A 72,089-nucleotide genomic window follows, 5' to 3' on the forward strand; every position below is an offset into this window, starting at 1 on the left:
CCGACCCTTTGGAACGAACTCCCCGTGGAGATTCGTACCCTCACCACCGTCCAGGCCTTCCGCACAGCCTTGAAGAACTGGCTAGCCCGTCAGGCCTGGGGACAAGGATAGCCGCCCCTCCCGAATGATGAATGTATGTTGTTTATTACTTTTATTATATGTGTCTATGTCATTGTTGTACTTTCCCTTCCCTGATTTTATGTGAGCCGCCCTGAGTCCCCTCAGGGAAAAGGGCGGCCTACAAATGCTAATAAAATCTAAAAAAAATCTAAAAATCTAAATCTCTTCAGTTAATTGGTTCTATTCTTAAATTGTTCTTATTGGGATTTTTTTTCTCTTTTCACATTTAGTTGCAATTGTTTTTTTTTTGTAAGGTGAGTCCATTAAACTGCATTTGGCATGCGACAATGAAAGACAATACATCTTCCTCTGCCTGACATTGTTCTACAATGTTTACGATATCTACCCTTGGGACTTTTTCTGCAAAGAAAAGGAGCAGGCCCAGGTTTTTCACCTAAACATATTTATCTCTTTAAACCCATTGAACTCAGCTTTATTGTTTGTGAAATCAGATCCCATATTTACCTTGATCACAGAGATTCAGAATTCGAGGGGGGAGGGGAGAAACAAAGTTCCTCCCTCATTTTCTCACCAATTCTTTTAAAATTATATTTTCTGTGCAATAGGATCTTGTGGCTCTACCTGAGAGACCGCCTTCTGCCAGTTACCTCCCAGAGATCTATTAGATCGCACAGACTAGGCCTCCTCCGGATTCCATCTGCTGGTCAATGTCGGCTGGCGATCCCCTGGGGGAGGGCCTTCTCTGTAGCTACTCCGGCCCTATGGAACGATCTCCCCGTTGAGATCCGGACCCTTACTACCCTTCCGGCTTTCCGCAAAGCGACCAAGGCCTGGCTGTTCTGGCAGGCCTGCGGCTGTTGAATTATCCAGCCCCATCTTAAGTTATGAATGTTGTTGAATTTTTAATTGTTGTTTTTTTATTTTTATATCCCCCCTTCCCTTTTTATTTGTAAGCCGCCCTGAGTCTTCCGAGAGTAGGCGGCATACAAACTAATTAAATAAATAAATAATAAATAAATAATACCTTTGTTAGATTTTAAGATGCTCTGAGTATCTATTGCATTTGTTGCAACAGACTTCCCCATTTTACAATATATTAAACACTGGAGTGGCCATTAGAACATAACATATCATTTCACTGGGAGTAATTACTAAGTAAGTACCCAGAGTTTGACTTGCTTTCAGACTTATGTCTGAAAAGTACTGAAAGGAACAATAGTGAAAACCCTGGATATCCTTGTCTTGCCCTTTTTGAATATCACAATACTTATTTAGTTTCTATTTATTTGTGCTTTTTGAGAAGTACGTATTGATCTAGTTCTACACAGCAATTATTGAGTCTGTCATTTGTCCTATAACTGTCTGATTTTGGTACAACAACTAAATAGGAAAGGTGAAGATGTAAATGGATAGTTATGATAAGAATTGCAACCAGCCTGTCTTCCATTGAGGATCTGTGTACTGCATGAGCCCGAAAGAGGGCTGAGAAAATATCTGCAGATCCCTCACATCCTGGACATAAACAATTTCATCTCATCCCCTCAGGATGCTGCAACATCATGCCAAAACAACTAAAAACAAAGACAGTTTTTTCCCCTCATGCTATCACTCTGCTAAACACCTAATTCTTACAGTGCTCTCTAATGTCTGTGTATTTACTCATTTAGTAGGGCTGTTTTACTATTATAATTCTCATCTTTCTTATTACCTTCTATTATTGGTATCTTGTAATTATATTACTTTGTTGTATATATTTACACTGAGAACGTATGCACTGGAGACATATTTTTTGTGTGTCCAATCACACTTGGCCAATAAAGAATTCTATTCTATTCTATTCTATTCTATTCTGTTCTGTTCTGTTCTATTCTATTCTATTCTATTCATTTAACAAAATTATCTCCAAGGTTCATGTGTTGCACCACTCTAAAGAAAAAAAAATCAAGTTCAAATTGTCGAAAACTACATCTAAAAATATCAATCCAGCTTGTTTATCACTTGTTTAAAAAACCTTCCGCTCCAAATATTACAAAATATTGAAAATGTTTCTAATATTATCATAAGAGGTTTGGTTTAAAAACACCATATTAATCTTTATGAATAAAAAAGTAAGTGATCTTATTTGAAGGAGTCATTAATCAAGAGACCAACTTTTGGAAAGTTAATTGTCAATTGTGCATGTTTCCTATTCAGTAATATAGACAATAGCCTTTAAAAAATGAAAGGTACTTGAATTATTGGATAAATTTGGGCAAATTCTGATGTGAATTAACACAGCTTACACTTCCTGTTTTACATCACATTTCATACTTTCCAGCAAATAATTGTGACTTAAATGTGCATTTTAAGAATTACTAACACATGCATTTTTAAAAAAGTTCAAAATAGTTTTAAATGTAACATTACAAGTGAATTTTCTTGCATGTGATTTTCAGCAGTTTGGATTAAAATGGAACTACGTTGGAACAGTATAAAGGAGAGGATAAATATGGAGCTGGCATCAAATATAGAAGAAGAATATTACTTTCTTCCTCCCCCATATCAATTAAAGAGAAAATATTTAGGAAATGGCTCAATGACTATGGAAAATTCTAGTACATTTTGGAGGCTGGGAGTGTGTGCATACTTTAAAAATGATTTAGAACAGGGGCTCTAGAACTCATGCAAGCACAATCATGCTTTTCACTTTGTATGCATGTGTGTGTGTGTGTGTCTGTGTGTGTGTGCTTATATGTCTTCTACTAAGTTCATCCAACTTTGCTGAAGGAGACTTGCTTCCAACTGAATCTATTGTTGGAAGAAATGTCCTTCTGGGTTCAGTTCCAAGTGGGGAAAAAGACACTGGAAACATGGAGGGCTGCTTGGAAAGATGGTTTCAATCGTGGACAGGATCACATGGCTTGAGCTCCTGAAAAGAAAAGGGGGATCACATGCTTCCAGATGTTGAGTGAAGAAGAAAAGAGAAAAGAAGCCTTGAAGAGAGTTCCTGGGTTTTTAATACTCTCTGTTCAGCCCCACCTCTCTGTTTAAGAAATATATTGGTTGATTGGTTGTCAGACTCCCATTGGGCCATGCAGGGGCAACGCTTTAGGCTGTGTTCTGAGTCAAGTTTGGTTGAGCATTGCTTCTTCCCAAGTGCCCTGAGGTAAGATAGGTAAAGGGTTAATACTAGCATGCCTTAATCCCATCACCCTGGAGCTGAAGGGAAGATCTTTATTATGTAGAATAGACTGGCTCAGGCCTTTTAATGGTCCATTGGCAAAGTGGGGGCTATTAAGAGTGAGTCTGTTTCCTGTCTAAAAACATGTTTCTCCATTTCTCATCCAGAGAAATATAATATTCTGCTTTTTCAATATTTCCTAGGATATTTCATTCTTCTAGAGGAAGGGTGATTGCTAACTTCCTACACTATATAAAATTACAATCTGAACAAAACCATTTGTAAATTATTTGTGAATGCCCTATTTTACAGAGAGCAAACTGGCAATCACCATCTAAAGCTCTTTAGAAATGGGCCAAGATCACATATCCACTATGTCCTAATGTGATTTGTTTCATTTGGCTGTCCCATAGGTAATTCAGTCCACATATTATGATTAGGGAAGTCATACCTTTGCATGATACATAAATCTCCATCTCGATGTGCATGTTTGCACAACTAAACTGTATTTCAGAAATATTTTCCCTGATTTCCTGAGTAGGATTTGCATTGTCCTAGCACTGTTCTTCTTATTGAGTAATTTAAGATTGACAACTTTGAATGTTAACTTTTATTTAAGGGTTCTTTAACCACATATTAGTGCATTTTAATGATTCCCTCCCCCCCACGGTATAATATTGGTTCAGCCGTGTTAAAAATGTGAGACCGATTTTAAAAACTGTTCCTCCTCTTTCTGTAATTTGCCATATGTGATTCTATTCAGAAAGGTCAAATATCTACTTGTTCAGTTCCCAGAAGAAGCACCAGGCTGCTCTTCTCCAGCCAAATAGTTAGAAATGTTATCTGTATAAACTAGACAGTATGCAAATTAAAGTTCAGCTTCTCTGGAAGTTACATCTTGGAATCAGCTGCATAGTAATGAAGAAATGAGGACTTCCTCACTTTCTCCTAAAGACCATAATTATGTAAGTGGCTGCAGAATTGGAATATAACAGGATTACTTTCCTAAATCTAGCTGTCCTTTGCATTTAAGGTAATTGTGAGTTCAGCTGAGTTTAGTAACACTTCTACTGTAGCATGCATTGGATTGTGGTGCTACTCTTGAATTCTACTTCCAAAACATTTTTGTGTGAGAATTACGTTAGGAGTTGAAATACTATTTCTATTAAGAAAAGGTATAATTTTGGATCTGAAACACTTAATTGAAATTACTATAGAAACTCTTTGCATTCCTTTTCAACCTCTTCTATAATTGTGTGAAACATTGTTTAGAGTGATGAGAATTCTGGTGTGCAAGTTTTCAAAAGTGTAGACATCATACAGTGAAGTTAGAGAGGTAAGTACTACCCTGGGAAACAGGAGGTTAGTATATAATTCTCTTTTCCTTGTACATTAAGATTTGTCTTTGCATAACTAATCCATCAAGTCAAGTACTGGTCACCAGGCAACAAATGTTTTCATCTTTTCCCCTCATATTTCTTTGGGGGAAAAAGTCCATTGCCAGGATTCAGAATTTCTTTTCTATTTGGTGGCCAATGCCTTGTGTGCTGCCCATTAATTTGAGCCAAAGACCATATTTTTGTTTATATAAAAGATAGCTATAGCAGGAGAAAAATATAAATCAAAGAAACAAACACTTGCAAACACTCACATCTATGTGGTTTAAGTCTGAAATCTTCTGTTGGGAGAAATATCCATCTGGATATTCAGTTCCAATCCAGGAGAAAGACATTGGAAACATAGAGGCTGATTGGAAACATGGTTTAATGGTGAAGCATAACCACCGCATAGGGGTTTTGGACAGCTGACCACATGGAGTTGAGAGTGAAGGGTAGTCATACCTTCTCTTGGGCTTTGCATTTGAGCTTCCTGTTCAATAACATGTATTCTATTGGCTGTTGTAGGTGTCATAGGTGGCTCTGGAAGTTGTCTGAGATAAATTTGGTTGAAGCCTGGAAGGTAATGTGATATCTCCAAGAATTTAGCATTTATTTATTTTTTTAGCATTTTATTATGCATTTATAGGCCGCCCTTTTCCCTGAGGGGACTCAGGGCGGCTTACAATAAAAGGGGAAGGGGAGTGTAGGACAAATACAAAAAGAAATGTGAGCAAAAATAAATTAAACACTAAAACACAACATTCACTCGACATTCGGGAGGGGCTAAAGTAAAGACTTATCCCCAGGCCTGACGGGCTAGCCAGATCTTGAGGGCTGTGTGGAAGGCCTGGACGGTGGTGAGGGTGCGGATCTCCACGGGGAGATTGTTCCATAGCGTCGGAGCCGCAACAGAGAAGGCTCTCCTCCGAGTAGTCGCCAGTCGGCACTGACTGGCGGATGGAATATGGAGGAGGCCAGCTCTATGCGATCTGATGGGACGCAGGGAGGTAATTGGCAGAAGGCGGTCTCTCAGATAGCCAGATCCACTACCATGGAGCGCTTTATAGGTGGTCAGTAGGACCTTGAAGTGCACCCGGAGATCGACAGGTAGCCAGCGCAGCTCACGGAGGATCGGTGTTATGTGGGCGAACCGTGGTGCGCCCACGATCACTCGCGCGGCCGCATTCTGGAATTGTTGCAATGTGGTGAGCTCTGCTGCTAGATGGTAGACGGAAATATAGGGAAATATAATATTCTGCCTTTTTAATATTTCTCAAAATATTTCATTCTTCTAGGAGAAGGGGTCTTCCCTCACTGCCACCAAACACTGCAAACAATGGTTTAATTTTGATTATTTTCTTTCACAGAAATACAGACATTGTACCTTGTGGTCTACTCCAAATAAGGGGTGGGGAAAGCCTCACAAATACAATTGGTGTTATCCATCTCATGAATACTTTTCAGAAAAATGTTGTCATCTTTTAGGCTCATAATTTTAAGTCTAATAGAGGCATTCATAAACTATCTATTATTAACTGTAGCTTTATCCTCCCAAACATAAATACAGTTGTATTTCAAATGAAGGTAAATATATGTGCTGTAGCCCATCCTCCTGGGAACCTTCTCTCTCTCCAGAATATATGCAGTGGTCTTTTCTATGTGTTGTATTTATGTGGTTCCTAGCTGTGTGTAGCTTTTAGTAGTTAATTAGGGTTTTGATGGCTTCCCATTAAATCATTTGTTGTTGTTTCCTTGTGCCACTGCACCCTTGGCTCCTAAGTACCTGATAGGCTGGTGGTAAATCAGCACTCCTATTAACAGACAAGAGGCCCATTTTCTAGGCTGCAATCATTTCTGTAAAAAGCTACACACAACCAGGAATCATATAAATGAGTAGAATAAACCTTTGGTCTTGGTGACTGACTTACAATTGTATTGTTCAATATATTACTGGCCAAATTATCAAAGAAAACTTTTCTTTTCCAAATGGAGTTTAGTTGTACTTCATATATCTTCAGATCATTTTACACTGTGAAGTGTGGCTGTCTTTACATGTGTTCAGATTGCTAGTATATACCACAGTGATCATTGAATATAAGCGTTATTTCCATAGACATACATACATACATACATACATACATACATAGATATATGTATGTATGTATGCATGTGTGTATGTGTGTGTATATACACATACACACACACACACACAAACATACACATATTTTATAAATGAATAATAAATAAAATTACAGTTTGTGTTTAGGGATTTCTTTTCCCACTCCCTAACATGTTCTACAGTGCTCTAAAATAATGCCATATAAGTTATGGTCAGTTAAATACATTATCATTTTTCTCCCAGACCAGTTATGTATTAATATTGGGGGGAAATTGCATTGATTACTACTACTACTACTACTACTACTCCATGTCAGCCGTTTTAGCCAATAATCCTAAAGTCTTAACCTATGGTCGCTGGAATACACAATGGAAGCATTGAATTTCCATTTCTTTTTGTTAAATTACTCAATATGTACTTTGTGGGAGAAGAATCAATATAACTATAAAACAACTTTTCTGGGTGGCAATACTTACTATGTGGAATGCTGTCATGTTCTCTCTCTCTCTCTCTCTCTCTCTCTCTCTCTCTCTCTCCCTCCCTCCCTCCCTCCCTCTCCCTCTCTGCTTCTCTCTCATTCTTTTGTTCTTTTTCCACTCCACAGTTAGAAAATAAGAACAGGATTCAGCTGAATTACTGTCAAGTGTTCCATCAAATAGGGATATATATCTCTTTATCTTTAGTGTCTTTTCAGCAATGCTGGCCAGGGATCAAGTTATTAAAAATCTTATAGCTTTTGTTTTAGTTATTGAACTGGCATTAAATCAAAGAGGCATTGTTATTCCAGCTGTATCTGTCGGTTTTTCATGGCCGTGCTATTTCTGCACTTCATTGACTTATGAACGCATGCTGCACAAAGCCCATGGGTAACCAATGACCAAATTCAGTTAATGAATTTCACTGTATTTGGATTTTTTAAAATGTAGCTAGTTGAACAGAATATAAACATTTCTAAAGAAAGAAACACTTCCTTGCTTTTATTTATGTATAACTCATCTGAAATGACATTTCCAGAAACTGTGTTTACAATGTAATGTAAACTAAGTTTTTGCTTCATTTATTAGATGGAATCAAAGCATCCACCCAAGAGAAGAGAACAAGACAATAATTACAGCAACCAGCGGAGTCATCCCAGGTTGGTGGGCATAAATGAGATTGCCTGCAATCACTGATAGGAAGAGAAACAACTTTGATACTGATAGCAGCAGTCAACCAGCAGAGTAAGATCTAAAAATTGATGACATGGAGAAATAAAAGAAAAGGATGATCATATTGCAAAAATATATAGGATTTTATATGCAGTGTCAGAGTATTGATGGTGAACATTCTTCCAAACATCCACAATGGGTTGTTTTCAAACTGCTTTGTTAGAAGGTATGTTACTTGTGCCGTCAGTCCATAGACATCAATTCATTCATCAAAACTTTAACAAGTCTCTTTTTTTGTAAATCAAATATAGAAAAATAATATATGTTTGTTATTTGAATATCCCTTTTCATTACTATTCCATTAGCTGGTTTCTTTTATATGTTCAGTGTAACACATTTTTTATGACATTCATGTAGCCTGTCATTTTGAAATCCACTTTGAAATCAGTCTCCATCATATCAGGTAGAATGTGCTTCTCGTCTGTGACTTCTTTAAAACATAGTTTAAAAGAGAGGTAGATTCTCCAAAATTAACTTCTGGATACTTGTTCAAAAATATTCTTCAAAATGTCCAATGTTGAAATATTTTGCTTTATTCTGTCTTTATGAGTTGAGTTGAGGAGTGTTCTTCTCCTTTGATTATATTTTTTTAAAATAAAGAAAAAACATTTTTTTCACACTAAGAATTCTTTATAATTAATCCCACCATCCTTTTTCTGTACCTACAGCTCATTTGTAACTTTCTAAAATAAAAGTGTTTTTAATCAATCTTTTGCTGTTTATTCCAAAATGTTTTAATATCATTAAGCTTCTATTTAAAACTTCTCTGATTAGAATTAAAGAAAATTCACCTGGTGCTGTAAAACTTGCACATCTAAAAGTTTCTAATACTGAAAAGCAATTAACAAGCAATTTTAAAAAGTGATTAGAAAAGGAATATGAGAATTTTATGTCCTTTCAAAAGAACCAACCACTGTTTGGATGGATGGGTATTTTCTTATCTACCAGAACTGTAAGTCTGCCAGAGTTCAATGTTTTATGTTGTCCTCATGAGAAGCAGCTGCCTGGAGCCCTGATGGTTGATTTCAAGTATTCTTCTTGTACAAAGAAGAATTATAAAGAACTGGTCTTCTCACCAACTCTACATTCTGCTGTGGTCATCATGCTTTTCATGGAGCCATCCATAGTTCACCATTTCTTTTTCTCCTAAGAAGAAGATCTTCATACAAATCCCTTAGCCTTTTTTTCTTTTAACCAAATAATGGAAGAACAGGATCAACTTTCATTAAAATGACTTAGAAAAGATATAGAAGATGTTTTGGCATAATAATATTTTTTTAAACCAAGATCTGAGAATTTGGAGAGCCAAATAACCAAGATTCTGAACCGTAATGGAAATATTTTATAAAATTCTGTAAGATGTAAGATTGTGCCATAAGTGCCATAACTGATTTTTGGTCTTTTCACGATTATGAACCCCTTGGACATTTTGTCAACAAGAAAAGCAATGCATGACATATACAGCTTCTAATAAATGAAATGCATTTAGCAAATGGCCAAAAAAAGTTACAGAAATGAAACGGAAAGTCTCAAATAGTCATTTTCTAAGTGTATTTGAAGGACACTCTACAGTGTCACAAAAGACACACTGGTGTACTCTGAGAAATAAATTAAACAATTAAAGTCACAGGAGCCCAATGAATTCATTCATTAAAGAGATGACCTACTATTCAATGACTCATATAATTAATTATCATGGCCCTTCCCTCCCTCCAATTAATTAAAGAAAATTAATTTATGAGGCATTCTACCATAATGCCATAAAGCACTGGTACAAATGGATCATTCAACCATTCCTGGAATAAAGTTGTAGATGAATTGACTATACTCAGAGGAAGTTGCCAATTACATCTCTAAATAAGTCAGTATTGGTTAAATTGTTTTATTTCTATCAGGGATTGAGTGGGCCCAATACAACCACAATGGTTTTAAACTGTTAGTTTTAACCACAAACTGCTCTGAGTTTAGTGTTTGTTGTGGCCAGCCTGCGGCCAGTGGAGCTGGCATCAGAATCAGAGAGTGAGGAGGTTGGAGAGGAACATGGGCCAGTCCTGGAGGCTGGGGAAGGTTCAGATGAAGGCTCTGCATTGGAGGTAGAGACAGAGCCAAGGCCATCTGGCAGTGATCAGGTGCCTACGGAGCTAGACAACTGTGAGGCAAAGGAACAACTGGAGTCTGTTCCCAGTGTGCATATTTGTAGAGTTGCCAAAAGAAGAGAACAACTCAGAAATCAGGGTTGACTTGGGAGTAAAGTCACAGGTGGAAGGTGTTTGGCTCCTCCCATAGGAAATAAAAGATGAGCAAAAGTGCAATGGGCTTTTGCAGGAAACAATTTGTTCATTCGGTCATTAGATTCATTTCAGGAGTGTGAAGATCTGTCCATGAATTTCAGAGACTCTGTGCCCAGTATTTCCTTGCATAGCACCTCATTTGGACAATATTTACATGGTAGCTTTCCAAAATACCATAGATCTGTAGTCATAATTAATCCTTTGAAAGACTGTTTGCCAGGCCTTGCTGAATGTGAATGAGAGGAATTCACATTCATTTAATAAAAGGGATTTTTGTTGCGACCAGGAATCTGCTTTGTGCTTTTTGGGGAAGCCTGGGTAACAACAGTGTTATCTGAAGAAAATCAAAAGATTAGCTCTCTCTGGTTGCTGCAGGCACAAAGATGAAGTCCTAGAATGAAAATAGAATTGTTCTAATAATTTCATTAAATAAATGAAATACATACTTGTTCATCCCTACTAAGGCAACCTTAATTTTTGCAATCCTTCTCCCAAGAAGTAAGGAAAAGTGACAGAAAGTGATAGCCTCCTAGCTCCCTTGTAGCACTTGAGTATCCAATAAAAATAGTTTGATTTTCCTGATCATCACTGTCCTGGATTAAGTGATTACCCTATGAGAACTACAAACTAAATTAGATGTGTATATTCAGTTAGTTCAGACTCTGGAGGCTGAATCATTCTTGTGTTCACTTGAGAATTAACTTAACATTCTAGTAAATCTTTTAAAACTTTCCCCATAAGTGGCATAAATGATGTGTGTGTGTGTGGGGGGGGATATTAAAAACTTTAGAAACATTTATGATCTTGTCAGGACTAGCTGAAGCAGCAAATAGCTCTCTTCTTCAACTATTTCTGGAATGCTACTAAAAAAATTATAAAAGCCTTTTTGAGGTGAGCTTGATTATTGGTGACATGCCTATGATATTTTCTTTTTGCAACAAATGAGAAAGTAGTTTGTCACCAGCTTCCTCTTCCTTCTGTTGCTGCTCTTTGTAACCTGCAGATATATCCCATGGTCCTAGAGCAGGGATGTCAAACTGGCGGACAGCGGGCTAGATGTGTCACATGTAGGCCATGCCCACCCCAGCTCCGTGAAGGGAAAAACATTACAAAATGTCACGTGATGGTATTGTGACGCTGAGTGTGTGACACCCTTGTCCTAAGGCTTTATTGATGTCTCCCATCCTAGTAACCCAATCTGACCCTGTTTATCTTTTCACGGACAGGCCAAGACTGAGTGTTAAAACATGTAACTACTTATGGCACTTTGGAAGTGCAGTATGCAATGATTTAGCTGTTTTCCCTTTGTAGCTGCTTTCGATTGATTTTATTGTATTTATTTTTGTTCCACAAATGATGGTCTTTTCACTCTGTATCATAGCTATCAAATAAACTTAGTCTTATTTAAGTGGATCAACTACTGCAGATTTGCTAGCAGAGGAAAGATGAAACAATCTCTTAAAATGACAGTCATGGCTATCAGCAGGACTGTTTCTCCTTGAAGTAGGTGAGTAGTCATTCTGCTTTCTGAAGTTACTGACAGGTCATCAATAGTTATTAAAGTTCCCTCTGACACTGTACAAGAAATTGGCATTGCATCATTTGTAGGTACACCTTTACTAGTGTCAATCAACATTACTACCTGAATTTTTAAAATTTTCTTTTGGTCACCCATCCATGTTATTTCCCTGTTTCCCTGAAAATAAAACTTTCACGGATAATAAGCCCAATTGGGCTTTTGAGCGCATGCACTAAAATAAGCCCTTCTCCAAAAATAAGCCCTCCCTGAAAATATTGCAACACAGCAACAGCTGTGAGGTGACCACACTTGCCACCTCCTGCACCTCAAAAAAAAATGAAGCCAAGTGCTTATTTCAGTGGTCAAAAGAAAATAAGACCCTGCCTTATTTTCAGAGAAACACAGTATTATCTGATGTAGGTGATGATACTGAGAGATGTATATTTCTTTCTTTATGACATTAAATCAAGATCCCCTCATAATTCTTATGAATTACAGCTTGGCTTTACACAAACAGGAGCTACAACAGGCAATACTCTGGCTTCAGTAAAATGTCAGATTACTACAGTATGGTACCACAAACCTGATAAATTTGGTTCAATTCTCTCTAGGATTCTTTTTTTTTTTTAATGGAAACAAGGCTTAGCCATTGTCCAGGAATTTCAGAGTGATAAGTCAGTAACTAAGTTATACTTTGGTCTTTGTGTTTGGCTTTCACTAGGGCTAAAACTCTGTGAAAGGAGCTTTTAATTCATAGCTTGCATCTCTTGAAAAGACGGATAAAAACTTCAGATATTAAATCCTGTGTGCTATTCATACCAGCTTGAAGAACAGGAGTGGGGCATGATCCAGTGATCTCCAAGAGGTAGGGGAACTTCACAGAAGCAACTTTAGAATTATTTACAGTATAATATCCATTAATAAAATAAAATATTATACAGTGTGTGTGTGTGTGTGTGTGTGTGTGTGTGTGTGTGTGTGTGTTCATTCCAGCATAACTCTGGAGCACCTTAAGATGACTTACCCTCTGGAAACAAATACTGGGTGGGTGGGGGTTAAAAACACCCCTGGTGTGTGTGTATGTGCGCATGTGTGTTCCACCATAACTCTGGAATGCCTGGCCCGTTAAGGAGAGCAAGTGTGGCATCCTAGAGTGGCAATTGCTTGTGATATGGAGGGAGAAGGGAGAGCCTGGGCCATTAAGCAGAGTGAGTGTGGCATCCTAGAACAGCAATTGTTTGTGATGTCCGTTGCCTTTTCCTCTGGAAAGCCAGCCATGATGTTTGCCTTCCAGTGGACCATTGATGGATTTTGGGCAATGTGCCAGGATTGTAGACAGGGCAGGAAAGAGGAGCGCATAGGAGGGGGAAGGAAGAAGGCAGGGATGATGGTAAGGGAGTAGGGGGAAGAAAGGCCCCTCCCTGTCAGACAAATGTTTTGATGTCTATAAATACCTGGGCAATGCCAGGTTATCAGCTAGTACAAGATAAAAATAGAATTTCAGATCACTTATGGATAGTTAGTTTCAGTAGCAGAATTTAAAAGTAAAGTTTGGAATGTGAGAGAGCTCACTTTAGCACCAACGTTTCTTAGAAATAATGGATATGTAATTTTAATTACCTCTTTAATACATAAAAAATTCCTCAGGTGATAGATGTATCTTTTGCACTTCACCCAACCAGCCTCCTGTTAAAGATAATGAGCTCGAGGATATTCTTATCATTTTACATACAGGTAAGACTCTATGGAAGATACATTATATTATGAAATATATAAATCATGAATTGGATGTCAATTTTCTGTAAAATCCTTAACTAAATATATTGAGGTGCTCATACAGTCAGAGTGGACTTTAAGTATAATTATATTTATCTTTTTAAAATGTATAGGTCACTGCCTGTTAATTATAGACCAGGTGGTTTGATAAATAATTTGGCTAAGATGCATAATTATTTCTAATTGAAGAAGTAGGAAAAGCATGCAAAGCACGGCATTTATCATTCTTTCTAAACCCTTTACCAGCTTAATATTTTCTTCTGGTTAATGAAGCATTATATTGCATCTGCTGGCGTCTATGCTTCTCTGTTCTCCCCTTAAATAGTGTCTCATTTTTTGTGTGCATACAGGCACCGGAAAACATAGGATGTGTTCTGTATGTTGCAATCTGGATCACAGGAGCAAGAGCAGGATTTTTTTTCTTCTTCACAACCCCCAGTTTGATCTGGCCCATTTTCCAGCTCGCTGTGTCTATTCTTCTCATTTGTCAGAGAGTCATTATGCAATTCATTATACCTTTTACATAATTTCTTTGTAATAGTTTGGGGGATTTGAAGGAATGATTGGTGAGTGGGTACAGACTAATAACAGGTTTCTTGGGTATAGTTATCTATTATTGACAACTATTGTATTCTAAACAGGTGTGGGCTGCTATGGGTTCACCTGGGTTTGGGAAAACCCATAGCTAACATTATGGCTGGTTCGCAGGACCTCCAAACCCCACCCCTGGCTGGTCCCACCTATCCCTCACCTCCCAGGAGTCTCCACGCAGCCCGTTTTAGGTGCAGGGCCCACACGGCGGCTCGGGAAGGGGGGGGGAATGGGCCACCTGGAAATTCCAGAAGGCTGGAAATGGACTCGTTTCCAGCCTCAAGAGGGCCTCCTGAGCACAGGCAGTTTTCACCCTCCCAGAGGCTCGAGGAAAGCCATGGCCATGCCACCCAGCAACTGGGTAGAGAACCTGTTGCTGAAATTTTTGAAGCCCACCCCTGAGTCTAAAGCATTTGTGTCATAAATTTCCATATGCCACAAAGAGCACATTATTTCCTTTAATTGATTTCAGGGAAGCATTCAATACAATTGATAGGAACCTTCTTTTGGAAGAAATGCATTTATCCTTAGATTGATCCCCAAACATACAATTTCGCATGACTATTAGTTCCACCTTTTCTTAAAAACAAAAAACAGTACAAACAAATTTACACATTGGCTCTTTTAAAAAAATACATAGTGCTTTAATTCAGAAACTAAGAGCTCTGAGGGAAATACTTTCTTTTATTTCCATAAATATTATATCATTTTATTTTCTTCTGCCTAGATGGGTCTCAGGAATCACAGAAGCATATGTTTATTGATTGATAATTAATTCTGATAAATCAAAAGTGAAGATGTCAAAAGATGGGCAGAATATAATAAATAAATGGGATATTTATTATGGGTCATCAATGAGGGTAATATTTAATTTTCAAACTATTAAAGATCAAATTATAACCCCATAAAGAAATGGGACTGGAATATTGGGATTACAAATTCTTCATTAAAACAATCTTCAGTACAACATTTTGTGATTTATGTCAGAAACGGTATGTTTTTGAATGATAATTGGAACTTATTGATTGTTTGGACTAACTTATTAAGACATCTTTGGCTATCAACTAAAATTGAATATAGGTTTTTAAAGCAGAGTAACAGAAGACCTGGTATATATCCATGGAAGAAATTATTCTTGGTCAACAAAGTTATTGGCTCCACTCTAGAGATGTGGTTCTTCTCAGTCCTATTTATTTCAGACAAACATTAATGGTGACTTTAGAGAGCAACAGAGATGTATCCTTACTGAAATATTTCCCTTCCCAAGCATCAAGAATTCCCATATGCAATAATTAAAAACAGAAACCAGAGACTGTGCATAACTTTCTATATTTGGCAACAAATTGAAATATACTCACTATGTTATTGTGGTGAAACTAACCAGTTAGGTCTCCCATATTATCTATTTTAGTGTTTCTCAATCTTTGTATGTTTAAGGCTTGCAGATTTCAACTCCCACAATTTCCCAGTGAGTCATGGCAGCTGGGGAATTCTGGGAGTTGAAATCCACACATCTTAAAGTTGCCAAGATTGACAAACACTGATCTATTTAGTAGTCTTTGTATTTAAGATATCAGTGATCTTAATTTTCAAGATTGTATGAAGTCTGTATAAAATTAGTCTATACTTCAGAAAATTGGCATGTGTTTATTAATTCAATCAAGAACCAAGAATTGCAAGGATACCCTCTTTGTGCCATCCTAAAAGTAATATTTTATTGTTAAATGTAGTAATGAGTTATATATTTTACTAGCTGGATACTGTGATTCACGACAAAACAAGGTGATCCGGCAATCTTGTTGGAGAACTCTTGCTGGAGAAATCTTGTTCACTTTGGTTCAATCCGTTGGCTCAGTAGTGGTCAGTGATTGAAACAAATAAGGGAATATCACTCCTGCCGCCTTGAGTCTGGAAGCAGTTCCATAGGCGGAAGGCGTAGACATTGTGGTGAGGTACCAACATTTAGTTCTGTAAGGAGCCCCAGATTGCTTCTGATTGAAGGAGTTTGAACTGAGGTAATGGAGTGTGAGGCAACTGGCAGTTGGAACAGAGTTCTTTTCAGGTGAGGAGGGGGGGTGGGGTAGAATGACTAACTCCTTATTATCAGAGTGTGTTAAAATAAGGCAAATGCCACTTGGAAAGGAGTTGTTTTCAGGTGGGGAGGGGGAGTATAATTCTTTAGCATCAGAGTATGTTAATTATTGTATAAGTAATACTAATGATTTGATGGTCCTTTTGAAAAATCCTTTCTTAGCGAGCACCTAGAAGCCAAAAGGAACATATGTGCCAAATTTCAAGTTTGTAAGCTTTACGGTTCTGGAGATTTCGTGATGAGTGAGTGGTATTTGGCTCATTTTAATAAAGGTCTAATTACAGCATACATTAAGGTAAAAATAATACTTCTGGTAAAACTTTTTGGCTGAAGAAATAATGCATCTCTCTGCTCTCCATTAAAAACATTGTGGTGCCCTTTTGTCACTGGGCACCACATCTGAATCATACCTTGTGGTTTCCTAGTTAGAAAGTAGCTTCATTCACAATGTGTCTATGCTCCAATTATTATTCCATCATATATAATGTTGTGTGAAACAGAGAAGGCATATCTTGCACACACCCTTATCCTAAATTGAGACTCCTTTGGGACTATCTTTACACCATGTCATGAAAACCCATTAACTACTTGTTGGTGTAAGAGTTGCTGATGGAACGCATTCCTGTTGCCAGGGAAACCATGATTTAGTCACCAGATTCTGTCTGCACGTGATGTGGGTTTGAATTTTGGATTACCCTCCAAAGATATTTCTGTTCTAGGTATTTTATACCTCCAAAGGTTTTTCTGTTCTACCAGACTGTTAATTCCTCTTAAGAGATTTTGTGTTATTTTACAAATGTCACAATCATAAACAATACTCACTTTAGTTTACAACAGGTTTGGATTTATTCTTCTGCTGTATGAATTTGACATAATATATTTCATTCTTTAAATATGTTATAAATAAATTCTCCCTTGAGATAAGTTCAATCCTGAATAATTTTAAAGCATGTTGTTTAATTGGCAAAAATAACCTGTAATTTGAAATTGCATTTTTCCAATACTTTTATTTTTTTAATGTCCCAATGGTCTTAAAATTCCTGATGTCCCACATCCCATTACAATTAGGATGTGATCTCTCTCTCTTTTTTTTTTTTTTTTTTACTTTCTCAGGTCAGCCTGAGAAAGTATCAAATTTAGCTAAGTGTTCTGACCCACCCCCCTTGACGGCTCATTAACAAACGCAGACAATTAAACTTAAAAGGACTTTTCTTTATCAGTTTTCAGTTCAAACTGGCTTTGAGCCCAGAAATAACATAAACATCACTCTCCGATAAGAATTCAAAACAAAAGCTCTTACAAACGCAGCCCTTCTTCCACTGTCTCCATGGATCAGATTTACATGAAAACACCAAAGCATTTATCCAAATGTAACAGGCATAATCACGAGTAGTAATCACATAATGTTTTATCAAACACGGAACTCACGAAGGAACGTTGACTCCAGCGACTGGGGCGTGGCAGCATCCCTACTTTTATCTCCCAACTTGCTTCTAACCACTCCCAACTGCCTAATGAATCTTGATCCCGAAAAGACTCTCAGCAGAACTGCTAAGTCACAACAGCTAAGTACTATCACCAGGTTTAAATAAAAATACAAATCTGACTGCAATGGCTCAGTATGTAACTCAACAGCAATAACTATGAGGGGATGTTGGAGTCATAGTGGACAATCATTTGTATTCAGTATAAGCCAGCGGCAGTCAAAAAAGCCAATGAAAACCTAAGCTGCATCTACAAAGGGACAAAATCAAGATCATGTGAAGTTTTAATACCACTTTATCATGCCACATCTTGGAATATTGCATCCAGTTTTGCTGCCCATGATATAAAAAAAACGTTAGTTGAACCTCTAACAAAAGGGATGGGTTTTTGAAAGCCACCCTCAAAGAAATGGAAAAGTAGATGCACAGCAAAATTAAATGATTTTGTACAAAACTGATACATAGAAAAGTGTCCTCAAAAACCAAAAAAAGAAGGGGAGAGAACAGTGAGTGGGAAAGAGTTGGGAAGAGAAAAATGGGGAAGAATCAAAGGTTCTTATTTTATAATCTCCTTTTCATCTTATCTCTCAGCATTTCCTTTACTCACCCTATAATTTTTCCATGAGCTTTTTCATGGGCTGCAGTTATTTATTCAAATTAGTTTGAATATGATTCAATATTATTTAGAGTCATTATACACTACACCAGAAATGTCTTTCTGAGATTGAGAAGATGGAGAATCCAATCAAAAATTAGAATTTATTTCTGAATCCCTAGCAAACAGCCTGCTTATGAAACTCCAAATTATACCCTTAGCATTTCTAAATCTAGCTTGAATAAGTTTACAACTTTAAACAGCACAATAAAATTAAGTTATGTATTTGCAGGTAGGAAATGGAATCTCCAGCCACGATGCATATTTAAAATGCCACTTTCACAAAGAAATGATGTGGAAAGAGATGGGACCTGTTTCAATAGCTCTAAGTACTTTCTTATGCATAAGTCATTACCGTGAATTTCTACTTCCATGGTTGTATTTCTACATATTTAATTTGCTTATCAAAAAATTCAACCTCTCCAGTTCGAGGCATTTTGGTAGAAGATGGGTGATAGACCACAGTTATTATACACTAATTTTGGAGCAGAGGTCTTGCTTACAACCCATCCTGCAACAATATGGAAATATAATTCAAGCTCTACTTTCTTGTAATATCACACCAGTGGTGGGTTCCTACCAGTTTGGACTGGTTCGGCCGAACTGGTAGTGGTTTGGCGGCCTGGGTCTCTGCCACGCTCATGAACCAGTTCTCTGGGCGGCGCCATAGGCACTGCCATCTTGTTTTTCACTTCTGTGCATCTGCAGAACAATTTTTATTGCACTACGCATGCACATGCAGTGCTCATCAAGCACACATGGCACACACATGAGCGAACTGGCAGTAGTGCCTACCGTAACCCCCCCCCCCAGTATCACAGCACATATTTTCTTCATTTGGCATCAGGTGGAGTAGCTTCAAAGACTTGTGCAAGCAGCTACAGTTTTCCAGCACGGGGTCATGTTCTCACTCATATCTGGATAAGTCTTAAAGATATACAAATTGAGGGTAAGGTGAGAAAGGCAATGTGTCTGTTAATCTGCTGATGTAGGGATGGAGCTGCTGAAAGAGAGGGTGAAGAGTTTTTAAGTTGAGTTAACTTCAAGAGATGCTCAAAGGGAGGGAGAGAGTAAGGAAAATTGAAGAAACAGATCTCCAGAAATCAGTATTCTGGAAATACAAAAATAAAGGAGAGGGGATGGAGATAGTGAAGAAGAGTAGCCCAGTCTGTTCCATTATTTACTCTTACATAATCAGGGCTTCAACAACTTTGAACCCATTTTAGTTTAGAGTTGAAATCTTTTATATTTTATAAGGTGGGCCAGAAATCTATACCCTCCTCCTCCTCATATGTAATTGTAATGATTGCACAATGAGAAATGTTTTGCCCCTTTCTCAAGCAATTGTGATTCTTAAATGGAAAAAAAACCCTGTCATTCAATAAAATTCCTTAAAGGAAATATATACAACCATTAATAATAATGGCATGAAAGCAATTGTATTGCTGAAGCATCACATCAACTTTATGTGATCACTAAGAAATGACAACCTGGAGATTAACCGATATATTGTGACCTGTCAGCCAGTGAGATAGGCAAGGTCAAGAAACAGACATGGCATGGATTTTAGAAATGCTTTTTATTGTTTTGGAGTAGAATGACAAAATCTTGAAAGCCCACCAGAATCTCTTTTGTGCGCCAAACAAAATAAGATAGGGCTAGGCAAAATTGCTCTCTTAGAATTTTCTCAGGCCTATGTAATTTTTTCTAAAAGTTCTGCTTATTGATTGGCTTATTTCTTTCCAATTCCCAAGGCTGGGATTTCAGCTTGTGTGGTTGAAATATGGAAGCTTATCATGTTGTATTATTCTATATTCATTTTCATCTTTGCTACATCTAACAACATTACATGCATTTTAAGTATGGTACCCCTGTTTGAGAGTACTGTACATTTGATTTTGCTGTATTTTTTATTGTGGCTTACATATACTATGAAATTTCATTTATGATTTGCAATATTCTTAACTCAAAATGAAGAATCAGATCTTGGACTGGTAATGCAAATATATTTCCCTGCTCACCTATTAGCTTTAAAAATTGGCTTTTTCTGATCTCAAAATTCCAAAATTGGATAGCATCAGATGACTTACTCTCTGGAAACAAATACTGTGGGGGTAAGACAGCCCTAGCACCACTTGGGGTGTGTGCTCTGTTAAGATACAGCCTGTTGTGCCTTAAAATGGCTTCTACCATACTGCCTTAAAATGGATTCTAATGTACAGCACTGTGGAGTTGCCATGGTAATGGCTTCACTGTACTCCACAAAGGGGCTCCTCTGGTGAGGGGGAAAATCCAACATTAGAACTTGTGGAGACATTCATGGAAGGAGGGTTGGGATAAATAAATACCCAGGCAGTGTTGGGTTATCAGCTAATACAAAATAAAATTGAATAGGACTGTTTTGTGAATAAGAAGGATTCCAAATTTCCTTAATTCTCTTCTTGGCAAAATGTTTGGAATTGTCTAAGTAAATGTACTCCCTTTGCAACAAATAATAAGTGTTGGGATGTCTCTTAGCAATCAATTCTTCTTCTCTGATGTCTCCACATGATGCATGGCTTTGGCATCACTGCAGTCTTAATATTATAAGACTGTTTACTTATGAAAGAGCAAGCCTAACATTCAAGGGGAAGTTAGGAGTTAAGGGTTTTTGTAACATATTTTCTTTCAATCTTTCAATGTAAAAGAGGACCCTCATATTTTATTTTTATTTATTTATTTGCTGCAAATGACAGGGACTTGAGCTTCCTTTCCTCAGTGATTTGCCACCACAATTTATCGATGCAAGTTCTGGGGTATTTGCCAAACAAACAAAGGAAAAAAAAACACTTTGAAGAGTCATATGCAGCCCATGGAATATGCCTTGACTTGAATTATTTTCATGTTTCTCATTTATACTGAACTTTCAGTTCTGTCTTATTTATGGCTATTAGAGCTTGATTGCTCAGCAGTTCAGTGACATCAGAGCAGCTAAATTCAGAGAAGTTAGTGACACCCTGACCAAGCTTCTTCCCAGCCCCTGTTGTGTCTGCAACGATGAGATCAAACCTTTCCTGCCTCTTCATATTCAGCCATGGGCTGTGAACATGTGAACATTTCACATCTTTGCCATTCTGTTTACAAATTGCGCTTGGAGGAAGCATTCCAAACAGCTTTGTTCTTTTCCCAGTAGTCATAGCTGTATAACAGGGATCAGCTTTCCAGAGTCAAAATGCCTGCTCTTTTCTTCAAGGAAAGAAACAAATAGCCAAGGTCACAAATGAAGGAAATGAAGATTTAAACCCCTGGCATTTAAAAGTCCTTTGGCTCCCAGGGTTGACATTTGGCAACCCTGGGGGGCTCTTTGTGATTGGCTTATCCTTTCTCTGGTAGACTCGAGGGCTACTCTGTGATTATGCTCATCCATCCATCTACCTAGGGCTGTCTTCTTTACAAAAGACCTTCGGTTCTACAGATTTCCCCTTACACCTTTAGGATAGCTCTTTTTATTAAATTATCTATAATCATCTATCTGTTATTAAATAAAAGCTATTTTACTGAAGCAGGAACAATCTCAGAGGTGCAAGAAACCTATTAGAAGTTCAGTATCCTTGTTATAGGTAACAGATGGGACAGAGAGTAGTGAGGGAAGCAAGAGAGCAAACTAATGCACTAGAGATACATACATCAATCAAAGATGACAGGGCAAGACTGGGAAATACAAAGAGGGATGTTTTCCCCACATGTTCTATTGTTTCTCAGATAATTCCTATCCAAGCTGAGGAGAAAACAGGAAAGGCAAATTAATCCTGGATTATTTTAATGCTACATATGTCCAGCTTGATGACATATAGATGGGTTGGCTTTTAGACTCTATTATATCCCAGATTAGCTGTTTGGCTCCCTTCCGTTTTTCTGGACTATAGTTCCAGGTTTTCCTTTAGATTGGGCTGATTAGCTCAGGTTGATGTGTGCCAGAAACAAAAACCCTAATGCAGGGACGTGCAGTCACTAGAGGCAAGAGAAGCAGAGCCTCACCACTCTCCTCAGGAAAAGAAAAGAAATTTAAATATTTTTTTAAATAATTAAAGCCAAGATAGTGGCTACCAGATTCCAGGTCACAGTGGCTTGGTGTCTGCTTAGTGTTAACCAAAGCAGGAGGCGAGAGAACTCGGGGCCTCTTTTCCATAAGGAATTTTTCGCCTTCTAAAAGTTAAGAAAGAGTTAAAAGGCAAAGAAGTTCAGATGGAAAAGAGGCACTAATTCTCCCGCCTCCTGATCTGGAAGCAGCCAATCATGTCTTCTTGAGCACGCTTACGTTGGGTGGGTTATTTCGGAGGGCGCGCTTCAGAGGAGAGAGGAGTGGGGGAGAAGGAGGAGGCTAGCTCTTCACCCCTCCCCAACCTTCCCAGGGTCCAGATTCCCTTCGCTGCAAGCCTTGCTGTCTCTTGCATCCCAAAGGTGGGTGGGTGTGGGAGCTTTGGTGGCCCCAATTCTTCTCTGGGGGGCGGGGGGTGTCTCCTGGGGCTGCTGGCTAGATAGACTCCCGAGGAGCGACTCCTTCCCTCCTAGTCCCCCTGTGGGTGGCTGGAAATGTCTGTGCATTTCAGCCAGCCACAAAACGCTTAGCCGGGGGTTTCCTTACAAGAGCCAGGCGGGAGAAGCCCTCGTTTCTTTCTTGTGGAGACAGGCACTTTGCATCGCGGGAGCTGCCAAGCACCTTTTCTGCAGACCTGGGCGCTTGGCGGCTCCCACGATGCAAAGTGCCCCGCCGCCCACCCGCTGACCCGGCCTGCAGCTGCTGCTTCTCCAAGCTCCGCCACTGGAAGTCTCGGATCGCCTCTGGGGGAAGGCTGAGTGAGAAGCGGAGCGAAGCTTCTCCGCAGCCTCCCGGTGCTGCGCAGAGGCTCTTGCAGGAGCGCGTGTGGGGCTGCTCCAGGCCGCTGGCACGCGCTCCTGCAAGAGCCTCTGCGCAGCGCCGGGAGGCCACGGAGAAGCTTCGCTCCGCTTCTCACTCAGCTTTCCCCCAGAGGCGATCTGAGACTTCCAGTGGTGGAGGTTGGAGAAGCAGCGGCCGCAGGCCGGGTCAGCGGGTGTGCTGCAGCATCGGGGGTGGTGGGGCACTTTGCATCGTGGGAGCCGCCAAGCACCTTTGCTGCAGACCCGGGCGCTTGGCAGCTCCCGCGATGCAAATTTCCCCCCCACCGCCGAGGCCGAACGCTGCCCTGCTTCGCAAAAGGATGCCCAGCTGAGCCTCACCAGGCATAAACCTCACCGCACATCACTGCCCTAATGTATGTGACTTATTAAAGGGGGTTTGATAGAGAATGTGGGATGTGAGCAATAAAAAAACATACAAATCGTGCAATCTCTATTATTTAAGGGGAAATGCTTCCTCTGTAGTAATTACTATGTCACAGTGATGGTGATACTGGGCTTTATCCTGAGTTTCCCCTAGATGATTGAAGCATTATTCATTTGTGGGTGTCCCCTCATTTTGTCCATACCACACTAACCATGTGATGTAGGCTGAGCTGGAATATATTGTTTGACCCAAAGGAAATAATCCAAAGATGCATGGTCAGCGGGAGACTGAAATTTTCCAGTCTTAATCCAATTTAAAATTTATTTGTTGTGCTGATGATACTTCCAATCCATAATTACACTCAAATAATCATCTGAACAGGTAGATTAATAGCAATAGCAATAGCACTTAGACTTATATACTGCTTCACAGTGATTTTACAGCCCACTCTAAGCAGTTTACAGAGCCAGCCTATTGCTCCCAACAATCTGGGCCCTCATTTTACCAACCTTGGAAGGATGGAAGGCTGAAGCAACCTTGAGCCTGGTGAGATTCGATCTGCCAAATTGCAGGCAGCCAGCAGTCAGCAGAAGTATCCTGCAGTACTGCATTCTAACCACTGCACCACTGTGGCTCATTAAGCTTTTTAAAAATAAAAAGTAAAAAAAAAGAAATAAATAAACATTTTGGCCATCTTACTTAATGTAAATAAGGCTGCATTTACATTATGATATTGCTGCAAATTCAGCCAACATTTCAACGTTTCGAAAATTGGATCCCTACCTTGGCAGAGATAGTTGATTCCATAACTAGAAGGGCATGTAAATCGTGACTCCCAAAGGCTCTTTTGCTGCCTGAGACAATCCGTGCTGCTCCTTCCCTCACATCACAATGTCCAAGAAGACAATACAAAGAAATGGTCAGGACCTTCTTCTGTTTGTTTTTTTGTAGAAATATAATGGTGATATACATTATCCAGGTGACTTTATGCCTAACAGAGGATTTGAATTGAAAGCCTCCCAACTTCTAGCCTGATGCTTTAACTACTGCACCAAATCAGCTTTCCAACATACATATAATGCATGCACGTATACATGTACATGTCCCCATTTCCCTGTCTTCCCCTTTGTTTTTCTTTGGGACAGTCATCTTTTTCAGGAGGAGGAGGAGGAGGAAGAGGAGGAGGAGGAGGAATTAATTGTAATTTAATTAATTGTAATTTAATAAATTTATATGCCGCCCAATCCCATGGGACTCCGTAAAAGAAGAAGAAGAAGAAGAAGAAGAAGAAGAAGAAGAAGAAGAAGAAGAAGAAGAAGAAGAAGAAGAAGAAGAAGAAAATCTTGCTTAGAAAACTGAGTCTGTCTCTATGTATGCATGTGTATGTTTAGCAATAGCAATAGCAGTTAGACTTATATTCCGCTTCATAGGGCTTTCAGCCCTTTCTAAGCGGTTTACAGAGTCAGCATATTGCCCCCACAGTCTGGGTCCTCATTTTACGCACCTCGGAAGGATGGAAGGCTGAGTCAACCTTGAGCCGGTGAGATTTGAACCACCAAACTGCAGCTAGCAGTCAGCTGAAGTGGCCTGCAGTACTGCACTCTAACCACTGTGCCATCTCGGCTCCTTAATGTTTGTGTATACTGTATACAAACACCCTAAAATCTAGTTGCCACATTGTTTTTTTCCTAATCTAAAGAATGAGATGATAATGAAAATCTGTGCCATTGACAGATTGCCCTTGCCTAGTGTGACCACCACATGCTTAATGTTTCTAGAAGGCAGGAATGTGTTGTCTCGTCTTCAAACCATCTCCATCCTACAGCAAATACAACTTCCACCCTTGTTTTCCTGCATTTCTTTGAAACTTTTGGATGGCAGAATGGATGACAAGCAGTTCATCTGCTTCTGCTCCTGTAGAATGTGCACTGTGGCCAAAACATGCCTAGCTTCTGGTCTCCCCATTTGTTTTATCTTGAACCGATGAACAGGATAGCTCCCTCAGAAGGAACCACCCCAAGTATTAATTCACTGAACCAACGCTGAACCGTTATCTCCCTCAACAGGTTGGGCTCGCATAATCCTGCAGATCTTTAACTGACCTAGTTACACACGTTGCATAAATATAGCCTAATTTACACTGATAGTTAGAGTTTATAAAACAACTCTTTGGTGTGTTTTATTTTAAATTCTTTTTTAAAAAACTTACTCTATTGACAAAATTAGAGCTTGTCAGTGGGCCCCCTGCTGAACTGTTTCAGATAAAGAAATAAAGCGGATAGCATAGGGAAATAAAAGCAATTATTAAAATAATAAAAAAAACCTGCCCATTTTAAACCATGGATATTTTGCATGTGCAGCACCACTGGAGCAACAGCTGCAATGAAAGCCAAAAGTTTAAATCTGGAAAAAATGCAAGAAAAGAGCTTTAGATAAAGCCTGTTGCTTTATGTATTATTTATGCGTTTATTTTCATTTATGTGGCTGCTCATTTTGCAATAACGATTCTAGGCAGCTAACACAAGAATGCAACCTTAAAATAATAATAAAAAAATGCATTGATTGTAAACAATGCCTAATAGCACACAATGGCAGTGTAAATCATAAATAAGATACATGTTACTTATGCAAATGTGTGCATTGTGATGTTTCAATTTACTAACAAGCCTTATTCTTTTACAAAAAGTTTCTGAATTCTGTAAGACCCAACTAGAGAAAGGAAAATGATGGGCAACTGTTCTCTTGGCACAGGTAGGAAGGGTAACAAGGAGGAAATCCACTAATTGGAAGCCAATATTAACTGTGGAGGAGTAGACAATTGGTCATTAATGAGGTCAAAGGAGAGGAATGGACTGAAATTTAGCAATTATTTTAGTCCCAAAATCCCAAATGCTGATTTAAAATCATGCATTTTTTGAGTTGAAATAACCTCAAGATATACTGTAGGCTAAATTATTACATCTGGTAAGATGTTGTGTTCATGAAGAATTATTACAAAATAATAATTCTTCATGAACACAACATCTTACCAGAGGTGGCCATCATATAATGTAACAGCCGGTTCGCCCAGAACCAAAAATGTGAGCATGCGCCTTTTGCGCATGGGCGGGGCATCAAACACACAGCAATTATATAGGATGGGATAATGCCTGGGCAGTGGGCCAACCCAGCCGCAGGTCAGAAGTACCGGTTCATCCAAACAGCCCACCTCTGCATCTTACTTCGGAAAATTAGCTTATCAGGGAAGGGCGTTCTACCTTGTATGTTTTCAGTAAGATCAAATTTCTATTACAGTAAGTTTTTCTAAGCCCAGAATTGTTTAGTAATTTTTTTAAAGTTATGTACTTCAATAGAAAGATTGATAGGATAAAAAAATTATAAATAAATCAGATGCATTTTAAATATTTTTTTAAACTAGTACACTTTCAAAAATGGTTTTATGTGTATTTCTCAACCTAACACTTTTATTTTTCATATTTAGAAATCAGTGGATCCCCATATGATTCAGTGGAACCGTTTTGCAAGTATACATTTAGTATGTTAGTATATAATATTCTTTAGTGAAATGGGTAGAATCAAATTTTCATGTTGCTCTGTTTTTACTATGGAGAGTCTTAAATAAACAAGTTATCTTCAAACCATTAGCAACTTACTCTTTTTTTTAAAGTCCTCCAATTTATCCTGGGTGAACTTTGTAGCTTCCATTTGCTTCCAGGAGCTGGTCAAATATGGCAGCAACTGATTGTGCTGTTAGTAGGCAATTCTTAGCAACCAAATCCAAGTCTCCTTTAAAATTGTTCCAAATATTATTCTTGTTATCCCTCCAACTCCTACTGGAATTACGATTCCCTCCTCTACAGATAAGCAGCCATCTTCTTCCCAATCCAGAAGGAGGCTAGGTCACAAGTGGGGAAGAAAAGAGAAAAGGAGACTTACTTGCAGTGTCCGGTATCTGAAGAAAGTCTTTTATTTTAAGTTGTCTGGGAATTGTCGCAGCCATGGATAGCTGGTTTTGTTTGCTTAGTAGAGAAAACTTTTCTTCTCAATTCACTAAATGCTTTACTAGCTTGAGTAGAGGCTGGAGTAAAAGATGAACCTCTCAAGTTGTAAAATTCAGTCATTGAAACATTTAAATTTAAAAGTTAGAAATTGATTTAAAAGTAGAAAGAGTAATTGAAAAGAAGGATAAAAAACATAGAGTAAAAAGGAGAGCAAAGCTCAAAACTCCTCTGTAGCCTATAAAGAAAAAGTAAACTGGAGACTGGCTCAGTGTTTCTCAAACCCAACAACTTTAAAATGTGTGGATTTCAGCTTCCAGAATTCCCCTGCTAGCCCTGTTGGCCAGGAAATTCTGGTAGCTGGAATCCACAAATCTTAAAATTGCCCAATCTAACAAGGCTGTGGTAGCTCCTAACAGGATGAATGCCCGTCAAATTGCACTTGTTTTGCATTTTTGTATTTTCATGTGTAAGCTATGAACCAGCTAACGAACTATTAAGAGCTTTTATAAATCAGGGCTGCTTTATTTTAATTCCTTTGCCAATGCTTTTTGCTTGATATAACCTAATGTTGTTAGGAACAGCAATTAGCTAATACTTAACTTTGACCCTTACCAGAAGTTAAAGAAACTGGAAGTGTTAGTTAGCTGCCTGGTTTTGGATTTATAACTGTTCTGAAAAATTTGAAAGAGGTCCCATTATTGGAACAAGGAAAAGTAACATAGAAATCTGTTCAACCTGTTGTGAAGAATATCTGGCCAAAAATCCAAAAGTAAAACATTCATTTTTAGCAGATTAAAAACCACAGCCAGAGCTAGGGAACTTACCAAATTAAGTGCAACCTACTGCTTATTCTGAGGTGTGAATCTAAGCTGCACTTGTCTTCAATAATTCAGGAACAAGTGATGAAATATCAGGAAATTCTGATGTGTATAGGTGGTTTTATAGCATAAAGGCAGCTTGTTGAATATCAGGAGACACACTGGATTTCAACATGGATTTCAAGCATCCATCTTTATTTATGCACAGTAAAATACTGAATTCCAGTTTTCTCTTTCATCCTCATCGTTGGCTCAAATTGTGCAAGGCAAAACAAACCCAGTGTTGGGATGGGCCAACAAATGTGTAATTTTTAATCTGTCTCTTATTCATGACACTGCCTTGAATCCTATGGGTTACATAGGCAAACCTTAGTCAATTACTATTGGATTGCATTACTTCAAACATACACACAAACATTGTCTAAAATGCCCTGATCTACAATAAACTAAGGTTTGTTTGTTGTTGATCAGATGCCCTGACTTTGACAATGTCACACATTTGATCTTGACTGAACTGTACGATTCCTTTCTTGAAGCTACCAAAGTTGTGCATGGTGAATTAAGGAGGCACAGTCTTGGGGATTGGCTAGGGAAGTTTGCTTCATATCACTGGCTTAGCACAGATACATGTCAGAGGGGAGGCCATAGGTTAGGAGGGGAAAGAGCTGGAATCACTGGCAAACAGAGCAGTGTAGCTATACTTTAATCTGTTCATTCCGTGGCATTTACTCGTTGCTTTCTAGCCTGAAGGGCAAACACCGTCATAATGAGCACACATGGACAAATGACTTTTTCCAGGCTGTGATTAATTTTCACAAGCTGACTTTAATCACTGGTTAATTAATAGGAGGTTTGTTGACTCACCCCAAAACTATAGTCCTTATAAGCAGTGCTTTATTGATTTGTTTTTCTTGTGAATTCAGTGCGCTTGCAGTTTAATTTAGGAAGTAGCCCTGCTGAGATTCCACAGCAAACATAATTTGGCAGAGCAGAGGCTAAATTTTCCACCACTTGGTTGATTCAGTTTGTTTACCTTTTTGATTTGGGGCAGATACAGAGCCACACATAAGAGTTGTCCTAGTTTTCCTTACTTGACATTTGAGTTTACAAGTGTTGAAATAGATCAGCCTTTTTATTAGTTTTCCCAGTATACTTTAGATATGGGGGTTTTCCACTTTGACATAGTGGTTAAAAGCACCAGCCTAGAAATCAAGAGAGCTTGAATTCTAGTCCTGCTTTAGGCATGGAGCCAGATGGGTGACCTGGACCATTCTTTCAATCCCAAGAAGAAGGCAATGGCAAAACACTTCCAAACTCTTGCCAAAGAAAGAATAGTGGTTCCCAAACTTGACAACTTTAAGACTTGTGGACTTCAGCTCTGCTGGCTGGAGAATTCTGGGAGTTGAAGTCCACAAGTCTTAAAGTTGCCAAGTTTGGGAACCACTGGTCTAGGCAGTTGCTAGGAGCCAACGTTGACTCAAAAGCATGCATGTGAACATGTTGAATTAATTCCCTTAATTCATGTAGGAAACTGTAATCCCAAAACATTTTAGAACTTGTATCTAATTCCACTTCGAGAATGCCAGTTTGTGGAAAGTTATTCTAGTCCCATTACTGCACAAACCAAAATCTGTATCAAACGACACAATAAAAATGGTTAAAATCTGATAGTAGAGAAAGCTGGAAAATTAAAATGTCATTGATTTAGATATGCAAATGTGTATTCAATTAAGAATTCTCATTTATGCTTTCTGAGGCATTTCCAGAAACATAACCCAATTTAGGTAGTATTGAAATAGATCAAGTTAACATAGGAATTAGGGATTGAACTGCTGTGAGGTCAATCCTGTATGTATAATGTATAGATAATCTTGGAGGTATTCACATATTCAACAGAGCACCTGAAGTACTTAGGGGGGGAAACACCAGCTGTAATTATTGTCCTATCCAGGCTTGTTGAGAGTAAATCTAGGATTACCAAATAATTAGTGCGACAATGAACTCTAAGTGTAAATTGTATTTCACACTTTATCCAGAAAAAAATAGGAGAGTTCTTTTTTAGATTTTTTTTATCCAAGATTTATTATTTTTTAAAGTGAGACAGTAAACACTCCTAATACTCCTTCCTCCTATTTTTTCCACAAAACCCTGCCTCTGTGTAGAATATTTGTGTTCTCAAAGTGATATTTATTATTTCCATGCTGTATATAGACTTAGAACATAGAGTATAAGCAGTAATTTGAATCTGCTTACAGATTCAACCATGAAACAACCCAAAGAAAATCTCAAAGCATATGTGATTCCTGTAGCTCTCTATAACATGCCTTAGACTATCCAAAAATGTTTTCCCATTTTCCTGTCAACAAGAAAAAGCAAATAGCAACAGATATTTCATTTGAACATTGGTCTTTTCTTTCTAGGGATCATTTAGTTTTATTGGAAGAATCCACTCTTGGCTTGCAATTTGACATAAGAGGCATGAAAAAGAAAATTAAAAAGTGGGTCCCAGAATTTATATTTGAGCTAATAAAGGTTAAAGTGTAATGCCATAGTCAGTAATAGTCTTGGTATCAAACTAGCCCAGCAACCTGTTCTCCCAGTGACTTTCATATGTCTCCAAGAAGATTGCAGGTTAGGAAAGATTAATCTCCCATAATGTTTCTGCTCAGAAACTGATTTTTTATATTACTACAGTATAAAAATATAGAATCCAACCAGTATTAATCATCCATGAACATGCATAATATAGCAATAATTGTATAGCAATCTCATTTTACTCGAAACCAAGCAACTAAACCAAATCCAACAAAACCAAATTCAAATTTATGTAATGTGAACGATGACATCTTCCCTTTTCTGAATATAATGTCAGTCATTTAAAAAATTTTCTATAGCCTATTTTCGTTCAAGAAGAGGGGATCAATCTATTTTCCAAAGTCCCAGAAGGCAAGGCAAGAAACAATAGAAGAATACTAAACAAGGAATAAGCAACCCAGAACTAAAGAAAAATTTCTTAACAGTGAGAACAATTAACCAGTGGAACGCCTTGTCTTCAGAAGTCATGGCTTCTCCTTCATCACTTTTAAGAAGAGACTGGACAACCATTTACCTGAAATGGTATAGGGTCCTCTCCTTGAGCAGGCGATTGGACTAGAAGACTTCCAAGGTCCCTTTCAACACTGTTATTTTGTTATTCATTTTGTCATTATGTTGTCCATATGATGAATTGTTTGCTTGATAGACAGTTGAAACTACTCATATTTGTTGGGTAACTTTAGTGTCTTCTCCTAATTATATTTCTGAGACTAAAACAAATTATATAGCATACCCCATGTTAAGGCAAACTAGCCTCACAGCTGCATCACTGATTTGTACAAATGTATCAATTTCTGATCTGTTTTGGAGACCACCAGTTGGCTTACCATAAATGTCTCCCCTTGATATTTTCTTCCCCCATCTGTGGCCAGTATATTATTTTCAAAATGCCATTTCACTAGTATTGTAATTTTTCACAACCATCTTTCTAAATGGCCTGGGGTGTCAGCTTCTGGTTAAGTATCTGTCAAATAGAGTTATCTGGGTTGTATATTTGCACACTGAAATCCAGCTGGTTTGGAATGGATTCAACTCTTCATCAATGCTATCCTGAAGTGCTGGCAAAGAAGAAAAATGTCCATGTGGAATTATAATAGCTGTTCTCATCCAGGTTTTGGGTCCCCCCCTCCTTTTTTTAACCCATGGTAGCAGTGGGATGCTGGAAAAGCAATTTAACGCATATCCTTGAGTTGTCTAGCAGGAGCATAATGCTGCCATTGGTACCATGCATAATTCCATTACATAATAAAGCATCAATTAAAATTTCATTAAAATAATGTTATCCTGTTGTCTTTGCACTCATGTTGAACTTGGAACCGCATCTGCCTAATATGATCAGCTGATAATTCTATAGAACTGGAGTCATTAAGGTTAATGTGCAGCATGTTTTTTTAGCATTGACGCCTGGCATTAGTTAGCTACAACATATGCTGGAAATGAAACCTGATTATAATAATGATAATGATAGGAACACAAAGGAGTATTTTTAAAAAAAATGAAAATGGGTAAACTGGATTTAAGATGACAGATGAAAGGCTGACTTTTTATTGAATCATGTACTTTGAAAAACTGGTAGATGCAATACTTTCAAATATAATATCTTATCATTGTGGCCCAAAATTTTAGCTAGCCTGAACATTACATCTGACATTGAGGGTCCAGGTTGAAACTAACTATATTAAAATTAAATTCACATTCATTTAGATTATTTAAAAACAGTTCATGAGATATATTTCTTTTTACTGATTTGGGGAGGGAAAAAAAGTACTGTCAAATAGTTCAACTTTTGAACAAGCTTGGTGCACAAATAAACTTTCAAACTAAAAACCACTCAATCAATTTGACAAATCAGCTGTGGCCAAATGCGTAACAGCATGGTGTTATTGTGACATTTCCTGTGGACCTTGGATGCCAGAAATAATATTTTAAAAAGTATAGCCTGTGGTCATCAAAAGGTTGCCTACCCCTGACATGATTAAATTAGAAGAGGAAATGCTGCTCATTAATGGAATAGTATTCACCTTCAGAAGCACTACTGAGAAGACCAACCAAGATGATTAGGGGACTGGAGGCTAAAACATATGATGAACAGTTGCAAATACTGGGCATGGCTAGTCTAGTGAAGAGAAGGACTAGGGTAGACATGATAGCAGTGTTCCAATATTTGAGGGGCTGCCACAGAGAGAAGGAGGGTGCTTTGTACCTATTTTTCAACCCTATTTTCCAAAGCACCTGAAGGCCAGACAAGGAAGAATGGATAGGCTAGAATAGAATTGTTTATTGGCCAAGTGTGATTGGACACACGAAGAATTTGTCTTTGGTGCATATGCTCTCAGGATACATAAGGAGAATAAAACACATTCATCAAGAATAAAAGATACAACACTTAGTGATAGGTAAGGTTACTAATAGGCTATCAAATTGTACTAGGAAACACATTTCATTTCATTTCATTTATTAAAATTTATAGGCCGCCCTTTTCCCTGAGGGGACTCAGGGCGGCTTACAATCACAAGGGAGGGGGGTGCAGTATCAAAAAACAAAACAAAATGTGAACAAAGAAAAGTAATAAAACACAACTTTCGTTCAGCAATCAAACACTCGGGCGGGTGAATTGGGAACCTATCCCCAGGCCTGCTGGGAGAGCCAGATCTTGAGGGCTGCGCGGAAGGTCTGGATGGTGGTGAGGGTACGGATCTCAACGGGGAGATCGTTCCACAGGGTCGGAGCTGCAACAGAAAAGGCTCTCCTCCGTGTGGTCGCCAGTCGGCATTGACTGGCAGATGGGATTCGGAGGAGGCCCAGCCTGTGCGATCTAATTGGTCGAAGGGAGGTAATCGGCAGAAGGCGGTCTCTCAAGTACCCAGATCCACTACCATGGAGTGCTTTAAAGGTGGTCATCAGTACCCTGAAGCGCACCCGGAGACCGACAGGTAGCCAGTGCAGCTCGCGGAGGACGGGTGTAACGTGGGCGAACCGCGGTGCGCCCACTATCACTCGCGCGGCTGCATTCTGGACTAACTGTAGTCGCCGGATGCACTTCAAGGGCAACCCCATGTAGAGCCCATTGCAGTATTCCAGCCTAGAGATCACAAGGGCTCGAGTGACTGTTGTGAGAGCCTCCCGGTCTAGGTAGGGCCGCAACTGGCGGACCAGGCGAACCTGGGCAAATGCCCCCCTGGTCACAGCTGACAGCTGGTGGTCAAAAGTCAGCTGTGGGTCCAGGAGGACTCCTAAGTTGCGGACCCTATCTGAGGGGTGTAAAATTTGACCCCCCCAGCCTAAGTGTTGGTACATTAGCCAAATTAATGGGAGGGAAGCACAACAGCCACTCGGTCTTGTCCGGGTTGAGTACCAGTTTGTTAGCGCTCATCCAGTTCTTAACGGCCTCAAGACCCTGGTTCATCACGTCCACCGCTTCATTGAGTTGGCACGGGGCGGACAGATACAGTTGCGTATCGTCCGCATATTGGTGGTATTTTATCCCGTGCCTCCGAATGATCTCGCCCAGCGGTTTCATGTATATGTTAAATAGTAGGGGGGATAAGACCGAACCCTGCGGCACCCCACATGTTAGGGGCCTCAGGGACGATCTCTGCCCCCCAACCAACACCGACTGCGACCTGTCCGAGAGGTAGGAGGAGAACCACTGCAAAACAGTGCCTCCCACTCCCACCTCCTGCAGTCGTCGCAGAAGGATACCATGGTCGATGGTATCGAAAGCCGCTGAGAAGTCAAGGAGAACCAGGATGGACGCATAGCCTCCATCTCTGGCCCTCCAGAGATCATCGGTCAATGCGACCAAAGCAGTTTCTGTGCTGTAACCAGGTCTGAAGCCAGACTGGAAGGGGTCAAGATAACTAGCTTCCTCCAAGGCCCGTTGAAGCTGGAAGGCCACCACCTTCTCAACAACCTTCCCGATAAAGGGGAGGTTGGAGACAGGACGAAAGTTGTTTAAAATGGCTGGATCCAAGGATGGTTTCTTCAGGAGGGGTCTCACCACCGCCGTTTTAAGTACGGCGAGGAAGTGCCCCTCCCGAAGGGAGGCGGTCGCGACCGCCTGGATCCAGCCATGTGTCACCTCCCTGCTGTTGGCAACCAGCCAGGAGGGACACGGGTCCAGAATACAGGTGGAGGCACTTACAGCTCGAATGGCCTTGTCCACATCCCCAGAGGCAACATCCTGGAACTCAACCCAGAGATGATTTGCCAAGTGGTCCTCCTGTGTCTCGGCTGGATCTACTGCGGTGGAGTCCAAGTCCGACCGAAACCGAGCTACTTTGTCCGCCAAGAATTGAGCATAGTCCTCAGCCCTACCCTGCAAGGGGTCTCCCGCATCCCTCCTGTTAAGGAGGGAGCGGGTTATCCTAAACAGGGCGGCTGGGCGTGACTCGGCGGACGCAACCAAGGCAGAAATATATGATCTTTTGGCAGTTCTTAATGCTCGGACATAGTCCTTGGTGCAGATAGTTAGAAGTGCTCGGTTCGCCTCGGACTTATCGGACCTCCACAGGTGCTCTAGGCATCTCCTCCGGCGTTTCTTCTCCCGGAGCTCCTCGGTGAACCAAGGAGGCCTCCGGGATCCACTGACCCGGAGGGGCCGTAGTGGCGCAATCCGATCAAGAGACTCCGACGCCGCCGAATGCCAGGCGGCAACCAGAGTCTCCGCCGAACTGTGGGCGAGAGTATCAGGAATGACCCCAAGCTCCGTCTGGAACCTCAACGGGTCCATAAGTCGCCTGGGGCGGAACCACCTGGTCGGTTCCTCCTCCCTACGGTGGGGGTCTGGCCTCCGGAAGTCAAGCCTCAGTAGGCAGTGGTCTGACCACGACAGGGGTATGATCTCATTACCCCTCAGACCAAGATCACACATCCACTGCTCCGAGAGGAATACGAGGTCGAGCATGTGACCCGCTGCATGGGTTGGGCCCCGAATTACCTGGGTCAAGCCCATGGCTGTCATGGAAGCCATGAACTCCTGCGCTCCATCAGAGCGTTCACCGAGCGATGGCAAATTGAAGTCCCCCAGAACTATAAGCCTGGGGAACTCAACTGCCAGCTCGGCTACTGACTCGAGGAGCGAGGGGAGGGATGCTGCAACGCAGTTGGGAGGCAGGTACGTTAGCAGCAAACCCACTTGACCCTTGAGGTCCAACTTTATCAGCAGGGACTCACACCCGACAAGCTCCGGAGCAGGGACCCTACGAGGTAACAGAGACTCCCGGATAACAATAGCCACACCGCCACCCCTTCCCTGGGCTCTCGGCTGATGAAGCACCTGAAATCCCTCTGGGCACATCTCTACAAGGGGGACTCCTCCTTCTGTGCCCAGCCAGGTTTCAGTAATACATGCCAGGTCTGCCCTCTCGTCAACAATTAAGTCCCGGATGAGAGGAGCTTTGTGTACAACAGACCTGGCATTTAGCGACAACAGCCTGAGACCAGGGTCCTGACTACTCGCGCCATCTGGTCTTGGAGTAGGGCTCATAGGGCCGGAAGGAGGGATCTCTGTGATGTAGCGAACCCTCCTTCCCCGGTAATGGCCAGCCCTAAAGTCCCCGCCATATCTGCCCCTCCCCGTAATGACCGTAGTGCTCCGACCCACTCCCGTGACAGTAGTCCCCCCAACCACCCCACTGACCCCCGCCTTCCCAGGCAGGCCCTCCGAGTCAAACATTCTCATTTATCCACTCTAACAATTCCCACGTAATATTTAAAACATATAAAAATACAATAGTAACAGTTAATAAAAGTGGGCCATTCATTCAATTCCAGCCAACTCCCATACACTCAACATACCATTTTAAAATTGCGCAATTATAATGTATAGTAAATATGGAAACAGTGGAGGAAGCGGTAATCCGCTCCTCTCCCTTCTTATGTCCTGGGGAGATGTCCTTGGCCACCAAGTCAAAAGTGCGTAATATATAAGGTGGCTGTATACAAGCAGGATTGAATGTGAAGATCCAAAATTCATAGGCGGCAACCATGTAGTCTTACCCCGCTGGTGAAGGTTAGCGGGCTGTATATATTCACATAAAAACAATGTAAATTGAAAGATACAAGCAACACGGATATAGTCATAAGTGGGGAGAGATAGGTACTAGGAAGGAAGAGAAGAATAATAGTATTACAGTCTTAGTAAATTATTGACAGTGTTGTGGGAACTAGTTGTTAAGCAGAGTGATGGCATTCGGGGAAAAACTGTCCTTGTGTCTAGTTGTTCTAGTGTGCAGTGTCCTATAGCGTCATTTTGAAGATAGAAGTTAAAACAATTTATGTCCAGGATATGAGGAGTCTGCAGATATGTAGATAGGATGAAAACTTATCAAGGAGAGATTCAACCTAGAAATAAGCAGAAACTTTCTGACAGTGAGAACAATCAACCAACAGAACAGCTTTCTTTCAGAAGTTGTGGGAGTTTAACCACTGGAAGCTTGAGTCAAAACTGACTTGAAGGCACCCCCATTCAAGAAAGGAAAGAGAAGGAACCAAACCAATCCAGAATCTATCTATTTTTTTTATTCCAGTATAACTCTGGAGCGCCTCCAGCAATTTCAACCAGACTTGGTATACAAATGTCTTATACTCTAGAAACAAATACTGGGGGGGGGGGGTTTAAGACACCCCTGGTTTGTGTGTGTGCCTTTCTATCTGTGTGTGTATGAGCCGAGGTGGCGCAGTGGTTAGGGTGCAGTACTGCAGGCCACTTCAGCTGACTGTTATCTGCAGTTCAGCAGTTCAAATCTCACCGGCTCAGGGTTGACTCAGCCTTCCATCCTTCCGAGGTGGGTAAAATGAGGACCCAGATTGTTGGGGGCGATATGCTGACTCTGTAAACCACTTAGAGAGGGCTGAAAGCCCTATGAAGCAGTATATAAGTCTAACTGCTATTGCTATTGCTGTGTGTGTGTGTGTGTGTGTGTGTCTGTGTCTGTGTGTCTGTGTGTGTGTGTTCCAGCATAACTCTGGAAAGCCTGGGCCATTAAGGAAAGCAAGTGCGGTGTCCTAGAGCGGCAATTGTTTGTGATGTCATGGGAGGGGAAAAGGAAAGCCTGGCTGGGCCATTAAGGAGAGAGAGTGTGGTGTCTTAGAGCGGCAATTGTTTATGATATCAGTTCCTTCATAGCTTCCTCGGGAAAGCCAAATGTGATTTTCGCCCTCCAGTGGACCAATGGGAAAGTGCCTGATGGATTTAGGGCAAAGTGCCAGGATTGTAGACAGGACAAGAAGGAGGAGCACATGGGAGGGGGAAGGGAGAGGGCAAGGATGATAGGCATGGGAGTAGGGGAAAGAAAGGCCCCTCTCAATGGCTCCCTGTCAGACAAATGCTTTGACATCTATAAATACCTGGGCTACCCCAGGTTATCAGCTAGTCAAATTATAAATGAAAAAAAGTAATTAAACCATGAATTTCTATCCCCCACCCTCCCTCCCTCCTCTGTGAATGAATAATTAATACATATGTAATCTGAAGGAGAAATGTACATTTTAAACATCCATGTTCAAAAATTCTCTTCCAAGCAATATTTGTACAGATAATCTATTAGGAAAACACGGTTAACATAGCTGAGCTTCTTACAAGTATTCCTAAGTATACTGTATAGAAATCCTTTGTACCTGAGATAAAAGTATAACACTGTGTATATTATTATAAGTACCTTGATAGCATAATGTATTCATTTATAAGCTCATGTTTTTTACTTTTTCCAGCTTTAAGAAACATCTGTTACAGATAAAGAGGGTTTTTTTTTTTGCTTAAAAGAAAACAGCAAAGCAGCATCTCTAATTTCAAAGCCTTGTCATTCCTTTCCTGTATTCTGAAGGCATTGTGAAAAATACAGAACTGTCTTAAACTGAGTAGAAATCAATTTATCCCAGCTGGTCTGGAACAGCTATTATCAATCAAAAGGTCCATTTTGTAGTCAAAAGATAAGCACATAGGTATATTTGACTTCTCTCCATTGGTAATAAAATCATTTCAGTATGTAATGGACATTTGAATTCCATCCCATTTCCAGCTTCAGATATCATGTGGATAAATATCTCACTGGCTTGCAAGTAAGGTATCTCTTAAAAGATCGGAAAACATGTCACTGCATTTATATGGCATGAATTGATAGGAAACTATTTACCATGAGGCTTATCAAGGGAAGAATTAATTCTAAAAGACAATGTTTAAGGTAGGTGATTTTGAAGTGATCTTGTGGCCCACACCCTTCTACAAGGTAGTCTCAGGGTTCCAAATAACATCCAAAAGTAAGAGTTCAAGGCAAAGTATTGCTCAAAGTTCCAATTTATTAACACAGCCATGTTGGCACATCTGGGAAACCCGAATCTGAAAGCTTCCCAGTTTTCCCCACCCATTTGAAAGTTCAAGATCTTGCCCCCACACCCACAAGTCCATCACATGGTCCAATCTCCTACTGCCATGCTGGCAGTTCCACCCATCCAGTTCCGGTCAGGTATAGAGGTGCAAAGACAAAAGATGACCTTGGCTTTCTGGAAAGAATTTTGCTATGACTACATATCATCTAACTCCTTACAATCTCCCCCTCCCATTTTCCCACAATGGAAAATGCATTGTAGAATAATAGAAAGTGTGGCAGGCCAAAGATCCAAAGGAAAAGATGGCTATAGGCCTGACAGGTACAAGGCCACCCAAAAGACAGATCGCTTCCCTGAGATCTGAATTGCTTGATTGAAGAGGGTTTCTGAACTAAGGGTTGAAGGCTGTTTGAAACAGAGTCAGAGATACAAAGAGCCTTATAGCCGCCCACTGATCTACAAATGCTCATGTATTCAAACACATCAACACATCAATAGGTTATAAGTTACCTTTTAGAATAGAATAGAATGGAATCAGAAAGATGGAAAGGACTTTGGAGGACTTCTAGTCCAACCCTCTACACAAGGCACAAAACCATATAATGTTTCAGAAAAAAAATGATTGTGATACCTTTTATTGAACATCTTCAGGGATGGAGTAACCACAAGTCTGGGAGGCAGGGTATTCTGTTGATTCAATGGCAGGAAATGTCTTCATAGTTCCAGGGTGAATCTATTTTTGATGAGCTTCCACCCATTGTTTCTTTTCCTGCCCTCTCGTGCTTTGGAGAATAAGTCAACCCTCTCTTCTCTATGAGAGCCCCTCAAATACCAGAAGACAGCTAATCATAGTTTACTTAGATCTCTTTTGCAGTTACTACTGCTGACCCAGGTATCACTTATTCTGTACCTGTGCATTTGGTTTTTCCTATCTAAGTGCAGTCCATTACAGCAAACTGTTTCATTCCTTCCTCTATCTTTTGGGTAACAAGGTTATCAGCTAGACATGTCAACCTGTCTGATCTCCCCTTGCTGTAGAGTTTATCTTCCAGTTGATGTCAGTTCACATGCTGAATTTCTTGCTTTGCAGTTCCACCCTTTTTGGATCGGTGTAGAAGCTTTACAGTGCCTTCACTTTAACAGGGCAAAAAGGAAATCTATGCCATTCATTAATTTATTAACATCAAGAGGGTGTTCTGTTTATGCCAAACCATTACAGAAATCACATGGGACCATTAGACTAAGCAAACTATTTGATAGAAAGTCAATGGAATTAACTCCACATTTGTTACAAAGTCAATGAGTGACATAGATCAGTGTTTGATTAGATTTGTTTATATCTTTGAAAGAAATATAGCCTAGGTTAGATCAAGCTGCTATGCTAGCAACTGGACAATGTCAACAGAAGCATGATGATAGACATATTGTCCTATCTGAGTCATCTGAAAGTTCTGTAGACTTAAATATCAAAAGCATATGCATTGGATTGTTTGAGAGTCAGGAACAATGCCAGATGTTGTTATAACAATTTCCAGAGAGTGCCACAATCTTGTTGTGAAAAGAATGGCAGCGTTTTCACTACAGAGGTATTCCTCCCTCCTTCTTTGAGACTGTCATCCTCTTTAAGATAACCTTCTTGAAAGCTTCACTCAATGCATCCATGGTGTTCTATAAGTAATACCGCAGAGGTCCTCCTAGAATGTCATCCCACGTCGAATTCTATTACATTTCACCATCTGCCCTTTCCATATTTTCTGAAAAAGGGAACACTTGAGTACTTTCAACTTCTTTGCCTCTTCCTTTTCTCCTGTTTCATAATTAAACAGATGCTCAATCATTTGATTTAAGATGTCATTGAGTTTTCTCTCCATTAATAATTCATGATTGCTGTACTAGAAATGTTTAGCAAGGAAATAAGTTCCTTTTTCGCTCTGATGCCAAGAAGATAATATAACCATAACGGCACTTACAATGAATTATAATTGTGAAGGAAAAATAATAATAATTACTATTACTATTAATGTATTTACATTATTGCTCAATCCTGTTAACTCTGAATGGTGAACAATAAAACAGAACTTATAGAAATATCTACCATAATAAAATAACTCAACATAAACCAATAGGAAAGATTAATTTCCTAACAGTGAGAACAATCAACCAGTTTGTCTTCAGAAGTTGTGAATGCCCCATCATTGGAGGCTTTCAAGAAGAGACTGGACAAACATTTGTCTAAAATGGTATAGACCAGTGATGGCTAACCTTTTCCAGACCGAGGGACCCAAATCAGGCATGCATGCGAAACCCCAAAATGCAATACACATGTGGCTCCTGCATGCACCCCACCCCATACATGTGCATGTGACCCCCATGCTTGCATAGCAGAGACCCTGCATGTGGCCTACCCTCCTGCACATGCACAGCAGAGATCTGAAGATCAGCTGGCTGGCGGGAGGCACATGTGCATGCGCAGCAGAGCTGAGCTGGGGTGACAGTTTGTGCGCCCACAGAGAGGGTGCTGTGTGCCAACTCTGGCATGCATGCCATAGGTTCACCATCACTACTATAAACTCTCCTATTCAAGCAGGGGGTTGGACTAGATGACTTCCAAGGTCCCTTCCAACTGTGTTATTCTATGTCATCCTATGTTCTAATAGAAAATAAATTGCTATCACATATTCCTAGTTTTCTTAATACTTCTCGAGAAAACGGAAGCAACTGAGTGGGGGGGATGTATGATTACACATATTTGTGTATATGTGTGTGGCAAATGTGTAAAAAACACCTCAGAGTTGTATTCAAAATTAAAATATGAATACAAGTAAAGGCAATGAATTAAGAAATTCTAATATAAGGTTAACCATTAAATGACAGGGAAAATATATATTCTTATAATGTGTTTTTCCATGCCAGGGGAAAATATTAGCCTTCAACGGGAGTCTAAAGGCTTTAATCTTGGCAATTCCAGAAAACAGGAGTGGGAACAGAATTCCTAAGCTTAAATGTGATTATATAGTCCCCAACCTCCAGTTTGTGGACTGGCACCCATCCGTGGCACACCAGAAATTGGTCAACACAAACAAGCAAAGTCAATCTGTCACGATCAGTGGTGGGATTCAATTTTTTTTTACTACCGGTTCTGTGGGCATGGCTTGGTGGTGTGGTGTGCCATGGCTTGATGGGCATCGCAGGGAAAGGATACTGTAAAATCTCCATTTCCTCCCGATCAGCTAGGATTTGGGAGGCAGAGAATAGATGGGGACTGAGTCCATCAGAGATGGTATTTACCGGTTCTCCGATCTACTCAAAATTTCCGCTACCAGTTCTCAAGACCTGATCAGAACCTGCTGAATACCACCTCTGGTCAGGATGCAGGCAGCACACAAAACCGTGTCTTCTCTAGTCTGTGGAAAACTCACTCTCCACAGAACCAGTCCCCGGTGACCAAAAAGTTGGGGGCCACTGACAAAGAATACTCAGTAAGGAGCATTTCCTCGGAGAGAAGTCAAAACAGTCAAAAGAGTGATTGTGACAAAATAGTGGCTACAATTGAAACTCCCCTCATTTTTTACATTTGTCATATATGAAGCTTGTGTACAAAAGGAGGTGGAGCTTCCCTTGCACAGTAATGGCTGCCACCTTGACTTTTTTTACAACCCCCTGTAGACTCAACTGTAAGCAATTACAAGATGACAATCTGAAAATCATGGTATAAACAGGAAGACAACACTGCCTAAAATAGTACTGATCATCCAATTCTAGAATTTGCCTGGATTCCTCATCTCAAATTGTTGTCATCTTTATATTATGCCATGAGCAAAACCTTTTACTTGGCTTAGTAGCTAACAGGCAACCTCTACTGTTTCTTCAAGGTGAGTATAATGTTTATGACACTTTATGGTGGAAATATATATTTAACATTTGACATTAGGAGAGAGGAAGCCACAGGAACAGCATCAAAAGATTCAAATAAAAACAGCAAGACACTTGTACTTCCCACACACCCAAAAACATAGAAATGGGGAATCCCTATTCACTTCAAAGTAAAGACTAACTTTATTCAAGGCTGTTGTGTTGTTAAGGCTGTGCTTGCATTAAACAGAAGGGAAATTTTTATTCATACAGATGTACCAGGAAATTTCAGGTTGGATTCAAGCAACTGCTAATAAGTTATATATGTTTTTCCTCTGTTCAATTGTCAATGATTGTTGGAGACTGCCTGTACATGTTCCTGTGGATTTTTTTGGCAAAGTTTCTCAAAAATGATTTGACATTGCCTCCTCCCTAGGGCTGTGAGAAAGTGACTGGGCCAAGGTTTCCCAGTTGGCTTTGTGGCTAAGATGGTATTAGAACTCATGCTCTCCTGGTTTCAAGCCTGATGCCTTAACTACTACATCAAGCTGGCTCTCATTTGATTGTTTGTTTGTTTGTTTTGTCAACCGTGTATAAGAAAATAGATATAAGTACATACAAGTTTATGAATACATGAAATAGATACAAATACATGGGGTTGTTAAGATAGGAATGGTAAGCACGTTTATGTGCTTATGCACCCCTTTTACAGACCTCTTAGGAATGGGGTGAGGTCAGTAGACAGTCTAAGGTTAAAGTTGTGGGGGGTTTGCGAAGAAACCACAGAGTCAGGTTGGGCATTCTAGGCATTGACCACCCTGTTGCTGAAGTCGTATTTTCTGCAAAAGAGTTTGGTATGGTTTACCTTAAGTTTGTATCTATTGTGTGCTTGTGTATTATTGTGGTTGAAGCTGAAGTAGTCATTGACAAGTAGAACATTGTAGTAGATAATTTTATGTACTACGCTTAGGTCAAACCAAAGATGGCATAGTTTTAAGTTGTCTGAGCCCAAAACTTCCAAGGAGAAGAAAATGTGCCAGAGAGAAATGCACAAGGGGCTTCCACTTCTACTGAATATTTATGGAAAATCAAAATTGGACCCCTTAACTGCAAAGAGAAAGGGCTCTACCACCCTCACACCATGTCCAATAAAATAAATTACCTGAATCAGCCTGGCAGGTATGATGAGTTCAGCTGTTATGCAACAGAGACCTATAAATTGAAAACCAGCACACAGAAAGCCTAACTTTAATGGTCAAGCATGGGCAGAAGGCCAACATCAGAATAGTTGGTACTCTGATCAAAAGAGCACATCAGTCATCTGTTTTTCATCAGAGGAAAACTCTGAGCAGTTCTTTCTGTTAGGCTAAACCCCTAACAAAAAGTGTATGATTGCACTGTTCCAACACGAGGCTCCAAAGAAACTTGCCTCTTTACTAGAGCTTGTAGTTATGTCTCTTCCGCCTCCCCAAGTTTAACTTTTCTTAACTAGGGCAACGAGAAATGGAAATGCTCCAAATGATCTGCACATTGCTAACATTTTAATCACCTGCATAATTATGAAAATGAAATGAACAATAATTATCCCACTAATTATCTAATTAAATTTAATAATTTAAAGGTAGGAGCAGTGATCCAGGTTTTTGAATGTGTTTGTGATTGTTGCTGTTTATCAGGAACAATCTGTTTCCTCATCCCTTCACGTGTAAAGTCACTGCCTCTACTTTTCATTCTTTAGAGATGGATTTTTATAAGATAAAAGTAGGGCTGATGTTTCAGCTTTAATCACCCACTGAAAATGAGTTTCTTGCATCAGTATCATGAAAAAGGTTTGCAAATTTTGCATCAATAAAATATAAAGTAAAAATTGATTAAATTCAAGTTTAGTTATGGCCAAATTGGAGACCTACATCTATTATAATAATAGCAATAGCACTTAGACTTATATACTGCTTCATAATGTTTTACAGCCCTCTCTAAGTGGTTTACAGAGTCAGCATATTGACCCCCCCAACAATCTGGTTCCTCTTAAGCATGGAAGGGTGAGTCAACATGGAGCTGGTTAGGATTGAACTGTTGGTTGTGCAATATTGCATTCTAAACACTGTGCCATTATGGCTAATAATAGAAAGGATCATGTGCCTATACTTGCAGTCATGTAATTTGTAAAGATGAGGATCCTATCAGAAAAAGAAAAGCAACTCTGATTGTTATTGAAAATCAGACTCGGGTTGAGGCAGCCCAGCAGGTGGGCATCGCACAGTGGCAGAGTCTCTGCGGGGCACAGGTTAGACTTTCTAAGGATGAATGGTTCCAATGTGGCCAACACAATCCTCCGGTGCCCCTCCCCCAGCAAAATCCAAGGAGGGCCAAGTCATGAATGGCCATGATGAGAAGGAGAGCAACCCCTTCACGGAATACATGTGGATGGAGAACGAGGAGGATTGCAACCAGCAGGTGGAGGAGAAGCTTCAGGAGCGGGTGTTCCTGGACAGTTGCTTCCAGGAGATGCTGGATGAAGAAGACCAGGACTGGTTCATCCCATCCCATGACCAGACTCAAGGCATCAGGCAGCTCCAGCAGCAGCTGAATGCACTCTCAGTCAGCAAGAATACCCACAGCCACATTGCAGAGGACATTTTGAGCAAAAGCACCTTAAACTTGGATGACAAGGAGTTTGTTCCTGGAGTGTACCGAGTCTTATGGCCCCCTTCCTAAAGACATTTTTTCTGCTCTGGGTGGGTGGGAGAATGGGGTGGGGAAATGGGGTCCACTGGCATGGATGGGAAAGATATTGCAAACCTAATAGAATAATACAGTGAATATGGGCTGTATGTCTTAGAAAATCTACCCCAATCTTTCTTGCTTATTTGCTCTTGTTCATTTGTAGGAGGAAGATGAAGTTTGGTGAGTTAGGTTAAAAATTAACTAAATGAAATCCAACTTTAATCCATTCTTGTTAAAATTTTGCTTTATGTTATCAGTCAATAGATCTATAATTTATCCAAAAAGTTGTAAGGAGCATGTTGATTCTCATCTTAACATCAGGTGCTACAGAGACCAAATTTATATCCTGCCCTCAGCCCTGTGACATCCTCCATGTATTGGGAAATTGCCATCATGACACCCTTTAGTCTTCTCTTCTTTAGGCTATGAATGCCAAGCTTCTTTAACTGTTCTTTGTAAGGTTTAGCCCCTACCAAGCTTTTGTGTTTTACTCTTTATTCTTTTCAGTTCCCTGGCATTCTTTATGTATTATGGCATTCAAAAATGGACCCAGTAGATGTTTGGCCAAAAGTAATAATCATGTCAATCTTGTATTTCTTATTACATGTGTTCAGTGTTTTGTGAAGGAGTGATACATCAAAATATCAGTGGGATATTCCAGAGAGTCTATGGACTAATCAAAGCATCTCCATTTTAACTCCATCTCCCAATCAAAACATTAAATATAGAGAACTTGCTGCAGTAATCAAAAGACTTGAATCACAGCTTGATGAATCCCTATAGCAAAAGTTAGCTTTTAATTTTCTTTATATGCTAATTTCAAAATCTGGAGTAAGAGGTTTTATATAAGCATATGGTTGCACACCATCTCCACTTCCTAGCATATTTAACTAACACAAATAAGGGATAAGTTTTTGAATATATTTTAGTTCTATGTGCCCTTGAGGTCCAAACCAAACAGGTGGTTGGTTTTTCTGCAAGACTAAGAAATTAACTTACTATGAGGCTATCTCCTGAGCTTTCCTGTTTTCAGACAAACAGTGCTAACTAATTCAGCCAAAGGCTGTTAGGTTGAAACTTTCATAATTTTGTTAGCCTTTAGTTCTTTATGAGTGTTATATGAAGAGGCTTGTAACCTTCAAGAAATGTAACCATTTTCTGAAAGTAGATCAGTTAGAATGAAGAAATTGGGGGGTTGTGTTGCCACCAATATTGTTCTTACCTGGACTTCCCAAGAACATGAAGCAAACTCCGACAAAAAACCCTTTTATTAATTGACTGAATTCTGCTCATTCATCTATAGCAAAGCCTTTCAAGGGAGGATTTACAGTCACAGACCTTATCTGGCAGAGAGAGCTGTCAAACCGATATCTGCAAAACTTGGCAAGGAGTCTTGGAGGATCACAGACCAATTAAGTGAACTAATTGTCTCCTGCAATCTCCCCTCCCCTTTCACTCCTCTTTTATTTCCTCTGGGAGGGGCCATTCATCGGCCACCTCTGGCCTTACTCCCAAGTCGACTCCTGTTCTTTAGCTATTCCCTTCATCTGGCACATGCACACACTGGGAACAGTTGTTTGTCTGCCTCACTGCTGTCTGACTTTGAAGGGAGCTTATAACTGCCATATGGCTATGGCCCCCTCTCTGCCTCTGACAAAGAGCCCTCATCAAAACATTCCCCAGACTCCAGGACTGGCCCATGTTCCTCCCCAACCTCCTCACTATCCAAATCTGCTGCCAGCCCCGCTGGCGAGCCACAACAAATATGAACAAAAATGCCAAAATGCAAAGTTCTACAGTGAAAGTAAGTTGGAAACAAAGCTTTAAAGGAAAGTATTACTTCTGTAAGAAGTCTGTAAAGGGATGGGAGGTTGGGGGAGAAAAAGGAAATAAACATTATTTTATGAATACCAAGACATTGATCTGCTGAATGTCAATGCTGCCTCTGACAAGCAACAAGAGAATGCAGACAAAAGAATGCAGTGAATGCAAATTGTAATGAAATCCTTTCTTATAAATAGGGTTACTGATAAGGACCAGATAGGTGGATATTTGAAGTAAAAAAAATTCAGGCATGCTGGACAGTATGATTAGATAGAGAGAGATACTAAGTGTGTGCACAAAAAGAAAAGTGGAAAAGAAGGTAATTTGAATGCTAGTATGGCATTTAGGAATGGTGGAAATAATAATAATGTTTTGATTGTCAGTTGAAGCAATTTTGAGCAGGGGTTCTAAAATGTCCATCTGACATTGATCTATGTGTGATCTGCTTTTCTTACATTAATACACTGCATCCTCTGCTTCAGTAAGAGAAAGCTTCTATGTGTTCCATTTGCCTTGGCTAAACCAGGAGGTGGCACTAGGGTCTCTCTCTCTCTCTCTCTCTCTCTCTCTCTCTCTCTCTCTCCCTCCCTCCCTCCCTCCCTTCCTCCCTCCCTCCCTCCCTTCCTCCCTCCCCCCTCTCTCCCTCCCTCCCTCTCCATCCATCCCTCTGTCCTTCTCTTTCTCCTCCCCTCCCCCTCTTCCTCTTCCTCTTCCCCACCCTCCCTCCCTCCTTCCCTCTCCTTATCCAAGGGTTTGTTGTTGTTAGTTGCGAAGCCATGTCTGACCCATCGTGACCCCATGGACAATGCTCCTCCAGGCCTTCCCTGTTTTCTACCATCCCTTGGAGTCCATTTAAGCTCACGCCGACTGCTTTGGTGACTCCATCCAGCCACCTCATTCTCGGTCATCCCCTTCTTCTTTTGCCCTCAATCTTTCCCAGCGTTAGGCTCTTCTCCAGTGAGTGAATCCAAGGGTTACAACTTCACAAATTCTGCATTGTCATTGTCATGCTGGTTGAGGATTCTGCAGAGAGTCACTCCAATGCACCCAGAAGCTGTTAGGCTTTTAATTTGAGAGAAGACTTGATATTCTGGTCAACATCCATGTCCAGTCTGGAAAAGATTTATTTTTGTAGTAGGCTGCTTGAGATCTGAAGCTTCTGGCATTGACTTAAGAAAGAATGATTCCCTTGAAAATGGGGGGGGGGGGGGAACAGGTTTCAAGTAAATAGTCATCTAATGCCCTCAGGGTACTTGTCAATAGGATACATTGATTTTTCATTCCTGAACTCCATACTGGGTTTAAAAGGACACCAAAGATCTGGCATTTCTTTTTAAATTTTCCCCAGTTCATCCCAATTTCCTTCTACCCCAAGAACGTATTTCACCAGGAGCTGCTTAAAATCTCTAGTAGGTTTTCTGAGGGTAGGAAATATGTGGACCTTTTTAATCTGTCCAGCCCCCAAATAATCCCATTTGGTCAACTTTTTTGTTTACAAAAATAGAATCCCCAATTCCAATATAGAATTGTCCATGCACTACTTTGTTTTTATTTGTTAAAAAATCATGCAGTGTAATTGATGAAGCAAAAGAAATTAATGAATAGTTCACTGTTAATTCGTCTGTATGTATGATAATGGTTGCAAACACTATGACAAAGCAACTTTTTCTAAGCCCTAAAATTTCTACTTTTTGTGGCAATCATCATCATCTTAAGAAGGTAGATACCTAGGATGCTGGTAGCAACCCGTGTCAACCATTAGCACCAGTCAATGTTATTTGTAATGCATTTTTGAATGTTCAGTTGGCTGAGTTTCATGTTTAATGAATGAAGTATATAATAATAATAACAATAATGATACACCTGTGTTATCTCATAGGAGCAAAGGCACCAGCTTTGAGAATGAATTCCAACAATAAATACAATATGATTCGAGGGGACTGAAACCATTAAAATTATGTTATTCATTTCTGCTTTGACTGCAAGGCCAACAGTGTGAGCTAAACACCTCGATTTTTCACAGCATGAATGCACGAAGTATAAACAAAGAACATTTTAAATTCACAGGTGTGTTGATGGAGGCATTTCTGCTATCAGAATGATGACTTGCATGTGGGTAGCTGGACTTTTAATTATGCACCCTTCCTTATTACTTACATAGCTCAGGGATAGCCCATATAAGAGCATGTGCTTTGAGAAATGATAGTGGGATTTGTCTTGTCTTATTAAAACAAATAAGCAAGCAAACAAACTAAGTTATTATTGACAGAAATTGGAGGCCTGTGCACTTGCTAACCTCCACAGCCCTCTCTTTCCTTGATACCAAATTGTAATTTTAAATGTTAGACCTGTGGTGGCGCAGTGGTTAGAATGCAGTACTGAAGGCTACTTCTGCTGCCTGCTGGCTGCCTGCAGTTTGGCAGTTTGAAGCTCACCTTGAGTCAAGCTCACCTTGAGTCAAGCTCACCTTGAGTCAAGCTCAAGGTTGTATCAGACTTCCATCCTCCCGAGGTAGGTAAAATGAGGACCCAGATTGTTGGGGGCAATAGGCTGACTCTGTAAACCACTTAGACAGGGCTGTAAAGCACTGTGGAGCGGTATATAAGTCTAACTGCTATTGCCAGTGCTAGAGAAAGGGAAGATGATTAAATATAGGGAGAGTGATCATAGACCACATTGTGCAATCTGAGGAACTGAGTTTAGGCCTTTTAATAATATTTGTTAGTCAGAAAAGAAGCCAATACATTTTTTGAGGTCTCCAAGACATGTTGTCTAGGCATTCCTCAGCTATGCTAAAAGGCAAAGGTTCCCCTTGCACATATGTGCTAGTGGTCCCCTACTCCAGGGGTTGGTGCTCATCTCCATTTCAAAGCCAAAGAGCCAGTGCTGTCCGAAAATGTCTCTGTGGTCATGTGGCTGGCATGACTAAATGCCGAAAGAACACGGAACACTGTTACCTTCCCACCGAAGGTGGTTCCTACTTTTCTACTTGCATTTTTACATGCTTTCAAACTGCTAGGTTGGCAGAAGCTGAGACAAGTAACAGGAGCTCACTCCATTACATGGCACTAGGGATTCAAACCACTGAACTGCCAACCTTTCTGATCGACAAGCTCAGGGTCTGAGGCACTGAGTCACCACATTCTGCAAGCTATGCTAGCCCTAGTTTAAAAAAAAGGAAAAACTGTAATTAGAAATAATTGAGTTTAACGTATCTTATTTCCAGGTAAGTAATTACAGATTACAGTCCTATGATTTTTTTTTAATGGAAAAAGAACTACATTTGGCAATTCAGCTTTTCCAATGCAGGTAAACAATGATTCTTTCCCTTAAAAACCTCTTTTGATGAAAGGATCATTCTTCTTTAATAAATAAGAATATTTTCCTACCATTTGCTGTTTTCCTCCTTTAAAAGTTGTTGTTCAAAATGCCAAGAACATCCCATTTTTCGTTCCCATTTCTTCTTTCCCAACAGGTTCATTTTTATAGTCTTCTGAGTGAGCTGTGGCATATAACCTGCTCCTGGCCCTCACTCCTGTTTTGTAGGGATATTTTCTTCCCCTTTCCCAACCTTCAGAACCATTGAAAAATTGGCAGGTTAGTGATTTTCTGCATCAGCGGTTCTACCTTTGGGGCATGAAAGCAGATTTTTTCTCATCTTGTCATGCGGAGATTTAGAGTAATCCCTGAGCCCTATTTCACAAGATTAGCAGAAGGAGAAAAAAAAAAGGAAAGGAAAAAAAAAAGACGAAGAAGACATACCTGTTGAAGCAGCAATTTTCCAGGCAAGGTTGAATGCATTTGCTAATCAGACTAGTATTTGAGTAACAAAAATATCTTGGCTATTAGAAATGAGGGGGGTGGACCATAGCTGATATGTGGAAAAATATGTCAGCCTTCTATGTTTCATTTAAATTGCTGAAAAATAAATTACACAACCTCTTTCAATTTCCCCCTTTGTCATCCAAATTTGGCTGGTTATTTTTTTAACATTCCAATGAAAGGAACTATTCTGAAACATTTTTTTCCCCGTACTGCACAAACATACTGGCAGGAATAGTCAATACCCCAGAAGATAAGCTCAAAATCTCAACAGACTTGCACACTGGGTCCTAACAAAATGAAATTAAATTGGTCAGAAAAGTAAGGTTTTACACGTAGGCAAGAAAAATCAGATATACAAGTATAGAATAGGTGGAACCTGACTTAATAGCAGTAACTGTGAGAAGGATCTTGAAATCCTACTGAACAATCAATTAAAGATGAGCCAGCAATGTGCTACAGCCATCAAAAAAGCTGATACAATCCTAGGCTGCATTAATAGAGAGATAGAATTAAGATGACATAAAATGTTAGTACCATTTTATAATGTCTTAGTAAGACCACACTTGAAATACTGCATTCGGTTTTGGTCACCACAATATAAAAAAGATGTTGAAGTTTCAGAAAAAAATGCGGAGAAGAGCAACAATTATGATTAGGGGACTGGAGGCAAAAACATATGAAGAACAGTTACAGGAATTGGTTATGTCTAGTAAAAAGAAGGACTAGGTGAAACTTGATAGAAGTGTGCCAATATTTGAAGGCTGCCACAAAAAAGAAGGGATCAACATTTTCCAAAACACTAGAAGACAAGTCAAGAAACAAATGGATGGAAAGCAATCAAGGAGAAAAGCAACCTAGAATCAAGGAGAAACTTCCTGACAGTGAGAACAATTAACCAGTGAAATGGGTTGCCTTAAGAAATTGTGGGTATTCCATTACTGGAAGTTTTTAAGAAGAGATTGGACAGTCATTTGTCCAGAATGGTATGGGGTCTCCTGCTTGTGGTGGGGGTTGGAGTAGAAGTCTTTCAAGGTCCCTTCCAACTCTTGTTATTCTTTTAAACAAATCATTAATTCTCCTTCATCATAAAAGAATAGGAATTTCCCAAAGGAAAACCATCCTGCTATGTTACACTGTTATGGAATTCTGTGAGTTCTCGCCTTGACTTTTGTAAAATATTGAATGGAAAGTGCACATTTCAGGAGAATTCGATTTCTCAAGCCAAACTTTCCCAATCTTAGTTCCCAATTTGAATTAAACCAATTGTGAAAGTCAAAAGATTACACCGTTTTAGTGGAAGACCATTATTTCTCTACATCTCTATCTATATGCAGCAGAATTATTTTCTAAGCCAACTAGTTTGCAGTGCCTACCTGATTTAAACAAATCTTGCAAAAGTTAAATAAAGTTCAGAATTAGCCCTGCTAATGCTGATGATTTCATTTTTATTAGTCGAATCCAACCTGAGTAGATATTAATTTCTACTGAAATCAATGGGCAGGTTTATCATGCAGAGCTTTCTTCCATAACAAGTGAGTTTAACTTCCTTGCTTTGTCTATCATCCTCTATCCTAATTTGACAGTCTTTTGCTTACAAGCCGCCTGAGGTTGGAATAGAAGCAACATTGTCTTTTCCTGTCCCATGTAGGTGACACCATACTGGACCATCTTCTCTGAACAGCTTTGTTGATTTCTTGCTCATCTACCACCCACAATTGCTATTACTACTGCTAAACTAACGAGAGAGAGTCCCATTATCCTTTATGCAATCTATAGTATGTTCTCTACACTTTCCCCCTGTATGCCATCAAAATGTCTGCAGACTTTTCCACTATGATAACAGCACTCTTAAAATTGATGGACCGGATCAGTACATGCAGAATTTACCCAAGCATATAGGATATATTTAGGCTTCTGTTCATTTGTTGAGGCTGCTACACATCTTCAGTGAATTCCTGTGCAAATAAGATACACATTATGTCTAGTATTTAATGTAAAGGATCTCTGCAAAATTTAGAATTCACTGGTCCCAGAATGGGGATAACACATTCACAGATACAGGTAAATGTTCTTCAACAATTTCTGAAAGCAAAACAGACATAGCTACTAGGCAAGCAAATTGCTATAAAGTGCAGTAAACTGCACTGTGGTTATGCAACAGTGATTTATATTTCTACTCTGGTGCATAAGGTAACATCTTTGCTTTGGACAAAGAATGCATTGATAAGTAAGCCTACTGTGAATGACAATAAATAGCAGTAATTCAAATCTGAAATATATAGCAATAGCAAAAGCAATTATACTTATGTACTGCTTTATACAGCACTCTCTAAGCAGTTTACAGAGTCAACATCTGGGTCCCCAATTTACTGACCTTGGAAGGATGGAAAGCTGAGTCAACCTTGAGCCACTGAGAATCGAACTCCTGGCAGTCAGCAGAATTAGCCTGCAATACTGAATTCTAACCACTGTGTCTAACCACAGCTCAGAACAGGTATATAAAATCTACTTGTTCTGGCAAAAAATATAAATGTTCAAAAGGCATAAATGTATCCACAGAATTAAAGAGCTAATTATTCTATCTTGCTGGTATTTAATTCCAATACAATTTTTAAACAAAAGTGTTGTATACTTTTTATATAGGCCGACTATCAAAATGCCCTTTGTCAAATTTGGTCCTCTGGACCATCACTTCAAAAATAGATGCAGCTGAGTTCAAAATAATTACACTTTGGAAGCTGGACTGGAAGTTACTCAAATCATCTCCAGGGGGGCAAAAATGACACGTAAAGTTATAAACCTTTTTCATTCAGTGCATCAGACTCCTGATGTATCAGAATATTGCTTTATCTAATCCAGTTTTATCTACTTAGATTTGGACTCAACATTTCATTTATTTATTTATTTTGTCAGATTGAGGTCACCTAGGAGTTCAAGGCACTTACATCTTTCTGTATTTTTCCACAAAATAGATATATATGTTCATTCTGTTGATATATATATATATATATATATATATATATATATATATATATATATATATATATATATATATATATATATATATATATATATATATATATATATAAGTCTGCATGCATGTGACAGAAATTAAAGCTGAAAATCCTATACTGTAAAGAAGAGGAAGAAGGAAAAAAATTACCTCAAACTGGGCTGATGTGTATTTGCTTTAGACATTATTTATTAAATTTACATATGCACTATTTAATAGATTTACACCTTGCCTTCTTACATTATTAGCTTTAAACTTTATTCAGACTTCAAAGTAATAAACATAAGTTTTTCCTCTTTCTACTTTTCTCCAATTCAACAACCCTACGAGAGGGACTGGGCTAAAAGAAACTGGATCAGTGTTATTCAGTGAGTTGCCATGGCTCATGATGGACTAGTTCAACAACCTAACTAAAATGCCATACTGGTTCTTGGTAGGTTTGTAAAAAAGATGTGGAGACTCTAGAAGGAGTGCAGAGAAGAGCAACAAAGATGATTAGGGAACTGGAGGCTAAAACATGAAGAACAGTTGCAGGAACTGGGTATGTCTAGTTTATGGTTTATGGTTTTATTCAACTTGTATGCCGCCCTATTCCTGAGGGACTCAGGGCGGCTAACAAAACCGGAAGGGAGGGGAATAATACAAAAGGAAAGAAAACAAAGACAAACAACAATACAGAACCAATTTAAAAGGTATCAACAAGCATACCAATTCGAGTGGGGATGGAACTCAGCAGCCCCAGGCCTGCTGGAACAGCCAGGTCTTAACGGCTTTACGGAAAGCCTGAAGGGTGGTGAGGGTCTGAATCTCCACAGGGAGATCGTTCCAGAGTTTAATGAAAAGAAGGACCAGGGGAGACATGATAGCAGTCTTCCAATATCTCAGGGGTTGTCACAAAGAAGAGGGAATCAAGCTGTTTTCCAAAGAACTTGAGGGCTGGACAAGAAGCAATGGGTGGAAATTAATCAAGGAGAGAAGCAAGCTAGAACTAGGGAGAAATTTCCTGAGAGTTAGAACAATTAATCAGTGGAACAACTTTCCTCCAGAAGTTGCTCCCAAAGACTGGAAGTTTTTAAGAAGAGATTGGACAACCATTTGTCTGAAATGATATAAGGTTTCCTAATTGAATATGAGGTTGGACTAGAAGACCTCCAAAGTCCCTTCCAACTCTATTATGTAGAAGCAGCTATTTGTGGATTGCATCTCTTGAGGCAAAAGCCTTCTTAGCAAAGTTGCCTACCATTTTTGATTCTTTGGAATCAAGTCATGAAATTTTAATTTTGGTAGACCATCTGGAGACATTTTTATCGTTTATGTGTTTGTGAAGATCTTTATTTCTTTATGATTTTTGTGCGGTTAGATTGGGAGTAGATTAGAAGTGGGGGGGGATTCATTCATAGCTGTTATTCCTAGTCTAAATTTAGTCCAAAAACAATTAGGAGAAAGGATGCTTTTACTTTCACCTTCAGGGTAGTTGTGGAGATGACAAGGTGATGCAGTCAGCTTTTTCCCTAAGTATCTTTCTTTCCCTTCATATTTCAATATTTCATAAACAAAAACATCTCAGATGTCAATATTGAAATCAGAATGGCATATGAAAGAAAAGTTTTCCTTTACTTACTCCAAATTCAAAAGGGCTTTAAAAGCCAAAATGACATTTTAAACAAATTTCAAGTAGATCAGGAACCAATACAGTTGATAAGCTGTGGCTAATGTTATAATCAAAACTTCCCCAATATAGAGACTCTGGAAAGAGTACAGAAAAGAGCAACAAAGATGATTAGGAGCTGGAGGCTAAAACATATGAAGAATGGTTGCTAGTCTAGTGAAAAGAATTTGGTTTTTCTTATCTAGTGAAAAGAAGGCCTGAGGTGACATGATAGCAGTGTTCCAATGTTTGAGAGGCTGCTACAAAGATGAGTGGGTCAAGCTATTTTCCAAAGCACTAAAGGGCAAGAAAACAAACAATGGATGGAAACTAATAAGGAGAGAAGCAACGTAGAACTAAGGAGAAACTTCCTAATAGTGAGAACAATTAACCAATGGAACAGGTTGCCTTCAGAAGTTGGGGGTGCTTTTAAGAAGAGATTGGACAGCCATTTGTGAGTCATTTGTCCAATATAGGGTCTCCTGCTTGTAGAGTGGGTTGGACAAGAATATTTCAAGATCCTTTCCAACACTGTTATTCCATTATTATTCGGTTATTATAAAATTCATTTCTGATCTGATCTTCCCAAAACGAAGAATAGCTTTCTTCAGACCCAGATGTAATATTTACTCATATGCTTATTGGTCTTTCATCCACGTAAATTAGGGAGTGACCCTAACAGTTTGAGAACATGTGTTTTCTTAACAGGGATGTTATTATCCACTATTAATGTCAGTACTTTTTTTAAAATATATTGTTAAAAGTGATGTTTATTGCTGATCTACGATCGTAATAAAGATATATTCTATTCTATTCATTTCTGTGTTCTGAACAAGTTTAGGTTTCTAGATAATCCTCAACATATTATGGTACATAATTTTTTGGACTGCTGTACATACCTAAATTTTACCATTTCATAATGATGTTGTTGGATTACAAAGGATAGGACTTAAGAATAAAATGTATAAAAAGCTGGCTTTTTATAAGTACTGAAGCAAATCCAGTGCTACATTAATCTCATTTTAACTGGCATGCAATAGAATACAACATGGAATATTTGGGCCATCTTTGTGATTGGCTTAAGTTTAGATTTGTTCCTATTAGAGAAATATCTTATAGCTGAGTACAAAGATCTTACAATCTGCAAGCCTTACAGTATCAAATATTCCTATTGTTCAATCCAGCTATTTCTGGCCAACTTGCATTCAGCCAGCTTCACTACAAATAATTGATTTTGACAGCATTGAAATGAACTGACAGAGTGCTGGCAATCACTGTAAATGCTCTGCTCTGCTACCACACCTGGGACTGGTGTGCACTGTATACATAAAGCTCTATGTAAATACTGAGTGGGGGGGAGAGATTATATCTAGACATATATGTTTCCAACAGTATAAGTCCTATATATAAAATGTTAGCTGAAGAATATCCTCCTTTTTTCATCAACCAGATTTTTTTTCATTATTTTGAATATCAAGCAATCTATTTTTTTCTGGCTTGACCCCCTCTCCCCAAACCACTCGGTGAAATCTAGGAGATTTTGACAAGTCCTCTGAAAACTGAGATTGCTAAAAATCCAAGAGATCGTGAATTTTAAGATCTCTTGGGTTTTTAGCAATCTCAGTTTTCAGAACACCTATTTTCAGAGATTTTGTTTAAGATTTTGGGCATCTCAAGAAATTTCAGGGAAATTTCATAAACAAATTTGATATTCATGTATAAAATCTCAGGAAATTGCCAATTTGAGTTAAAATTTGGATAATTTCCTGACATATTGACTTGTAAGAAGATTTATGGGAGATTTTAATCCTAAATGTTAAAGATAAAACCAACAACACCCATAGGTTCTGACAGTTTATACAAAATGGGATGCAATGTCTGCCTATTTTGATTGTACATATCAGTGATGGCTAACCATTTCTGGACTGAGTGCCCAAAGGGCACGTGCATACACCTGAACCCCCAAAATGAAATGCACGCACCCCTCCATGCACCCCGCTCCCCCACACATGTGAGTGCACCCCCTGCATGTGCCCTACCCCCCACACTTCTGCGGCAGAGGAGACAACCAGCTGGCTGGTGGGAGGTACATGTGCATGCCCAGAGGAGCTGAACTGGGGCAATGGTTCTCGTCCGTTTGAGAGGGCGCTGCACACCACCTCTGGCATGCATCATGGGTATATATGATGTCATAATGCATATACAAAACAGAACAACCTTCTGTTGCCACAGCACAGTGCTTGTTTTGACATTTCCCTCCTTCCCCCCACTTTCCCACCTACCACAAATATATACACTTGGTACTTTTTTTAAAAAAAAAAGTGCATTTCACAGCAAATAGTTAAATTTACTGGGGATTAACTGCAAACAAATTGCAACTGCAAACACTTGATGGAGCTAATAGATGCCTATGAGGTTTTTGCCCATTCAATAAATGACCCACCTATTTGAAGAGAAGTTAAAGTTTTCTGTGCAAACAACTTTTAAAGAAATCAATGTTTCTTGTGTGATTTCTTTATGCCCAGCATTTGAGCATCCATTGAAATGAACTTCTTTGTTTTTAAAAGGTGATAATGAAGTGCTGTCTCCTGGAGCTGTAAATGACAACTATTACCTGGAAATGTGTGATGTGCATATTTGCAAATGCATCTTATTGTGTAAAACAGTGCTGTGGCTGAATACTCAACTGAGTATCAAAGAAATAAGAGGCCCCTATTCCTCATTTACAGGTAGAATATGGAATATAGATTAACAAACTTGGAGGGAACCTTGGAGATGTTGTAGTCCAACCCTTTGCTCAGGCAGGAGATCCTATACCCGGTATGGTGAACCTATGGCACGCATACCACAGATGGCACATGGAGCCATTTGTCAGGGCACATGAGGCATTGCCCTGTTAGCTGGCCAATGTGCATGCACATGCTGGCCAGCTGAGTTCAGCCTTTTTTAAAGCCATTTTTCACCCTCCCCAGGCTTCAGAGGCTTATAGGAGCCTGGAGAGGGTGAAAAGAGCCCCCCCCCCAGGCCCTCCGGAGGCTTCAAGAGTTTCCCTGAAGCCTCTGGAGTGCAAAAAAAATGTCCCTATGGGCAAACCGGAACTTCAGGAATGGACTTCTGATTTGCTCATAAGGTTGGTTTAAGCCCACAGACCAGAGGTGGGTTCCTACCAGTTCGCACATATTCGGTATAACTGGTTCATCAAATCTACCGAACTGGTTAGAAGAAGTTCCACCAGTGGACCCGGAAAGCAGGCCATACATACAGAAGAGGTTCCAAAAATTTTTGAAACCTACCACTGGTCCTTGGATATGATTATTCTACACTATCATGATCATATTTATAAAACTCAGTGCCTCTGTGAAAGGTAAGGATGACTACTGCGTTTGTGGTGCAATCAGTACATTGCGTGTGTTGAAGTTGTTTTAATGCAAACCAAAGATGCCTTTTAAAAAACAAGTTTACATCATATTCTTATGCATGCCAGTGCTGTGTGTGAGGTAATTTAAGGTGGTTCTGACAAGTGTTGTCGGCATCTTCATATCCGGTCACATGGGCGGCAAGCCACTCCCATCCGGTCACATGGGTGGCAAGCCACTCCCACAAAGGAGGCCACACACACAGAGTAGGTTCAAATAATTTTTGAAACCTACCATTGCCACACATGACCCTCCTGCACTCCTGCCCTTATGGCACACGAGCCAAAAAAGGTTTGTCATTGCTGTCCTTCACCATTCTGGATAAATGGCTCTCCAAACTCTTCTTTAATAATGTTGATTATTTAATTGTTCTCATTGTCTGGAAATTTCTCCTTAGTTCTAGGTTAGATCTCTCCTTGATAGATTTCTATCCATTACTTCTTGTCAATCCCCTCTTCTCTGTGACAGCCCCTATTGGAAGATTGCTGTCATGTCACTCTAGGCTTCTTTTTGTTAGGCTAGACATACTCAGCTTCTGCAACCATTTGTCATATGCTTTAGCATCCATCCCCCTAACCATCTGTATTGCTCTTCTCTGTCCTCTTTCTAGCATGTATCTACACCTTTTTTGCATTGTGGTGACCAAAACTGCATACAGTGTTCCAAATATGGTCATACCAAACCAGTACAGCACTTTGCAATGAGTTCCAAATGGGCTTTAAGTTTTTGCTTGAAGACATTTTGCTTGTCATTCAAGAAGCTTCTTCTGTTCTGAATGGAGAGGGGAAGAACTCTGAGAAAGACCTATTAATTCCCTAATTTTAGAATTATAATATATTAAACAGTTGAACATAATAAACCTGTTCTTTTTTTCCTCTTAATGTACCTTCTAATAAAAATGTAATAATAACATTAAGCATAATAATCCTCATCATCATAATACTAACAATTATCATATTGTTTATATCTCTAGGGAAAGATAAATCTATTATTCAGGATATGCCAGAACAGTGATTAGAACATGCAAACTATCATAATAAAATGGAATATGTTTACTTTGGATTGTATTTTGCTGAGCTTCCTGGGTCTAATTCTCAGTAAAAAGTGCACAGAATTATGGATCTCCATTTGTCATTTTTTTCCTTTTTTCCCCTTTGATTAAGATACAGATTATTTATGCTGAGCTCACACACATGCAAAAAAAATAGTTAGGAATCTTAAACTGTTTGATGGTTCAGAACTAGACACTTTCAAATAATATGAACACAAACACTTGAACTCCCTGTTGCCATTCCTCTAATCAGTTCAATCTCCTCTTCAATTTATTGTGTTTTTCCTCCCTCAAGCACTTCTCAGTACTAAAACTTGACTGAAAGTTAAAGCTTTTCAGGAATAATTCATATGGGCTTCACTCCTAAAAAAAAAAACCAAATACCAAAAAACCCTCCTTTTTTGTTCAATTTATTATTTACTTGTTCTTTTTGACTTTGTTTTTCTCTTGGAAAGGGGAAAAAAACCCCAGAGAGTTCCAATTTCGTTGTATTTAAGTACAATAACAATAACGATTATACTTATTTTCTGAATTTGTGGATATACTAGGGTATGCATATGTTCATTTGATATGTTCTACTCTATTTGCCTCATAGTTTGAGGATTCAACTACCCGTAATTGTTTGTTTATCACGTAAGGCCATATGAAATGGTTCAGTTCAATAACAGTGTAGATATCAGGGGAATGGATCTTGATTGCATAGATAGATAGATAATAGACAGACAGACAGACAGACAGACAGATTAGCTTTGAACCCTACAGTATGGTGAACTCACTGAAAGAAGACAAAAAGAGAAAATCTATGACTAAGAGTGACAAGGTGGCTCAGTGGCTAAGACGCTGAGCTTGTCGATCAGAAAGGTCGGTAATTCAGTGTTTCGAATCTCTAGCGCTGCGTGACAGAGTGAGCTCCAATTACTGCTAGCCTTCTGCCAGGCTAGAAGTTCTAAAACATGTAAAAATGCAAGTAGAAAAATAGGAAACATCTTTGGTGGGAAGGTAACTGTTCCGTGGGCCTTCAGTGTTTAATCCTGCCGGCCACATGACCATGGAGAACATCTTCGGACAGCACTGGCTCTTCAGCTTTCAAACGGAGATGAGCACTGCCCCGTAGAGTCGGGAATGACTAGCACATATGTGCGAGTCATGTGCAATTTACCTTTACTTTTAAGAGTGATTTAAAGCAGGATCCGCTCCAATATTATGTACCAAGGTTATGATAAAAAAATATATTGTCAAATGTTATCCTGGAGGAGGAGTCTTATTTCCTTGTTTATTTAAAATAAAAACATATCAAAACAGTACATGGATACTAGTAGGATATTATTAGCTTCAAGTACTCATGATCACAAGTAGAGCCTAGTGTGTTATAGCATTGGGTTCACCTTGTCAAGAGTTGTATCTACTGATCTGGTAATGCTGACAATCTTCAGTCCACCATGGACTGTGGAGAGACCTCTGTGGTGGCCTCTGTACTCTAAAACTGTTTCATTCAGAAATTTGGCCATCTCCCCCTGGCTTTTATAAAATTGTCAAAAAAATGTTTATTGCACCATGATTTTTACCTGCAGTAAAAGTTAGGACAGACTCCTGAGACTGTTTATTTAAAGTGTATACAGTACTTTTGTTTGTGTTTGTTCTTTGCCTTTTTCATTTGATTATGGAGAAAAGAAGGAAGGAAGGAAGGAAGGAAGGAAGGAAGGAAGGAAGGAAGGAAGGAAGGAAGGAAGGAAGGAAGGAAAAATTGCATCTCTGAAACAGTTAATGCTCACCAGCCTGCAATTACATTTTTGCATAAAAGTTTTCATTATTCTAAACTTTCCTTGGTTATCCATTTTCTCTCTCAAGAAGAATTTTCCGATAATATCTTCCTAGAGAGACTGCAAGCCATCAGACATACTAATGTGGTGGAAGACATATCAAAAGAATGTTAATGATAATACTTTTAAAAGTGCACTTATGTTAAATGTTTACTATATAAAAAAATTGAACTTGAAGATATATGTCACTAATAGAAAACAGATGGAAAGGAAGTGATACATTGATTTATTTTTAAAGAGAAGGAAAAATGATATTGTTTATATATGTAAAAAATTACAACTTGGAAAATATGAGAAGAAAAGTAATGTGGCTAAAATTGGAAATAATAGAAATATAATGTAAAATGAATCATGTGTTTGTGGAAATGTAACAGACAACACTTTGTTCACAAAAAAATTCTTTATTATTTAACAAAAATAAAATAAAAAACTTTGCATAAAAAATTGATAATCAAAAGATGTTAATGTGTTGAAAGGCATATCAGAAGAAAGTCATCACAGAAGTGCTGATGATACCCTCCGACCTGGATATCCATTCCCTTTTAAATGCATATTTTCATTTAGCTATCAATCATCTCAGATATGATTTCCAACTGTGGTATAATTCACACACACACACACACACACACATACACACACATACACACACACCCTAAACTACTTGAATCTTTTTAACTGTGTCAGAGCATTCAAAAAATAAATAAGTAGTAAAATTCCATGCATTATTTTGGGATATACAACCCAATGATTTCCTCAAAGATCCCTTTCTATATTTTCACAGCTTGGTTACCTTGCTCAACTCTAGTTACAGCCATTTAAGCTTTTCTGAGTTGTGTTAAACATTTTACAGGTGATATATTCCGTTCTTTGTCTTCAATGCAACATCTGGCAGCTTATGTGCTTGTGTGACAAGGTATACATGTCATGGCAGCAGGGGTTCAGAAGAGATTAAACATTTGCTGGCATGTGCCAATGTTTCATAGCAATGCTGGATACTGATGAAGGCAATGTTTGCTTTTAATAGTGACATTTGGCTTTCATTCTGATGTGGCATTTAGAACCACTCCTCAATGTATAAATAAGGCCCTGAGATTTATAATGGAGGTGTTAACATACTGTATTTTCTCCCTGATATATAACAGGAAGAGACTCGGGCACACCGTGTACGCATTTCAGAGAGCTAATTTATTGATGAGACAAGCTCTCCAATATGAAATTTCCTTTCTCATTAAATTTGAACCCCTGAATGCAAATCTAACTTTGGAAAATTAGAAAACTGGCTGCACTCATGAAATAACAGATGCATGATTGATGGGTCTAATATCCTGCCTTAGTAATATTCCCTATTATAGGTAACTTTTTTTCCCCATTCTTATCATTAATTAAAAATTAAGACAATAAAATAGTCAGTGAGGCAGCAGGAGCATCATCAATATCTATTTCGCTGACAGGGATAATGAATACTGGTGGTACTGACAGGAACTAAGTTCAAAACGTCCTAAGTCACTTGCCAGCATATTTTCAAATCTGGTCTTTAATAACATTTCAATAACATCTATCAAACCTTGTCTATCCGGTATGACTCAGCAGTCATTGTGAGGGCCAATTCTGGTACAGTCCCAAAAGCCATCATTTCTATCAATTGGGATGCAGGCTGAGCAATTTGAGAATTATTCTGCTGGATAAGGCTGTGATTGAGCTTTTCCAGTTCATTGGTTTTGCTCTGACGCCTTCCCATTCAGCATTTATCAGACAGGTGCTCACACTGGATGTGGCACAACCATAAGGATCCTTTTGCTGCTAGAGTAAATAACAAACATTCAATTATTCAATACAAGTAGAGCAAACGAATGATGGCAGATATTAAATAAATTGTTTGCTCTATTTAGAGGTTTCTCTAAGTAGCTTTTCATAGCATTCTAAGGCCATTGCCTTCCATCCTTCCGAGGTCGTTAAAATGAGGACCCAGATTGTTGGGAGCAATGCAGGGGTGGGCTATTCAAGGGTCACCTGGATTCATGTGATCCTCTAGCAGAGATTCTGCATGGTTTGGTGAACCCCCAAATCCCATACCTGGCTGGCTCTGCCCACTCCTCCCCTCCCAGGAGTCTCCATGTGGCCCATTTTAGATGCCATGTAAATGCAGGGCCCACACAGAGACTCAAGGAGGGTGAAAAATGGACCACCTGCAGGCTCCAGAAGGTCGGAAATGGGCACATTTCCAGCCTCCAGGGAGGCTCCAGAGCCTGGGGGAGGCCATTCCCCCTGAGCCGATAAGAAAGCCTCTGGAGCACGGGGAGGGCAAAAACACCACCACCACCTGCCACAGTCCAGGAGGCCAACTAAGCGACACCCACCATAGCCATGCCCATCCAGCAACTAGGTAGAGAACACATTGCTAAAATTTTTGAAGCCCACCCCTGGAGCTGACTCTGTAAACTGCTTAGGGAGGGCTGTAATGTACTGTGAAGTGGTATATAAATCTGAGTGCTATTGCTATTAAGTCTTTCACACAAGATCATCGTGCTACTGAAATTTGAATTCTGAGAAATTGGATTCAGTATACAGGAGAAGAGCATTTTTCTTTCTGACTTTTGTTCTCTCCTTCGTATGTTGACTTTATGACCTACTTTACTTGTGGTCCTCAAAGCCTACCAGGTTAAGAAATGTTTAGGGACACAAAACAAAATCCAGAGAGTCCAATTTTTCTTAGGAAGTCCAGTTTTTCTTAGGAAAAAGCAAAGTCTAGTTGCCTTTTGAAAAAAGCACCCTTGAGACAGTCACAGTGAATATCAGAAATGATCACATCACTTAAAACAGAAGTCCCCAAAGTGGTCATTAACACTTCCAAGTGTTGATGGGACTATCCAAGGGTGTATCAGTGCTGTTATTATGGTTGGTCACACAGTCAACCAGACACTAATAACAGTAGGTGGTTTGTGCTTGTTCTATCTATCCTGTATGGATTTTTTTAGAACATGCAAAATTCCCTCTTTTTAATAGCAATTGCATGAGCACTTAGACTTATATACCACTTCATAGTGCTTTTACAGCCTTCTCTAAGCAGTTTACAGAGACAGCCTATGGCTCCCAACAATCTGGGTCCTCATTTTACCCACCTCAGAAGGATGGAAGGGTGAGTCAACCTTGAGCTTGATGAGATTCAAACTGCCAAATTGCAGGCAGCTTGCAGTCACCAGAGTTAGCTGCAGTACCGCATTCTAACCACTGCACCACCGTGGCTCTTGTTTAAAGTTTTTTAATCATGACAATTGCCAGGATTTCTCTTACCCAAAGCACAGACTTTTGCAAAGTTGTGTGCATGAAAATTGTATGATTTTCCCCATATGTACAATTGCACTAAGAATTAATATGCAGGTGGTCATTCAAATTCTCAAAAGACTAACACAGAAAGGAGGGGAAATGTGCCAACAATTAAGCATCACCTTATTTGCGGATTTATTTCTGCCACTTGCTTTATAGGGTTATTCAAGGCTTCTGAAATATATTTCTATTAATGTTGAATTTGTTTCAGGGGGCACCGAAACTATTGAGAGAGTTAAATTTCTCCTGAAAGAAATCAGTTTCTCAAGAATGGACTCCCCTTTGCCTGAAACATTAGCTTGCTACTGAAAATGCCTTATGGAAGGAAGTACTTTAATATATAAAAGAGAAAAGTCAAGAAGGTTGCAGATTATTAGAAAAATGATTATGCAATGAAACATGCAGCCCTTGATGATCATGGAACTAAATTTATTTTCTAAAGCAAATTCTGTTTTATCACATTCAATGAGAACAGGTGGGGGGAAAGGCCCAGCAGAGGGTTTTTTTTATTGTATTTATTTTACTATGTTAGTATGGCCTGTCCCGTTATATCTTGCAGACCTCTAATCATAATAATAGAGTTAGGAAATAGAAAACACAACAACAATAACAACACACGCAAACAAATATTCTTCAACCCAGTCCTTTTCCAGGAGTTCTTCAAATTCCAAATACTTGCTGTTATTTAAATTTGAGTGTGTGTATGTATGTGTGTGTGTGTGTGTGTGTGTATGTATGTATGTATGCGTGCATGCATTTTTATATAAAAAGTGAAAAAGTTTAATATAGAACTACATTAAATTCCCGATTCCCATAGTACACCAAGGTGAAACAATGCAGTAGATACCAAATATCTATTGCCTTTTCTATAATTCAACTGTTTTATGTGAGATTATCAGTCCATTTCTGTAGCTGAGTGCTGAAAAAGACTAATTTCAACTTGTTTTGAATTCATATTTGGCTTCATACAACACTGATCAGTGGTAGGTTATTTTATCTATTTATTTAATACTTTTTCATAACTCCACTTGGCTTTGTTTGCATCATATTTGATGCCCAGAAGAGAAATATGCGTTTGGATGAAAGTGCTTCCTTTATTGTGTATTAAGCTATGAATTTTGAAAGATCTTTGCTGAAAATGACCTATTTCCTTCATGGAAGGACATTTTTGTAATTTCATTTCTAGCCTATGTTTTCCTAAAACTCCTACAAATGTTAAACATAACCCAAGATCTTCAGACTATCTGGCTTTTTTCCAAGATAACAATTCATTTGATTTTTGGCCCACTGCATGCATAAATATTATCAACCAACTAGATTATTATGGCAGTTTTGGGTGAAATGCTTACTAGATTCAGCTGCATCTATTTCTTTCCATTTAAAGAAAAAACTTAGGCTGTCATGCAATTTAAAAAAGGTCAATATTAAAACAGTCAATGCTGTGACTAATTGTTGGCCCCAAATTTGCTTTTATAATTTGATGAAAGCTATTTTACAAATTGTTTATTTGAATACATTTTCTTTGATTTTCTTTTAGATTTTTTTAAAATACAACTTTCTATCTTGAGTGGGTTCCAAACAGCTGTCAGAACACAAATGACACTGTAAAATAAATGAATAAAATTTTGGTTTAAATATATATAACCCACCAGGGTTGAGGAAATAATTTCTTCAAAATGGGTTGACAAATGTTTAATTATGTCTTCTCAAGTCTTCTCGAGACCTTACTAAATCACCTGCATTTTAAGAGAAATGTTTTGAACTGACACTCACTCTCATTGTCTCTCTCCCTCCCCCTCTCCCTCCCTCTGGTTGATTAAATGTTATAATGAAATTAAGGCCTTATCACTAAATCTCAGATTCTGTTCTGTTTCGCTTCTTTTCCAGTACCTTCTGAAGCAGCCGTATGATATGTCTATGTATTTTGTTTATATTCATCAGTACTCCTCTCATATACGCTTTGCTTGCATCCCATACAAATTCCATAGATGTACCCTTATTCATGTTGAGAACAAAGTATTCAGATAACAATCTTTTACAATCGTTAATGTACTTTTCATATCTAAATAAATTTTAATTCAACCTCCAAGACCTTCTTGCCTGCACTACCCTTCCCAATTCCATCCAAACTGAGTTGTGGTCTGAAAGGACTCTCGACGCTATCTTTGTCTTCTTCACCCTAGAAAGTAAATCATTAGTAATTAGTATAAAATCAATCCTTGAAAGAGATTGATGTCTATCAGAAAAAAAGGTGAAGTCATATTCCTCTGCATTCCTTTCTCGCCAAACATCTCACAGTTCGAAATTGTCCATCATGTCAAAAAAAGATTTGGGTAACTTAGCTCGGATTTTAGTATTTGGGCGAGATGTCTTCTTATCTCTTATAGTGTCAATCACGCCATTCCAGTCACCCAATAGTATACAAGACTTAAAGTCCCACTGTACTAATTTAGCATGAAGAGTTCTATAAAATCCGTCTTGCTGTTGATTAGGAGCATATATTCCCAAAAGTAGTGTCTTTTTCCCTTCTAAGATTAAGTCTAGTGCAATATATCTTCCAAAGGGATCTGCTTCAATTAGTTCAGCTTTAATGTCTTTTCTTAAGTATACAACTATGCCATTTTTCTTTTCCATAGCAGAGGTCACAAAATGTTGACCAAGTTTGGGGTTAAACAAATATTTTTGATCAGTTGATTTGATATGAGTTTCTTGCAAACAAATTATATCATTCTTGAACTGTTTAAGATAATGACATATTTTCTTTCTCTTCTGTGGAGAGTTCAGTCCGTTAACATTCCATGTCAAAATCTTAGTTGTCATTTTTGGTTGTCTGAAGCTTTTTTAGAGCCTCCTGCATGGCCTGTCTAATCTTTGGCCTGGCTCCTCCCACGGCTTCTGAGCTTGTTGCTGTGACTCCTTGATCAATGGCCGGTGATTGTTGAAATTGTTGCGTTGTAGCCTGTTTTTCCTTTTGTCTGGTAGTCATACGGTTAGGTCTTTGTTCTTTGGCCCCTTGCCCTTCCGGGAGGAGGTGATGGTATGTTTTGTCTGGTAGTTGTGTGGTTTGCTGTTTATCTTGTCCTTCTCGTGGTCTTTCTCCATATCCAGATGATTCAGGGTATCCCACCTTCAAGATGTTGTGATAGAAATCTCGAGCTTTCCATACAGAGTTGAGACGATATCTTTGCTTGTCAAATGTAATTATAATACCAAATGGGACGTCCCATCTATACTGTATCTGATGCTTTCTGAGCTCTTCCACTAGAAAAGCATAATCCCTCCTGGCTCTTAGCATTTGAGGTGGTATTTCTTTCAAGACAATCAAATCCTGTCCGCCAATTTGAAGCCTGGTGTTATAGGACTCTTGTAATATCATGTTTCTGAACTCTATTGTAACAAAGTATATTACCTCATCTCGGGGGAGTTGCTTCCACTTTGCCGCCCAGGAATTAACGCGATAAATTTTATCGATCTGCCAATCAAAATTGCATCCCGGTCTTCCCACCAGGCAGTCAAAAGCCTCTGAAAACATCTGCTTTAAGTTCTCCTGTTTATCTTCACGCAGCCCCCTGACTCTTAATGCAAGCTCCATCTGTTTATACTGTATCATAATAATTTGTTTTTCAGCATTTTCAACTTTTTGTTCCACCACTTCAGTTTTAGATGTCAAATTAGTATTGGCTTCATTAAGAACCTCTAAGTTATCTTCCATTCCAGAAACATGTTCTGTCAATACATTTACAAGTCCCATCATATCATCATTCATTTTGGCGATCCTAGTATCAAACTTATCATATAAGTCTTTCATCTCATTCCTTATTTCATCTCTGAATTCTCTGAAAGTTTCCAAAAAGAATTCTTTCGTTAGTACATCTCCACTAGGGGGCATAGAGGGTGGGGGCTGCAACTTTGTGCCAGGTATGGGGGATGTAGCCCTAGGAGGTAATTTCACATGATTTAATTTTTGATGCCATTATATCTTTGCTTCAAGCAATTAATCAAATTTTGCTGGCCCGCTATGTAGCTTGCACAAAAAAGAAAAATTCCTCCCTTTTTGCAGAGAGTTTACGGAAGGTTTCAAAAGGCTGGCATTACACCAAAACAGTTCGGCAAAAAAAACCTCTGTTTGGAATGTCTCTATATTAGCAAAGAGTCTTTGAAAACTTTTAGAGGTTGATAAGAAAGAGTCTTCAGAGAAGTGGAGCTAATTAATTAGTGGGAGGCTATTCCTTTGATTCTTTGCCAAGGAAATAGGAATGTACCATTATTGCAAATGCAGAAGCTACAGAATCGCCATCTTGGGAGCAGTTGCACAAAGGAAGCTTTATAAAACTGAAGCTAGGATTTTTTCTAGAAAGAGCAAATAAAGTTCTCAGGTACGAGCTCTGCTTGTATTAGTTTCAAATAAATGTCTCAAAAGTTGTCCTAAGAGGGGTTTCTTTGCCTTGTGCTGTTGAAACAGCCGAGATTTCTGGCCGGAGATATAACTCAGCTTTGGTTGTCTCCCCCCTTCCGTTCGCAGCAAAAAAAAAAAAGCTGCAAACTTCAAAGAAAGCTCATACCAGCTGGGTCTCTCTCTTCAACCTTCTTGCCTGAAGAATGAGATATCTGCTAGGTGTTTAAGCAGATAACGAACCAGAAATCTGGGGGCAGCTCAATTAAGCCGCCGCCAACGGCAAAGTCCCGCCCCGGAAGTCCTGAAGCAGCCATATGATAATTGTTGTGACTCAGCAGCAGTCTTCTGTGAGTCTTTTCGGGATGCAAGAGTAACAATGCAGCTGGGGCTCGTTAGGGGCATCTTTTGGTGATAAAAGGATGGATGGTGCCACGCCCTGGTTGCAGGAGTCAACATTCCTTCGTTCATTCAACATTCATTGATCATCGGTCGTGGTTTATTTGAGATACACTTGGAGAAGTGATTTGCTTTCTGTAACCCTGATTCAAGGAGACACTTGGAGAAGTGCATTGCTTTGTAAGAGTTTTTGTTTGGTAATCTGTTATCTCGTCAGAGACTTTATTTATGTTTATTTTTGGGCTCGCAGCTAGTCTGAGCCGAGAACTGATAAAGTGAGTTCCTTTTACGTTTGTCTGCCTGTCGTCTGTTAACTAGCGGAGAAGGGGGGACAGAACAGATAATTATTTATGGTAGTTACAATCATTTCTTTAATGACTGTTCAAAGTTACAATGGCACTGAAAAAAGGTGACTCACACTTACTAGCATTGAAGCATGGTCACTTTATTAAAATATGGACACTTGCAATTGGCTTATTTTTGTGAGATTTGCAGCATCCAAGGTCACGTGATCACCTTTTGCTATCTTCTGACAAGCAAAGTCAATGGGGGAAAAGAGATCCACACAACTACCGTGTTACTAACTTAACAACTGCAGTGATTCATGTAACATCTGTGGTAAACAAGGTCATAAAATAGGGCAAAACTCACTTAATAACCATCTCAATTAGCAACAGAAATCATTTGCTCAATTGTGATCATGTTGAAGACAACCTGTTTTGTATATTATTTTGGTCTATCTAGGAAGAATTAAAGAAAGGAATCATCTCCCTTACAGAAAAAAAAATCTAGTACTGTTTTAAGTACGACTTAAAAGCTGACTTTGGCTTTTTAAAAGCCATATTGTATGTTAGAAGAAGGAGGTCCCCAACTAAATGAAAGAATATCACTCCAAGTGTCTTCCTGTAAGTAGACAACAATAAAAATAAATCCAAGAGAATCCTGTTTTTAAAAACCATTTAATAATTGGCTAGCCCAGTGTTTTTCATTGTAACAAGTGTGGACTTCAACTCCCAGAATTCCCCATGTTGGCTGGGGAATTCTGGGACTTGAAGTCCACACATCTCAAAATAGCCAGGTATGAAAAACACTGAACTAGGCCTATCCTGAACTACTTATTTATTCATGGAAACTACTTATTCATTCAAGGAAATTACATGATAAAAAATATGTATATGTAGCATGGGATGGTTTTTATAAAAGACGGATGAAGTGAAATGATTTTCAAGGTGCTACCCCTCCTTCCCCCCTCCCCCCATTTCCTTTTTTAATTCCAAGTGCATGATTTCTTTACAGACTTTGAACCAAACAGCTACTGCCCAGGGATGAAGTGAAACTAGTCACTGTCTTCAGGCTTAAGGCAAACAAACAAAAAAAAAAGGATGAGATCTTCTAGAACCTAACTGCAATGTATGC

The 72,089-nt window shown here is 39.3% G+C and overlaps 1 protein-coding gene across 1 annotated transcript; it reads left to right on the forward strand.

Annotated features, from left to right (window-relative positions):
• The first annotated feature begins 45,536 nt into the window (after positions 1 to 45,536).
• Positions 45,537 to 45,951, forward strand: LOC116511690 (polyadenylate-binding protein-interacting protein 2B-like). The gene is given in 2 exon segments (XM_032221861.1): positions 45,537 to 45,563; positions 45,565 to 45,951. Coding segments are annotated over 2 exon segments (414 nt in total).
• Positions 45,952 to 72,089: the final 26,138 nt, after the last annotated feature.

The sequence above is a fragment of the Thamnophis elegans genome, chromosome 7, assembly GCF_009769535.1.
Source record: "Thamnophis elegans isolate rThaEle1 chromosome 7, rThaEle1.pri, whole genome shotgun sequence".
NCBI classification, from domain to species: Eukaryota; Metazoa; Chordata; class Lepidosauria; order Squamata; family Colubridae; genus Thamnophis; species Thamnophis elegans.